The 72,089-nt window shown below is 37.1% G+C and overlaps 4 protein-coding genes across 5 annotated transcripts in view; all 4 read right to left on the bottom strand.

The window, feature by feature from the left end:
* Window positions 1-65, bottom strand: part of LOC110800360 (30S ribosomal protein S9, mitochondrial) — a 9,537-nt gene extending 9,472 nt beyond the window's left edge. Inside the window, exon 1 of the mRNA XM_022005671.2 lies at window positions 1-65. This exon is cut by the window's left edge and continues 725 nt beyond it. The gene's annotated coding sequence lies outside the window, so the exon portion shown is untranslated.
* An 8,041-nt stretch (window positions 66-8,106) lies between these two features.
* LOC110800366 (calcium-dependent mitochondrial ATP-magnesium/phosphate carrier protein 1) lies at window positions 8,107-19,194 on the bottom strand. Of its 2 annotated transcripts, XM_022005676.2 has the most exons (8): window positions 18,828-19,194; window positions 17,155-18,690; window positions 15,364-15,781; window positions 11,898-12,042; window positions 11,556-11,671; window positions 11,383-11,461; window positions 9,229-9,462; window positions 8,107-8,804 (listed from the first exon to the last, which is right to left on the bottom strand). In XM_022005676.2, exons 2-8 carry the CDS (start codon window positions 18,329-18,331, stop codon window positions 8,472-8,474), a joined length of 2,502 nt encoding a protein of 833 aa, XP_021861368.2. In that variant the 5' UTR covers window positions 18,332-18,690; window positions 18,828-19,194; the 3' UTR covers window positions 8,107-8,471. The 2 variants fall into 2 exon arrangements, with proteins under 2 accessions (XP_021861368.2, XP_021861369.2); XM_022005677.2 differs by having other exon boundaries at window positions 17,155-19,082.
* Window positions 19,195-24,965: 5,771 nt separating this feature from the next.
* LOC110800367 (mitochondrial import inner membrane translocase subunit TIM14-1) lies at window positions 24,966-28,607 on the bottom strand. Its single transcript, XM_022005678.2, has 3 exons — window positions 28,438-28,607; window positions 26,681-26,853; window positions 24,966-25,549 (listed from the first exon to the last, which is right to left on the bottom strand). The coding sequence occupies exons 1-3, from the start codon at window positions 28,438-28,440 to the stop codon at window positions 25,393-25,395; spliced, it is 333 nt and encodes a 110-aa protein (XP_021861370.1). The 5' UTR covers window positions 28,441-28,607; the 3' UTR covers window positions 24,966-25,392.
* Window positions 28,608-39,867: 11,260 nt separating this feature from the next.
* Window positions 39,868-43,735, bottom strand: LOC110800362 (GDP-L-galactose phosphorylase 1). The gene is made up of 5 exons (XM_022005673.2): window positions 43,119-43,735; window positions 41,404-41,831; window positions 41,077-41,262; window positions 40,723-40,983; window positions 39,868-40,543 (listed from the first exon to the last, which is right to left on the bottom strand). The coding sequence occupies exons 1-5, from the start codon at window positions 43,237-43,239 to the stop codon at window positions 40,205-40,207; spliced, it is 1,335 nt and encodes a 444-aa protein (XP_021861365.1). The 5' UTR covers window positions 43,240-43,735; the 3' UTR covers window positions 39,868-40,204.
* Window positions 43,736-72,089: the final 28,354 nt, after the last annotated feature.

Below are 72,089 nucleotides of genomic sequence, written 5' to 3'. Positions count from 1 at the left end.
GGGAGGAAGAGGAAGGAGATGCAGAACACAGGTTTGGAGTTTGAGGAGAGAGAACATTTTTATGACATCGACACGTATTTACTCTTTTTCTTAAAGGAAAATGTGTCAAATACCCCGTACAATCTTTTTATTTTTTTTTTCTATTATAACCTCAAATTTTCAGATTTTTAAATTACAACTTTAAACTTACCTATACACTTGTTACAATTTGGAGTCAATTTTCCGGTAAAATCAATCGCAATATGATGTCGTTAATCTTGATAAAAACACAATTATATAATTTTCCAAAGAAAGTACAAAACTATTAATTTCTGATTAATATTTTTTAGAATTTTTTAATTTATGTTTAGAATTCTTTTGGAACTTTTTTGGATTATTATATTAATACATGTTAATCCAATTATTTTGCCGGAAAATGAGCCGAGTTTGTAATTGAAAGTGAGATACAAAGTTTAAGTTGTAATATCTCTGTTTTATGCAGATCTTTACAGTTACTGTTTGTACAAATGTTAAGAAAAAGTAGAAAAGTTGTTGAATATAATAAAATATGGATAAAGTAAGATAAATGTGTAAAAGGATGGGTGAGTGTAAGATAAAAATGAATAAAGTAAGAGAAATTAAATGCCAAAATTTAAATATTATGGGGTAAGACGGGTAAGGAGTAAAATTTCATGTCCAAAAATAGAATAAAACAAAGGGTAAGGTAGTAAAATTTCATGTCCAAAAGTAGGATAAAACAAAGTGTAAAAATCATTATGAAACGGACTAAAATGAAAAGTGTAAAGATCATTTTGAAACTGGTGTATGACAACAAAGAAAAAAAATGTCAGCAATCTTCTAAAGTCCGAGGAGCCGACTAATTTTGATGATGCAATTGGTGGAATTGAGAGATTAGTGTGTGCATAGATGAACGGTGCACTAGTTTGATTGCATACATTCACGCTTCTCCCCTCTCTCCCTTTTTTCTTTCTCTTTTTAGGGGATGTTTGGTATCTCAATTTTTAGAACCGGAAACGGATTCAATAACTGTTTACATTACAAGCTATTTGGTTTGGAGTACGTGATAACCGTTACCGTTATTGAGGGGTAATTGACTCCCCTATTTCGTTACTGCTCCAAAGGCCACGGTAACAATTACTGTTTCCCCTCAAATTCCTTATTGCTCTTTTCTTCTCCTTCGTTCTTCTCTCATCCCTCTCTCATCCCTCTCTCCTTTGAGCTTACTCCCAAACTGAAATTGTACTTGTTATGCGGGCGAGGCACTATGTGACCTCCGTACATGAGGCGGCGGTTGTTGCGGAGGATTGATGAGGTGGATTGGAATGATCGCCGAAGTTAGTTGCCCGTGAGCGTCGGGAAGAGTCGATTGAGTCTGCATAGTTTGCGGTGGTGAGGAGGGTGGGGCGGTGGAGATGGGCGGAGGTGGTGGTCAATGGTGGATGGATGGGTGGGCAGGCAAACTGGGAATAGGCGACTGGTGAGAGCGGGAGAGAGAAATAGATGACATGGGGAAAGGAAGTGGTTTGCTTGCCTTCCTTGTTATAATTCCTCCCAAAAAATGTTAAAAATTTTATATAAAATAATTGAATTCTATTTTTCCTTTATGTAAAAAGTGGGTGATATGTTCATATTTTATAGTGTTTTTACCCCCGTCCCTTAGTACTTTTTGATCTCAAATGAGCTCTTCGGAGCGATTTTTAGTACTAATGTGCTCCTTGTAGTGTGTTTGTAGTTTCAGGTTCATCATTGTAGGAATTAGCATATTTTTGTGCATTTCCTACTCATTTGAATCAATACAAGATATTATGTACTTTCTAGAGCACAAATATTGAGTTGGAAGAGCTTTCAAGCAAAGCGAATGGTGGAAGAAGTAGAAAATCGACGCTCGTCTACTCTTTTGATCATAACTTAAGTTCTACAACACCAAATGAAGTGATTCTAATTGGGTTGGATTTTATAATTCAAGAGCTTTCCAACGAGTGGTCACTCGACTAATTCCGACGAATAATGAAGGAGATATGGTGTTTTAAAGATAGAGAATCGTGCAGTTTGTACGCGCGCCCGGCGGGCGAATGGCTGCCCGGCGGGCGAACCTCTGCCCGACGGGCGAAAAGCGAAATTTCGAGGAACATCATATTTGGCCCGGCGGGCAGACCTGCGCCCGACGGGCGGTTTTCAAGCTTCTCGCCCGACGGGCGGATGTCTGCCCGACCGGGCGACGACAACCCTGGGCGTTTTTTCGCGGATTTCCTTCCGGTTTCCTAATGTTATTTTGGGCAAACTATAAATACTAAGCCCATATGTTTTAGTTGGACACCTTATTTTCCATGGTCAAACACTTAGTTTATTTCCCTTAGCTTAGTTTTCTCTCAAATTTGTTGCAAGACTTAGTTTTTATTTTCAATCAAAATTCAAGCTTTCATTATTCATTGTACTTCATTTAGGTATTCATTCTTATTTTGATTTATTTCTTTGCTTTAATTATGTTTTCATTAGTTAATATTGCCTTAGTTATTTCAATCATATGTGAGTAGTCTATTTTCTAGGGTTTGGGGATCCATGAATAATTATGAAGGGATGATTGAATAATTGTGATTGTTGGTATTGATTGGTTTATTCTACTATGCAATTAGATTTGCGCAGGTTTAATTGTTTTATTTAAGCAATATCAAGTTAAGATTCGAGAGATGCAATTTGATGTTTAGGCTTGTGTCAATAGGTGGAATTAGGATTAATACGTAGCGAGAGCCCGTTAATTCTAAGTCTATGATTAGTATCGATTCGAGAGAGCATGCTAGTCTAATTAATCGCTTTATTGATTGTCATGTTTGTTTATCATCATGGATTGTTATTTTTTGGTGAACCTATGACCTAGATTCTTTAATTCCTGAATTCTTGATTGTTTAATTATCGTCGTAGTCTTAGCATAGAAACCAACCAATTCCTGTTTCCCAATAGTCTAGTTTAGTTGATTAATAGTAGAAAGAACATTGTTTCCCTGTGGATTCGATCCTGACTTCCCTTGCTACCTAGCTAGTGGACTTAGGTTTATTTTTGATAAGGTGATACGACTTTAGCCTGTCAGTGGGTCAGGTTTGATAAAAATCAGGTATTGGGATTTGGGGCTATAAACAGGGAGGAGTATTGTGGTTCTTAAAAAAAAAAATTGTTGTTCTTCAAAGGTGTTACTCCGTATTTCTTGTTAATTTGTACTATTTTATTATGATTTCCTACTTTATATTGTTCATATATAGATGTAGAATACACTATAAAATATATTCATTTCCTTATTACTTACCAAACATTAAGTAAGGGAATCGTATATAAGTTATTCCTTTCCTATTATATACCAAACACCCAATAATGAAAATAGTTAATATTACCCTTTCCCCTTTTTATTTGTTTCCATTCCACTCCATTTCCAACTTTCATACCAAACACCCCCTTAGAGTTTACAAAAATTAGGGTTTTCTAGGGAGGAAATAACCAATTTTCTTCGGAAATTTGATTATTTCAGCCCCTTCTCTTTCAATTCTGTTGTGTTTTTGCGTTAGATCTCAATAAAACTACATAGTTTCAGTGTAGTAAGTACCCCGACCCTATGGTGGGTTTGATTGTTTCAGTGTAGTAAGTACCCCTATGGTGGGTTTGTTTCTAATTAATTTTTGTGTGTTTAGTTTAGTTCAAGTTGTTTCTTTGGTAAAGATTTATGCGGGATCGAAGAGGATGTCAATCTTTCGACTACAATCAGACGAATCAGACGGAAATCATATTTGTCACGGCTACAATAGATCTATAGACCCCCTCGTCAATGAAGGTTGTAAATCTCAGCGATATAAAAGAGGGTATACAGAATGTTTGATATACTACAATTGTAGCTATGGTGAAAGGAAGTTTTTATTTGATTCGATTGTTATGTATTTGTTATATTTAAATCTTTATGTAGATGTCGTATGACTTTTTATCAATGAATTAATTTGTTTATCAAAAAGATGAATGGTGCACTAGATATAGAACCAGGTGGTGGGGGGGGGGGGAATTTAAGTTGCTTTGTTTCCAATGTATCCGAATAAGGCCCCGGGATTCGATGGTATGCATGCTTTATTTTTTCAAAAATTCTGGCATAGTGTGGGTTCTGATATAATTGGTTTTGTGAAAATATGGTGGAAGGGATTAGTTGATTTAAGTGAGGCAAACACGACATGTATCGTTCTAATACCAAAGTGCAATGATCCGAAGAGGATGGCGGAGTTAAGGCAAATTAGTTGTTGCAATGTTCTTTATAAAATAATATCTAAGACAATGGCTAATAAAATCAAGTCGTTTCTTAATGATATAATCTATGTTAACCAGAGCGCTTTTGTTCCCGGGTGCTTAATTACGGACAATGCTTTGGTTGCTTTTGAAATTTTCTACTCGATGAAGAGGAAAGGTGAGGGGCGGGACGGGTGAATTTCCCTTAAGCTCGATATGAGTAAAGGTTATGATAGAGTGGAGTGGTGCTTTATGGAGAGAGAGTAATGTACAAGATGGGGTTAAGCGGAAACTAGGTACGACGTATTCTGGATTGTCTTGCTAGTGTCTCATTCTCTTTCAAGGTGAACGGCAATGTGGTAGGTGCAATCTCCCCGTCCCGGACCTCTGTCAAGGTGATCCTATTTCACCGTATCTTTTTCTATTATGTACAGATGCTTTCTCTACAATGTTATCCAGGGCGGTGCGACTACGAAGAATACAATTCATTGGGCTGAAATATGTAACGGTGCCCCTAGAGTGTCACATTTTTTTTTGGCCAACGACTGTATACTTTTGCAAAGGCTAATCTGCAAGAATGCTCGGTGGTTGCTGATATTATCAGTAAATATGAGAGGGCATCTGGTCAAAAATTAATCTTAGTAAGACAGAAGTTGCCTTTATTAAATGTTTGCCAGTCGATAGGAGGAAGGAAATTATTGAGAAAGGAATGCAGAGATCATTAACACCACTTTCAATAAGGGAGGTATGTGATTTAATTTATTTTTCTATCCCTCTATCAAATAGGTTTCCATAAGATGAGCTTTTTTGGAGACTATCGAAGGACGGGACGTACTCCGTTAAATCGGGGTATTGGTTGGCAAAGACGGGAGGCATTATGACACTTGATTTATCTGATAATGTGGTGAGTGGGGAGATATGGAGGATAATTTGGAGTATCGATGGACCTCCTAGTTTGAGATATTTTCTACGGAGTGCATGCAAGCGGTGCGAGAAAGGCTTGTGTATCGTCACATTGTGTCGGAGGCAACATGCCACACACTCAATCATGCGTTCCCCGTTGGAAGGAAATTTGGTGTCATAGTGAGACTAGGAGTAATTTGGTGGGTATGCCTATCTCTTCATTTGTTGATTGTTGGTTATGGTTGGCAAGGAAATGTAATGCAAGTGAGTTTCGTACGATCGCTAGTTTATTATGGGCTGCTTAGAGATATGTCGCAATCTTATACTTTTTGAGAATGAGAAGCCCACTGTAGTATTACTGGCCGTTGGTTACGTGAAAATGGTGGAAGAATATAGTATGTATGCTTCAAAAGTCTTCAAGAGTAATGGGTCTGCTTGTATTCATGCCCCAATGGCTTGGCGTTGCCCTCGAGTGGATTGTGTTAAAATCAATACGGATGCTCGCGTAATGTAAGGGCAGCGAACTGGGTTAGGAGTGGTGATCCGGGATAAGAAAGTACTTTTTTAGTTTAGGTATATACTTCTATAGTTTAGACATGTAACTTTTTTTATACGGGGTAGTTTTAGGAGAGGTATCTTTTTAGTTTAGGTATGTTACTTCTATAGTTTAGACTTGTTACGTTTTTTATAATTTTAGAGGAGGTACTTTTTTAGTTTAGATATGTTACTTCTATAGTTTAGACATGCTACATTTTTTATACGGAGTAGTTTTAGGGGAGGTACCTTTTTAGTTTGGGGGTTCTTAAACGACGCCCGCATTTTCCTAAAATCGCCCGCATTTTATTTAGAAATATACAATTTTGCCCTTTTAATATTTACCCCTCCAATATTAATAATAATAATGATAATAATAATATCTTCACGTCATGTTGCCCTATGGAAATCACAGCAGGGGATCACTCCTCAGCTTGGTTGCGGGCAGTCCCCATCTCGGGTTTAGGACAGACTATGAACGGTAAGACTTATCGTTCGGTTCTTTGCTATCGGTTGGGTACTCCGTTGTTCTCTGACTCGACGCCGTGTTCTGCTTGCTCTCGGGTTTTCGATGTGGACATTTATTGGGATCACGCCGTGTCTTGTGCTGGGATTGTGGGTATTAAACATCGACATAATGTCGTTCGTGGTACCCTCTTGGTTATTTGCTATCGGTCGTGGATTTCTGCTCGCAAGGAGGTTGATGTTGGGCTGACTAGTGAGAGTGATGGAGCTCTTCGTCCTGCAGATATATTGCTTTATTCATGGGATGGCGGTCTAGATGTGTGTGTTGACTTGACGGGGTCTTCCCCTATGATGCAATCTGGGTTGTCAGACTTCGTTCCCGGTCGGGTTGTGGCGGTTGCAGCGCAGCGGAAGCAGGATAAGTATGCGGCACGTTGTAGGGCTTTGGGTTACGGTTTCTTTCCTTTTTCCTTCTCTTCTTTTGGGGAATTAGAGAAAGTGGCTGTTTCGTTGCTGAAGCGGGTCCAGACGTACTCCAGGGCTCAAGACATAATAATAATAATAATAATAATAATAATAATAATAATAATAATAATAATAATAATAATAATAATAATAATAATAATAATAATAATAATAAAAATAATAATAAAAATAAAAATAATAATAAAAATAATAATAATAATAATAATAATAATAATAATAATAATAATAATAATAATAATAATAATAATAACAACAACAATAACAATAATAAATAATAACAATAATAATAACAATAATAATAACAATAATAATAATAACAATAATAAATAATAACAATAATAATAACAATAATAATAATAATAATAATAATAATAATATATAAGTAAAATAAACAGTTTTCACCTAAAACATGAAGTATATAACTAATTTGATGAATAAAGTCAAACCTCGGAGGTATTTCATGAAAAAACCTTTTTTTTAAAGCTGATGTGTTTTTTGTTTGTAAAATGTGTCTTTTGAATAAAAATACAAAATGATCCGGTTGCATTATAACTACATACAACCGAGTATACCTTCTACCAATTGTAATGCAAATGAGTTATGCGTATAATTAGACCTGTCAAACGGGTCGGTCGGGTCGGGTTGTAAAAAATTATTTTCGGGTTTGGGTTGAATCAGGTTGGTCACTTCGGGTTCTGGTTTACAAATGCTTGTTCAAGACCCAGAACTTTCGGGTTCGGGTTGACCCAACGGGTTGAGAGCTTTTAAAACGCGCATTACATTTTCATTAATTTAGGTGATAAATATACAAAATATGGGCACAAATTAACAAATTTTCCTACACAAGTTTTTATTTAGTCAAATTCAACCATAAAATTGCGTATAATTCAAATTAAAATCATATTACACACAACAATAGTAAAAACAATGTGCTTATTATGCTTATATTTTCTCATAATCTCATTTATTACTATAAATACAATGCTTTTCAATCGGTCGGGTCCAAAACGAATTCGGTCGGATTTTGACCCATTACTTTTCGGGTTGCTCGGGTGCAGATAAAATCGCGTTACGGGTCACAAAATCTTGTTCAAGACCCAATATTTTCGGGTTGGGTTCGGATCGGTTTCGGGTCGGGTTGACTTTTGACAGGTCTATGTATAATGTATTACTTTCACCCTTCACTTTTATTTGCAAGTTTGAAATTTTACATTATTATGATACTTCTACTTGACCACCTTTGGCGATTTATATATAAAATAAAATATTCGTATATAATTAGCTATATGAAGTGTTGAAATTACATATTGGCAATCATAAAAGCCAAAACGTTAGAACTAAAAGTAAATAGAGGACATAGTTATGAATTTGGCAGCTCGATCTAACTGAACAAAAAAAAAATTGAATAGGAACTCTGGGCTAGACTTCTGAAGACCAACTTTTGATTAAGAACACACAATGCAATTGATGAACAAGTCATATAGGACTGGATATTGATTTGTATGAATCACTACTCATTGAATATAGTAGTAACTACACAGACGTGTCCACTAGACCGCGTAAGAAACCAAAAACACATAGTCGTTTGTTTGTGAAACACCAAAACTTACAAATATGAACATAAGGCAAAAAAAAAAGATCTGCCACATGAAAACTAAACGCTCTGCTGCCATTTCTGGACAGGAAAAAAAAACACCTCAAAATTTTTCCAGCAGCAACTACTTGCTATCTCTATAATAAGAAAAAAAAATCCTGGAGCTGTACTAAATAGAACCATCTTTACAACAAAAGGAAGGTCGTCGAATGTTGGTTTTAAAGTAGATTGTCAGCTACTTCTGAGGAATTTCATCCCCTGCTGTTTCTTCATTTTTAATCATGGCATTCTTTGCAAGCTCATAACCTGCAAAATTCATTGCACCGAGTGGAGCAACCCAGAAAAATCTGGGTATTGCTCCTTTAAAGAATCCAAGGGGACCCTCTTGTCGAAGAATTGAAATTGCTATCATCGAAGTTGATATTGGTAACCCATGAGGAGCTGTCATCATTCTGGTCTTTAGTACATCAAACGGTGTAGTGACAACAGCAGCAATACCTCCTGATAGTGCCCCAACTGCAATTGTCTCCCATGCCTCTAGTTCCCGACCCAGGACATGCTGAGCAAGCTATTGACATTTGAGAAACAGAAACATATAAGTACTAACTCATATTAATAGGATAAATAAATAATAGAACTAAACAAGAGCATGAGTTCTGATTACGACCTAACACTGTTCTCGTGATTAGCATGTATCTAAAGTACATATGCACAAGATAGAATGACTCATCATTAAACAGTTTGCATTAAGCTTAGACTACCCAAAATGATAGCCTCGTCATAATATCAAATTACCAATCAACACGGGAGTTTCTCTTTTACTAGGAGATATAGAAAGTTCTCTAAATCTTTTCTGATGTCCACACATATAAGATTTGTATGCACAGCAGAATAATCCCGTACTCCCTAGGTGCCCCGTAACACATTTTAATGCTTAATTAACATGCTTTTCTACAGATACATATTTTTATTGCTTATAGAAGTGGGTTTACCTTCTTGGACTCAGCGTAGAGCCCCATACCAGCCACATATAATGGAACCTCTCGGCAAAGTGTCACACCTGTCCCACGGAAAAATCCTCTGAGACCATCCTGCTGCCAAGTACCAATAATGGCCTCTCCAACATTATTAAAAAGTCCAGCCTGTAAACGCTGCTTCAGTACCTCACATGGTATTCTCGTTGCAGTTCCCAGCAATGTGCTACAGAATGATGCTATTGATTGCATCTGAAGAATTTATCAATACGAATAAATTATATTAAGGGGGAAAAACCCATAACAAATACTTCCTCTGTTCTTTTTTAAATGACACAATTATTTAGCCACGTTTGCCAATGCACTATTTCAAACATTAATATCTCCATTTATGGATAAAAAAAATTATAAAATGTTGATATTTGAAAAGTATTCATTGAGAAGAATCTAATAAGACCCCACACGATTATATTTTTTCTTAAGTATAAACCACAAAAGGAAGTCCAAAGAGTTTGTATGAAAAGTGTTCAAAACCTCATTGTATCATGTAAATAAGAACGGAGGAAGTAAATAATTGCAGTTCTAAATTACCCAGTGAAAGGAGAGGAAATAAATAAGAAACTATGAAAAAGATTATAAAAAAAAGGGGCTTTGTAGCAGAACGATAGTAAGGTGTAAAATAGAAGTTCGATAGAATTCAGGTTTAACACAAAGTTGGACTTTCTGAAACAAAAGTCAGGAATGTCAATGAAGTTAGAGACCATAGGCTTAAGAACAGAACAGCAATTTTATACTGTAATAGATCAAAAGGCCTTTTCAGTTTTCAAGAAGATGAAACTAAGAGGTTTCATTGTTATGATTCCCCAGGCTGGCCATATTCAACTTGCTGGACATCCAGGGATAGGCTTAGTCCAAAAGGGTCCACCACCTAGGTTCAAAAATGTTGGGTTATTACAGGAAAATGCTTTATCGGAAAGTAATGGGAAATCTACAACAATGTGGTCAGTTGTCAAAGTTTTAAAAAGACCATTCTAGGACAAAAGAACAGTTCCCATATTCTCCCCCCCCCCCCCCCCCCCCCCCCCACGCCCACCCACTGTAAATTGCAAAAAGATAAAATGGCAGAGAGAGAGAGGAGGAAGAGTGAGCAAACTCGGTAAAATATGACCCACGTGAAGTTATAAAGACTTAAATACTCCTCCCTCCATTCTGTAGATTGACCTTCATTCAAATTCCCCAAACCCTCACTGCTACCTCTCAATGATTTCCATGATGACCCAAACGAATGGATTGGATTTGCCAAAAACTGCCGTCATATCAACATCTATTGTTCCATTGATCAATTTGGGAGTTTATAATTTAATAGGAATTCCTTTATTTTTTGTGTGAATTTATGGCTTAGACTAATTGGCTAATTACGGGTAAATTCCATTTGTTAGCCATGGCAGTTTTAAAAAAATCGTTAGAATTTCTATTGAAAAAAAAAAAAAATGCTCTGGCAGTTGTGATGTTTGGTCACCCCATTACAAAATTTCTGATCCGCCCCTTAGTGCACCTCTTACCTAATAAACAAAAATTAACCAAGCGACAAGCACACATGACAACTGTCAGCCTAACAAGGCAAATTCTTCCCAGAAAGTGTCTCCCTTGATGCTCTTTCCTCCAAGACAAAGCAACAAGAGCAACTACATTAGGAGTAAATGGTTGTCCTTCCCCTATTTTGAAGACAACGCCACAGCACTCTCTATAGCTCAAGATAACAAACACATTAACTTTACCTAATGTTAATTTCCTTTTAGGAGTGTCTGCAGACTCTGCACAAAGGCGATCAAGGCACTCCGGCTTCCCTTGGTCACCAAATAAAACCATCCGCTTTAGGGATAGAAAGAAGCAGCTCTTTCCCCCAAGTCCCATTTCTCTCTCTCTCTCCTATGGAATCCCCAAAAGGGGTTACGTCATATTTTACTTGGTAACCTAGGGAATACTTCAATGATTCAATCGCCAATGTTAAACCCTTTGTCATTGCACAATATTGTTTTAATTTATCAATCACATAGTGGATCAATAAATTATTTGACTATACAAAGGCATCACATAGTAAAACAATAGTGACAAAAACAGCTTCCAAATGTCTAAGCTGGTGATGGATGATTTACAGAACAGCACTATTACCTGCAGTTCATGCATATTTGGAGCAAAGTGTATTAACACCAGCTTACTCGCTTCAAAAGTTCCAGTTCGTAGTCCATGGCTGCAAATTTAAGACGTAAAATCAGAGAATGAAACCGATAAATGATACGGAGTAAAAGGATAAAAGAGACGACTGGCAAGAGGGTAGTAGTGACCTAGTAAACTGCCCAAGAATTGCTGGGATGCAACCCCTGTATAAGCCTCGGACTCCAATTTCTGGAACTCTTGATATTACTTCAGGAAAAGAGAACGTAGATGTTTGAACACGAGTCTGAAACCAATAAAGCACTGTTAGAGTACACCAAGTTTAGCAAGGACACAAAATATCATGACAGCTGTAAAACTATAGCCCTATATTTAGGTTTACATTCACTTGCAGAAATTTATCTCTGATTAACTATAGCGCCTACAGGCACAGGCAACTATAAGGGAAGAGGTAAAACTGAAGAATTCTCTTTAATATTGCAATAGTTCAAAGTTCAAAGATGGGCAGTTGCCTTTATGGTGTCAATTGGGTGTAACAAAGATGTTGAGAGCCCAGAAGCAAGACCGCCCGCTAAAGCAGATCGTAAAACGCTCCCAGCAGGAATTTCCACAGGTGGTGCAACAGGAACTACAGTTGCGGCTTCAAACCAAACATTCCTGCATGCAGCACGCACAGATGCTGTCATTAGTAAATCTAACTCAGTGATTCAAGTTAGCAATTAGAATTAGAAGTTAGCAATTAGGTGAGCCACACTAATTTGTGAGACTTTGAGGACCATAAGCATAACAACGAATACATGAAAGGCACTTCCAGCCATCTTTAAAAAGAAAGAAAGCATATCTATACGGCGGAGGGAAGGTAAGTTTTCTATTTACATCCCTACAAGGCTACAATCATGACAAATATGCTTTAGAGTCAACCATCGGAAATTCGAATATCTATACAACCAAAGCCATACTCAAGAAAACCCATAGAGAGGGGGGGGGGGGGGGGGGGAAATCAATCACTTGATTTCTTCCTTCAGCCCTTCAAACCAAAACTCCAAATGCAATGGAACAGGGACACTATAAATCCCAAAAGTATGGCTATCCACCACTCTCTAGAAAGAAGTGAGAGACTAATATCCAATTCTCAGAGAGAAAAATCACATGATTAGATCATCAAGAGGCCAGAGCTAGTCGACACTCTTCCTCACTTTGAAAAGCAATTAAACCATCCCCACCCAAAATCATAGCACACATCCACCTCTTCTCCTTCCAATGACACAATCTCACCCCTAACAGGGATCCTTCAAACCGGTCTTAAGGTCCAGTCTTTTCCTAAAAAGACTTTTACAATATTATTTTTTCATCATAGCCCAACCAATATCTTTCTTAGGGAAGCAAACATAAAATAACAATGGAAAAACAAAAAAATAAAGACAGAAAAAAAGAGAAAAATATGAAATTACAAAGTCTCCTACACAAAATGAGTACTCCATACAACAAAGCCTTAACACGACCCACATTAATCAACAGGTACAGAAAGATCGAAGAAGGCTGATGCTATATGATCAATTGTCTCGTTTCTTGTTTCTTCTTCTTTTTCCAGCATAACGTCGGATAAAATTGGATAAGAAAAATGATATATGCTGCCCTAAGAGCTACATAAAAGAAGCTAAAAATGGAAACATTAACTTGTAAACATTAGTTACACCGACTGACGCGTGATTTTAGCATGCATTCTTAAACTAATTCCAATATAGAAAATGCATTGAATGCTTATTGCATATATCATTACCCATAAAAAATGTTATTGTTACTCCAATCAAAACAAGAACGAAAGAGCGGAAACAAAAAAAGAACGATCTTGAACCATTTGCACCTCGAAAGACTAAAGGCCCTACAACTACAAATAATAACAACATCAGAACCAGACACAGAGAGGGATAAGGCCAACTTTTTCCACATGTGAAACTTCACATAGCCTAAAAAAAAGAGTAGTTTTTTCTATTTCTGCTAATGCTTATCCAGTAAACACGAGAACCATAGAATAGAACATGGAAGGATTAGAAGAAAGGATATTGGCTTCCTGAAGACCCTAGATTTCCTCCCAGTCGGGAGTAGATTTTGGCTGGAGGAGCCAAGGTCCAAGGTGGACTTTGCACTTCATAGGATAAAAAATCCATGAAAGAATACCATCTCTCACTTGGAACTCCGAAAGGGAGACGATAAAAAATTAGGGAGAGAGAGTGCTAATTTGTCCATTTTCTTACCAGAATCCATTCTGCTGCACACTCCAAGTTTCCCAGCCTACACCTCACAGAAGAGAATTTAAGAAGATGCTTGGGTTACTATTTCTTCCATGGACTACAATAAAAACTAAATACTTAAGTCCGGCAAGCTCATCCCAACCATTCTAATAGAATCCATATTCCCAATAGGGGATAACAATAACTATTTTCCTATTAATAGATGTTTCTAGACACCTAACTCCCAGGAGGCAAGTCTCCTTCCCCCTTAGGTTTGCATACTAATCCAACTCACCAGATGATCCGGCCTCACTCCCTCACCCCTGACAATGGAAATGCTTATAAGTTTCTCCAAACTCCTGGAAACAAAAAGAAAATCCTCAAAAAAAATAATAAGTAAGGAAATACACGGGGATGCAAACATTACTAGATAAGGTTGATTCAACACAGTTGAACATGAGACATCTTCAATCTTTTGATAACACTCAAACAGCAGATCCTAAAAATAAATGCTCGCAAGGTAGTCTACCTTAAATATTCATGAGATAAGTGGGAGACTCAGAACAAGACGCCTAGCAACAGATAAACAAGTAAAAGGAGAAAGGTTTCCAAATTAACCTGTAAGGCACTAAACTTTCCTAAGCTATTCACGTGATCATATTCATAAGAAATAGAGTTGAGATACGAAGATATTACCCCCCCCCCCCCCCTCCTCCAAAAAAAAAAAGAAAACCCTTAACAAAACCCAAGACCTCTTGTCCCAGCAAGACTCGAAGGTAACCTACTAGAAAGAACCTCAGCTAAAATCTCAAACAGATTAAGAAAAAATATATTAGACAAAAATCTATAAATTTAAAATTTCATTTATTATCAGCACCGAGAGTTGTGCTGTATATTTCCACGACCTCAAGACCTAATTCTCATAAAACTCTTGAAACTCCGTACATAAGTCCTCTTTCACAACATTATCATACGTGTGGAAAAAGAGAGAAGTGCAACCATCAACGTATAGAAGTAAAGTCATCAGGGTACCTTACCTCCTTAACTATCTCTTTCTCATTCTCTCTAACTTCTCACTACTTTACGCACATTAAGGCAGTGACTCAACCTAAGTTCTTGCTTGTGTTGGCCATTATGTTCAAGTGTTGATTGTAAGTTATATTCTGGAGCCTTCTGCATAACTATTGTGCCAGCTCCATATCTAGTTGTTAGTTCTGTTTGTTTATACACCAGATGAGCTGTATTTGTATTTTTCTTTATCCTGAAATTCTGAACTCTGAAGTAATTGTACTCTCAAAAGTCAAAAAAAAAATATTGTCGACTTGAATTTTGACATCATAGTTTGCATTTTTCTACGCCTTAGGGATTTTCCAACTCATACTTTGGCCTTAGACTCAGTACGAGGTAACGGGATGGGAATATGTAGTGGGCAATGGCTGATTTACGAAGCAGGCACAAATCCTGACATCACCCACTTCCCTCAAAAAATAAAAAAGGGAAAAATTGTTCTTCATAGTATCAACTCTTCGGACACATATAATTATATAAAAGTAACTAGATGCTTGAAGTCTCTTACAGCGATCTATGGTAAAGACATGACACATAACTACATAAGGTATCAACATATCTAAACTTTCATTATAGTTTAGAAAACAAAGTTAGCTTTCATTATTGTTTAGAAAATAAAGTTAGCATATCCAGACTTTCATAAGGTATAAATAACTGTGAGAATGAAAGGTTCTCTCACCGAGGATCATCTTGCAAACGATCCGAAGGTAGCAACATCATAAAATTGCGAAAATGTCCATAAGATATAGACCCTCCGGCATCTGCATTCAAAAATCTCATCATAGCATCTGCATTGTCTTCATTTGCAGGAAGTCCAGCATTTGTTAAAGATGATAAAATTTCACTTTTCTGAAGTGTGCCAGACTTGCTCAGGCATAATGAAGTATAAGCACGAAGAATAGTTGCTTCTCTCTGTTCCATCAAGGTCGAAAACTGCTTCCAGCCAAATGATTTTGCAAAAAGATGACTTCTGGCACGTCGCATGAATTCTTTTGCATATTTGCGTGGTAGTTTTCTTTTCCTTATCACAATCTCAAGATCTTCAAGATTTACCTGCCCATCCCCATCCCTGTCCAACTCCTCAAAGAATCTCCTTCCTGTAAAAGTTCACGAACCTTAGCTTACAGTGATCTTTCAAAACCATAGTCACCCTTCCCAAGAATACCTTAAGGATATTTTAGTTGGGAAGTGCAAAAAAGGACCCCATATAAATCAAATGAAGTTGTGTAAAAGACAACAGCAACCAGAAGGCATATTTTCTTATTTTACTCAATTTTACACACAAAGGAAACGGAGCAATATTGCAATGGTGGTTGAAATGACGGTTTTCTCAAAATAGTTATCACTCCTTAGTATACATGTACCTTACTGAATTCTACATGCTCTTCAGACTTAAACAGAGCCAATCAGAGATAGTAACATGCGCCACTTGATCTTCTGTGGATGCTAGTGTCTGATGAGATACTGGAATATTCTTTTATGTTAATCACTAGCATCTTTTGACAACCAAAATGTCATATCTAGTATTTTTCTTTGTAATGAGACTTTAAGGACGTTGGTGGACTTGTGTTAACTTGTGTTATTTTGCATCCCAGTACATACACAATGGCACAAAGGTATAATACTAACACTTCAATCGACATGCATTGGCAATTCCTATTCATACAACATTCACAACTCAAACATCAATCAGTGCACAAATAAGAGAATCTTTAAACAAAATTACATTGTGTTACAGAAGGCTGCATCCCCAGAAGATCAACAAAATACACACATTTTCAAACTTTCTATGTTAGTAATACAGAGTGTTACTACACAAGTACACATATAGTGTACAACGGATGTCTTTGGAAAGAGTTATGATTTGGACAACCTGTTAGACACATTTAATATTTACATTCATGATAGATGCAGCCGCAAGCATAATTGTTCCTGTTACTTATATTATTCATTCATTCCTTCCTTTCATTCTTTACCCTTTTACTCGGAGATTTCAGTCACGTTCCACACTTGTATTTTAAATACATAAAAAATCTCATACATGAAGAATAAGAGCGCACCAATTTCAGCCCAGGCCGGCAGTTCATAAGGACCAAAAAATAAGACTTGCAGAGACAGCCCTTAATCAATTTCTTTCACCTAGATTCATAAACTTCATGATCCACAAACTTTCTCAAGTAAATGTCAACACTTAATTGTATTTTCATATTTGCTCCTCCACTGATATACAGAGGAAGAAACACCAAAAGAGGCAACAAGACTGGAAATACGACCAACATATGCATCATCCTTTCTAATTGACGTAACTAAGAACTTTGGTGTGAGATTTCATGAAAAGTATAGCTCAAATGCAATCAATGACTGTCACATACATTGGTTTTAATCCTTTCAGCACCATGTAGAAAAAACACAGGCGAAAGTCTAATGTTTGTTTAAAATTTGAAGAGTAAATAGATAATTCAAGGCATACCTTCAGCCTCGGTGTATCTGAAGAAGTCTTGCACCGAAAACAACTTTTTCTTATCAGGAATGTCTTTAGAAGAACGTCCAAGATGAGGAACAAGCTCAATAAGTTCTGAAATGGAGACGGTTGACAGTGTTGATCTCAAGCGCTCAACATTGGACAAGGGGATATTAAGTAACCCACTAGCCAACTTTTGAGCTGACAAGCCTCTCGACCCTTCACTATTGTTAGAAGTCACACTATCATCCTCATCTTCTTTCATTGGAGATGTAACTCCAACAAGGGTAGAAGGTGCTCCACCAACTCTTGCAAACTTTAAATTTCCTAAAAACACATTCATGTCAGCCTTCTTACCCTCTAAGATATTAGTCATTGCCTTCCAGTGATCAAAATGAGAAGGGGATGGAGGTGAGGGCGGTGAAGATTCATACAGCCTTTCCTCGTTTTGTTTAACACTATTATCAAGCTTTTGTATATTATGTGTTATATGATCAAAGATGAGAGCTATCACCAGATCAAGGCTTAAATGCTTCCCTTCATTGCATTTAGTGTCCTCTGCTGGAAACATCATAACAAACATACCCTTTTTTGTTTCTTTTTTTTCAAAGTCATATACAACTGAAGATTTTTGCGAACTGACACATGAAGCCTTTTCCTCATCACCCGTCTTTGAGCATCGCTTCTTTCCTAATTTAAAAGGCGTGGGAAATGCCTGCACAAAACCATTGACAAACACCGACCATGTCATCGCAAACTGCAAACAGTTCACGCATGATCCGTCCTTTTTTTCCCACTCCCTTTCTTTCGACCTCTCCTTTAGCGCATGAACCTTTGTATCACCACTGGCACAGTTAGGCGAAAACATACTCAAAATGTTCTTTAATGGAAGCTTTGTCGACGACCCTTTCTTCTTATCCTCATCAGAAGTACAGTGGGAAGAGGTACTTTTCTTCTTTGACGCAGATGAATGAAGTTTACTGCCCTTACTGTTGACAACAGCATTGCTAGAACCATTCAAATGCCCTAAAAGTTCAGCATTACGACTGCCATTCTTCGCGTTAAACCAAGTTAACTCAAACTCCTTAGCCGCCTTTCTAAAACCCACTTCTAGAGGCGAAAAGGCATCTTTAACAACTTGAATGGAATTAAGTAATGATTCAACAGGGTCACTCCCAGACACCATCCCTAAAACCCTAAATCTTTAATCCCTTCTAATAATCCAGAAATTAGAAACTATAAACAATTTCAATATCCCAAAACCCCTTCAAAAATCAATCAACTTCCATCATCAAACACATTCCACTATCCAAATTTATTTCAGACCCCGCGAATCCAATAAATAAGATCTTGCCAGCAAAATTTTAAAAAAATTAACAAAAACACAAATACCAGCAGAAAATATTCAAACAAATTAATGCAATTCAGCTAAATGTGACAAATTACTTAAATCCCATCCACCAAAAAACCCCATTTTTAGCGAGAAATGAAGCTCTAAAACTGCAACAATCAACTTCTTTTGACAAATTAACAAAATGGACACACCTGAAATCGAAGAAAATAAAAAGGGTATAGATTAAATCCAAGTATTATCACCAGCAGATTAGAGAACACAAAGCTATTAGTGCAATATTTATTTTTTGGATAATATTAAAGAGGAGAGAGAAAAAAGATATACTCACTTGATAAGTTTTGATGATAAGAAATTCCCAGAAAATTTTCAGACAAAATCAAATTAGCGAAAATCAAGAATTGTGGTGGCTGGAGTGAGAGAGATCAGCCCTTTTTTTGGGCGTAATTTTTTTTCTGATTTGGGGGAAATTTTTTATTTGTTTTTTTTCAACTCTTTTTTTCTCCACCTTTCTTTTACTGTTTGTTTTCTTGTAGAAATAACTTGATTTTAAATAATTAAAACATAAAAGAAAATGCAAATTATGTATTTTTATAGGATAATTGGATAGACATGAAATTGTAAATCTGAGGAAATGACACGTTGGATTAAATACTTGACGGTTGCTGTTTTTTAATTCTCAGAAACCTAACCTCCATGTTTATCCAATGACTGAATAATGCAGTATTGCAGTACTACATATAGGACTATTGGTAGGGATGTCAATGGGGCGGGGCGGATGCGGATGTATCTCCCTCCATCCCCATCCCCATCCCCACCTAAAATTTTCATCCCTATCCCCGCCCCATCACCCACGGCGGGTACAAAATTCATCCCCATCTCCGCCCCAACGGATACAAACTAAAATCCATCCCCGCCCCACCACCCGCCTGGGTATCCATCCCCGCCTCATATCCGCGTCAATACCCACCTTGTTTTTCTTATTTCGCCAACATTATGGAAAAAAGTAACTTGCATAACAAAAAAAATTCAAAAACATAAAATTGAAGTCTTGCCTTAATTCATAATATCAAATACTACAAACCAATCCAAACGCATAAAAAAAATTGTTCAACTTTTTATGTTCTTTAAATTTTTCAATTCACGTAGGGAATGATATTCGGATAGAGTTGACGAGTATCAAGCGGGGCGGGTGGGGATGGGGCGGGGCGGGCGGGGATGGGGCGGGTCCAACACAAAATCCGCACCCGCCCCCACCCATGGAGGGTATGATTTTCATACCCATCTCCGCCCCATCACCCGCCAAACCTCCCTCTATCCCCGCCTACTTGGGGCGGATGCGGGGCGGATCTCCTATAAAACCCGCCCCACTGACATCCCTAACTATTGGACATGTTTAAATGGATCAATATGTGGGTCCAAATCGGATCAATCAACCTAATTTTTTCATATCGGGATGTTAAATGGGTCAGTGGCTTGAATTCGGATTGGACAACTTAACTCTTTAGGTAATACGGAGTAGTATGAGGGTTACTTTTTCATGGGTTACCTTGCGTCCTTGATGGTAAGATCCAAAAATCACAAACTTTGATGAGAAAAAAGAGCAACTCGAAGGGTTTGTCCTTTCTGGTTATGAACATAAAGTTTGTAAGCTAATTAAATTATTGTATGGCTTAAAGCAAGCTCCAAAGAAATGACATGAGAAATTCGATTCTGCAATATTGTCTCATGGTTTTGTTCATAACTCTGCTGATAGATGTATATATTCTAAGTTTACAAAGGAATATGGTGTCATTTTATGCTTATATTTTAATGATATGTTAATATTCGGAACGAACATGATTGGCATAAATGAAACCAAAGCTTATTTAAGTTCTTGTTTCAAGATGAAAGACTTAAATGAGATTGATACTATTTTAGGTATGAAAGTGAGAAAAAATAGTGGGGGGTTATTATTTGAGTCAGTCTCATTATGTTGAAAAGATGCTTAAGAAATTTGAGCATTTGACTTTCCAAGAAGCAAATACTCCATATGATACATCATGTAAGCTTAGTGTGAACTGTGGAAGAGTTGTAGCTCAGCTAGAGTATGCTGGTGCAATTGAAAGTTTGATGTATGTTACTCATTGTACTAGACCTGATATTGCATTTGCAGTTTGCAAGCTCTCAAGGTTTACTAGCAATCCTGGTACAGAACATTGGAAAGCAGTTGGAAGAGTTTTTGGTTATTTGAAAAGAACCAAAGGTTATGCTTTAGGACCTGCCTGGATTGCATGGAATAAGAGGGAAATAAGTTTGGGAGGAAAAATTATGGTGTTTTTAAAGGTATGGATTGGATGTGATAATTTCATGGGGTAATTAGTTCCCCTAAAAACAGGGGTAAAAATCACCCACCCACCCCCCTGGGTAACTATTCCCCCATGAAAATTTTACCCTTCTTCTTCCTCATTTCTCATCCATACCTTTCTCTTTCTCTCTCCTCTGAAACTTCCTTCTCTTCTCATCTTATTTTCTATTACTTTCCCTTCTCTATCTATTCCAAACAATTCTATCTCTCCTGCATTCAATTTCATTTTCTGGGATTGGCAAACAATCGCCACGCTAAACCGCTAACTCGAATTCAGCCCAATTTGGTGTCGTCGGCGGCAAGATATCAAGAAATCTTCTTCTTTTGATTTAATTGAGTTTGGATCTCCAATTTATGAGAATCACGTATTCATTTGCAAATAATTTTTGCTGAATCTTTTCAATTGTTCTGGAATTTAAGAAATTTCTTAATAATTTGAAGATCCCCAATTTTGGTTTACAGATTTGCTTTTGGTTGATTTTGAATTTTGATGTGGTGTCTGTGTTAACTGTTTTAGAGAGAGTAGAGAACGAGTGGGGGAAAATTACTCCTGGGATTATTCTTTGGGATACCAAACTTACATTTTAGAAATAGTTACCCCCTTAATTAGTTCCCAACTAATGACTCCCCTATGAAATTTCCTCCCCTAATTACTAACTCCAATCCAGGCGACCCCTTACACTATGAAAACTTTCCATCCGTACTTGAAGGATACACAGATGCTAGTTGGATATCTAGTGACGGGAATAATAAATCCACAAGTGGTTGGATTTTTATGCTCGATGGTGGTGTTGTTTCTTGGGCCTCAAAGAAACAAACTTGCATTACTCATTCCACCATGGAAGCTGAATTTTTAGCTTTAGGGGCAGCAGGCAAAGAAGCGGAATGGTTAAGAAATATGTTATTGGATATAAAGTTGTGGCCACAACCCATGCCAGCTATTTCTTTGCACTGCGATAGTGAGGAAACTTTATCTAGAGTTTATAATAAGATTTATAATGGTAAGTCTAGACACATCAGTTTGAGACATGCATATGTAAGACAGTTAATATCCGACGGGATTATAAATGTAATTTATGTAAGATCTTGTAACAATTTGGCGGATCCTTTCACCAAAGGACTTCCGAGAGAAATAGTTTATGGAACAAGTCGGGAAATGGGCTTGAGACCTATTTGATTAATCAACAATAATGGAAACCCAACCTTTTATTATGAGTACCCATAATTAAAAAAGGTTCAATGAGGTAATAACAAATTGTTGATCACTGGTTATGTCACACTAGCTTATCAATTATTCTAGTGTATGTTTTAGGGTGAGTTATATACTCTTAATGAAATTCTAGTGAAAGAAGAATTTCACCTATGTAGACATAAGAAGTGGTGCCGCTTCTAACAAAAGTTTTAAGGTCAAACTTTTGTAAATGTCTATGAACCAGGTGGAACACATGGCCATAATAGTGCTACCTTGTTTATGAACATGTGAAGGGACGTTTGTGTGTGAGGTTTTTTCGATTCTAACACAAGGAATTTTGGCTCAAAAGCTTATAGCTGCCATAAATTTCGTTAGTGTATTGAAGAATCGTCACTAAGTGAAAGTTCAAATGGAAAGATACTTTTATGTATACACATTCTGTCAAATTGAAGACTAAGTGGGGGATTGTTAGATAATAGTCTTCTCATTTGATTGCGTGGGAGTATATATGATGGGTTGAGTTGTTGGGCCAAATGGAGCATTGGGCTTGGTGTGCTAGTATTGGGTTGGTAATATAACTATATATTATTAATTAGCACTTAGCAGTTAGCACGCGCACGGTTATTTAATGACATAATTAACGTTAATCTTTTTGCAGTTATTAATTAATTATTTATTTATTTTAAATATGATAATACCAAAGGGCAGTTATTTAGTAACGGCCATATTGGTTCCCTATTTAATCTAATGCATAATGATAATGTTAATTACGTTTTATCATATTTGAATGGTTGAATTTGTTGTATTCCATTCGTGATTAGGGGATCATGGGGGTAGATTAGCTTTGAATCTTATCAGCAATATAGTGGGGGCTGGTATTATCCTAAGGACAGAGATTATCTCGTCCTAATCTAGTTTTCTGTATTTACGTTTTTCATAATTCAAAGTATAGTATTTAACATCATCGGCGGCCCTTCCCGACGATAACCTATCCATTTATCCCTTATATTTATACCTTCTTATACTTATGTTATATTGTCGGTTTTATTTACATATAGGAAAATATACATTGTACTTGTACTCACCTAGGCTATTTATGCCAACAACATAGTTGATTGGTGGACTCATTGCCACCCGCGGTTTTTATCCCTATCGGGTTTTCCGCGTCACCATCTCGTGTCTCGTGACTCTCGTCTCTCTTTATTTTTGTCCTTTATTTCTTGTTATTTACTTGACCGATTTAGTCTAGTCATCTCTGTCCCAACCAAAGATCGTCCATACGAAATTTGACATAAACAGTAAAAAATTGTGCATAGTTGTAATTACTAATTAGAATGGTAATCAAGCTAATTGCATAGTTGTTACATGTACGTCTTGGACAAAATTGAATTCACCGTAGGAATTGAAGTCATGGACGTAGACATTAAATTCCATGACTAGCTTTCCAGTCTTGAAGAAATTCAGAACATTTAAAGACAAACGCTAATCCTGATCCCTAATGAACATCTAGTTAAATTAGGCAATGTGTTAAAAGAAACTGAACATATATAGTTCAAACATTATGAACACAGAGAATATGTTCTTAATCTTTTAACTAATATGTATATGTGTTCCGATACAATATAATTCGTTCCTATATATTTACTCCATTATCTCACAACAATATGATTTGTTCCTATTTATCTCAGTATTTCATGAGTAGGTTCTGATGAATAAAGTTTATTTTTTATTTTTATGAATTTAGATGCAGACAAGAATTGTGGAGGAGATCAGGTTCATATGTCAAATTGCCAAACCTTCTGTTCCGGTATCGAATCGTGTAGTGAGGTCAGATCTTCATATCTTGAGCGTGGAGATGAGTGCCTGCAAGGTAAACCCGAACCCGGGGGAGGTTCCCCGGATCAGGGCCTCCGACGCCCAACATTAGTACCATATTGTGAGATAAAGTAGTAAGAGAGGAGAGAGAGAGTTCAGAGAGAGTTTACCTTCACCCATAAATGTATATTTATAGGGATATTGGGCCCAAATTCTATAATAAGCCATTCTTATATTTTATTTGGGCCACGGGAGTATCCCGTACACCTTCCATTCTAAAAAACGGGGTAGATTGCGTTTTGCTGTGACCTTGACAATTGCAGTTGCTTCATTGATTGTAGTGACACTGTCATTAATATATTTTATGGTTTATTTTAAGAGAAAACATAACAAGGTATCTCAAGGATCACTGTTGAACTTAAAGCCTCCCTTCCTGAGAATATATTATGACATGCTTCTGAAAGCAACAGAGAGATTTTCGAAACAAAATTTATTGGTTCCGTTTATATAGGAGTCCTTGATATAGAGAACAACATAACTGTAGCTGTTAAAGTCATCTGCTTTGATCTGAAAGGAGCTACCAAGAGTTTCATGGCAGAGTGTGAAGCATTAAGAAATACGGAGTAGTCATCACAGGAACCTCCTTAAGATTGTTACTGCTTGCTCGAGTACTGACTTTCAAGGAAATGATTTCAAGGCATTGGTTTATGAGTTCATTCCAAATGGAAATCTGGTAACTATTGTTTGTAAAATCAAGTGTCTAAAAGTCACTCATTAGCATAGGAGTAAACTGTTCAGTGGAATCACCACAAAATCCAACTAGAATTGAAGATGTCATCAAGGAGCTACAAGTAACAAAGGATACTTTCCTTGAAGAGTTACACAAAATTAACCAATTACATGTATTAATATTTCAGATTTGGTGTCTCTAGACCTGTTCAAGAGACTTTGATACCGGATACCACTTGGTCTTGAAATTTTGATATATGACTTGAAAGCAAATTTGATAATGCCTCGAGCTCGACTCTATTTGAACCTTGAAGACGGGAGATGAAAGCGAAAATGCAAAATTCAAACCATAACACCTGCAAAATAAATTTATAGATGCAAGAACATATGGAATACCAAGTATATAATTTTATTGATAATTTAAAACAGCATAAAGTAAGTACGAAGAGTATTCAAACTTCTCAAACGTTGGCTTTATTTACATGCTACGTTCGTGGAAACCTCGGGAGTACAAGTTAAAATTCCCTAAGGCTTATATTCCAAATAGCTTAAAATAACAGTAACATGACAAGAAAACAGTGTCATTTAAATCCAATAGCTTTGGTGTTGTCTTATACCAGTCAAATAGTGTACACGTTCTAAAATTGCAGCCAACTGCAACCTGTGTATGCTCAATCACCTTTCCTTATCTAAAGAGAAGGGCATCTGAGTTCCTTGGTTCACTTTAAACATACAGGGGTAGGCATTTAGCCATGGTTTCGGTGAAGAGGAACAGACAATAATCTTATATCCGAGGGTCAACATAAAATGGCATTAGAAGGCAGAGCCGCTGTCTTTGGGCTTCCCGACCATCATGTCCTTAGCTTCATTGATTTTAGAGGCAAGATAATGGCTTCCACCTGCATCCGGATGGTTTGCAATCATTACCCTTCTATGAGCTTCCTTCACCTTCTCTGCAACCGCACTCTCCCTGCCATTTTAAGGTTCATACAAATATGTTGAATACTAACACTTGGAGAGAAAGAATGAAAAAGATAAACATGACAACAGCCAAACTACAACAGAACAAAAAGCCTTATAAAATGAATACCGAGTAAGAAATAAGCTGAGGGTCATTTCAATTATTCATTGCATTTCAAAATTTGAAATATTTGGTAACATATACTTCGAATGTATGAGAGACTATAGATAATAGATATCGAACACACACAGATAACAAGATATTGAAAGGGGGAAGAGAAGGTCAAATAAGTGAATAAATTACAGAGTAAAAGAAACACTTTGGAATTGAACTAAGCGATCATTAACCTTCTTTGAACCCGGCTAAGTGGCAAAAGCTATAAAGTAAAAGAAATGGCAGTATTCAAGGTACTTACCGCAATATGGGACATATGTCCAGTTACCTAGAAAATACCAACAAATGCTACGATAAACAAATTTCTAGGCCAGAAGTTAAATAACTTGAGTCACGTAGAACTTAAGAAGGGACATTGGAAATTTGAGCTACCCATAGTCTCTGTGAGACTGCGAACACAAGTCCGGTAGGTAAGCTCAAGTTCAAATATAAGAAACCGTTTCCTGCCTAAAGTAAAAGAAGAATTTGACCAAAAAAAGGCTTAACATTAACAAGGACAGAAAAAATAATCACATGAAAGTAGTAGTATTTTCTACACTGATAAAAATTGCTTCCAGATCAACATGATGAGAACTAACGAAATATAATTCACTATGTCGTGAGAATTCAGTAAAATGAAGTGAAACAATGACATTGCTAGATTCAAGAGATAAAAAAGCTTGAATTGAGCTCTACTGGATAGCTTCAAATCAATTTATTACTCTGGTTCTGCCCTTCATTTTAGGTTAGTTCACCTTTTATGACAACTTTTATACTCCGTAATAACCTATCTTACAGGTACCTTTTTGTCTTTACTCTTTAGTAGTTAATTTTTAACTTATACTAGTTCTCCAGGTAATTAGCCGTGCACAGACATTAGGATGTTTGCTTGGTCATGAATTTATGATATAGAGAAACTTCTTGGCTAATACCAGCAAACCTTCAAATGCACAAGAATTGAGAAGTTATCATACAACTGATAACTACCTTACGCCAAGGATAAGAGCCGCTTCCCTCTTGGTCATCTTGGGTTGGAAGCCACCTACAAAAAACTTTTTAGGTCTAGGCGGACGTGCCTTGAATGCTTGCCAAGCTTGTATTCCATATCTACCAGCAAGAGCAGCAGCAGCAACAGTAATCCCAGCAAATAATGGTGTTGCCTGGATGATAATTTAAATATTTAATTCCAAGTTTCAAAGTTCACATGTCATAATACGAGTTCTTCACCGGGATGATAAATTCAAATCACAAACAATCAAATGCAGGAAAGGTCCACATTACAATGCAAGTATCTTTAAACTGTTCAAACATAAAAACATACATAAAATACAGCAAATTTGGTGCATCCTTGGACTCTTCACATATGAGGGTAAAATTTTGAATCAAAATGCTAATGACATAACTAAAGAACGAAAAAGGGAAACATTACATGTGAAAACTGATATAACTAGATTATAGATCAAAACAATCCTTAATTCCATCTAGCAATGAAAACTGTTATATTTTAGGATCACTTATACAATATAATCAACACTCTATTTCGTCGACATGGTTTTCAAGTAAAAATTATCATTTGCATCACAAGATAAGAAATTTAACACAAAGATGTTTCGCAATCATAGACTGATAACAATATGTGATCAAGTACCAACAATAAACAACTTTATCCAAAAGCACTTCATGCAATATATACTTCGAGATCAAAGTTTTTGGTTTCTTTACAATGAACCAATCACCTCAAAATGTACTCGGCTACTCAAAACAAGCACAGGGTTGCTCCAAAAGATGAATTAAAATGGAAAAAAAGCCGCTGCATTCGTACAAGCCAACTACCTCTATTGCCTTACAGAAGACATGCCCTCTCTCTCTTTCTCTCCCACGTATTTTTAGGGATTGGTTATAGACTGGTATAGTTGTATCAACATATGTGGGACATTCAAAGGCCAATCTGAGTCCATAACCCACTGATGTCCGTATCCCCCACCAAGCCACCCTTACAGTTCCCACCAAGCCACCCTTACAGTTCCCACCAAGCCACCCTTACAGAAGGATGCCCAAGCCGAATGTGGCACACCCCTCACTACCTTATGGTAGTGGTGAGGCGGAGATTGTGCTTGTCTGCTTGATGCTATTGAGCAGAAGCTCACAATTCACCTCAAATTTGAACCAGTTCAACAAGAAATCCCCAGTTTATAGATTTAGCTTATTATTCATAATACCAAAATTGCAATCACATAATTTTCTCATGAAACTACACATGAATTGCAGACAAACAACTCATTAATCCGAATTTAATACATAATGGGAAGGGAAATTCATCATTTGGCAAAAAACAGATCAAATTAACACCGATTGGATCCTCTAAAGAAACCACTGATTTATTCCCTAGCAGATATATCCAAAACAAGAAAATAAAAATAGACCCGTTCAATATTTTCTGTAATTATAAAAAAATAAATCACTCAAACCCTAATCTCCCCCAAATAAAATTAAAAACATCTTAGACAAAAACCCGATTTAACGAAGCAACAAAAGGTTAAAATTTACCCAAAACAGCCACAAATCTTCTACAGAAGTTGAATTCACGAAATTTTCATAACTTTAATGCAATATCACAACAATTAAGCAAGCATTTGCAAAATTATCAATCATAATTCATAAAAATTGAGAACAATTCAAAGTGTGAGAAAAACAAGAACAATATTAAAACCAAAAGAAGGGGTGAATGAAGAGGGGCAACTGACCATTTTTATGACGATTTTATGACAAAGAAATTCAGCTTTGGATTTGTCTTCAGAGTTGGCTTGAAATGATGTTCTTTGTTTCCGTCGTGATTACTCGTGAAGTTTCGAGTATGTGCTAGAAAGTTCAATGAAAACACTTTGATGGCCAATTATCGAAAACCCTTCAGAAATCTCTTTCTGGGTCATGTGACATGTCCATATACCCGCAGAATCCTCCCAAACCCCTTGGTACTGATATCGTGTCCAACAAGTCAATAACCTAAACTTTTCGTTGGGCTGGCAAAACCGGAAATCCGACCCAGTCCAATGTTATTTCCCAATACAAATAGTTCGGATATCCCGATATCCGGATATCCGGACATGGTTTGAAGAGCTCAATTAAATGTATGGATTTTATTTGGTATTTGTATTTTTTTAAAAATATACCAGACTTTCAATTGACCACAAAAATATTAACCATAATTTTCCTTTAAATTAAAAATAAAAATATTAACCATAATTTATTTTGTGCACTAAACTAAAAATTAATTACAAGTATTAGGTTTTCCTTCTAAGAAGGGAGTTTTAGTGACACATCAGTGTCTCGTGTTTTCTTATGGTCATTAGTCATTATGATAATACTCTTAAGCTATTGATTAGTCATGTGGCGAAAATTTAAGACATGTATGATATATGTTGAATGGGGCAATAGCACATGAAGAGGCAGAGGGTATTGATGTCTGGAGTACATCAATTTGTTTATTTTATTATTATTTTTGCTAACATTATTGAGAATTCAACTATTCCGTAGTCGAGTACGTAATTAGACTGTCTGACACTTATTTTGTACTTGACTGTCATCACGTAGTTTGTATAATAATGTGTCGACTACTACAGTACTACCTGAGTCCTCTTTCGTTCACTAGGTTTTACGGCGTCACATTTTTCAATGGTGTGGCTTATAAATCTGTTATAGCCGTAAGAAGTTTGTCAGAATGTCTTTGGAAATAAAATTCTTCTAATAATGTATTTCCTGAGGATGTAGAGCAGGAAGTGGAGTAATGTATGAGGAAAGAAGAGTTAACCCCTATAATTGGGTCTCACTTTTGTCAAAAATTACTAATCAGGACCTCACTTATTTCCAGTCATCAATTAGGACCTAAGGTTATGAATCCATTCACTTCTATTACTATATACTAAAAGAGACACCAGGAATGACACATGTCACTTCCTAGTGCAATTTTTTCCCGCCAAAAGCCTATTTCCTAAAATATATCTAATTTATTTAGTTTTTAATAGTTTTTATAAATGATTTATGTATGGAAACAAAATATTGGCTTACTAAATAAGACAATAATAAATACCACATAATAACTTGCTTAACATTATATTGAAATATTTCTGTCAAATTTGTATATCAATAATAAAAAAATACATTTAGTCAATATTTTGATCAAATTAACATATCTATACTAATATATTAAAAGGAGTTTTGAAAAACGTCTATGTGTCACGTAGTACTCTTCCCTTTGCGCCACATCATTCACTCACCAAGTGGTATGTCATGTCATGGATAACCAAAAATCAATACAACGAGGTTCGAACTGTAGACCTCATGTCTGAATGATAATTCCCATTACCATCTTAACCAACCACCAATTGTGGTTTATTTTTCACATTAATTTATAAATAAATGTTAACATGAAGTCTAAACCAACTAAACTTTTATTTGATTTTTAATTTTCTATGGAATATTTTGAGTAAATAAAAATAAATAATTAGGACAACTATGAAGAAACATGATGTCATGAATCTCATAAGCATCAACTATAGAAATACCTTGCATGGCTGCTTATATCTAATTTGGTGTTATTAATTTGAAGCACTTAGTTCCATTAGAAAACAAATTATACAATTGTAAGATGATCTAATTGAAAATTACTTGGCATGATAAATGACGTAGTGTGTCTGTGTAGTTGACAAACTTAATTGATGTTTTTCACTTTAAGGTATACATGCATTTCGTCAAATATTGAGCTCAAGAAAAATCTAAAATTTTAACTATTCAATGTAGTGATCGGGGCATCGCCCGGGCCACACACTAGTTATGCATATAAAATATGTAATACGTAAAGTTTCACATCAGATGATTGAATATGAATATGTTCAAGATTTATTAATTATGCATTATGTTTAAGAGAATAAATATTCTATAAAAAATATGGTCAAACAATAATTTTAAAATATTCGTGCATGCACAGGACATAATTTAGTAATCCATGTTTAACTCACCGGAGCTAAAATTAGAGGTCCCTTCAAATAATTTTTTATATTTTTACAAAAAAAATAAATTACTTGTCAAAATTTAAGAAATTAAAGAAAAACATAATTTTTCAATGTTTGTCTTCCCTTAACTCGTCCTCCTCTCTCACTGTCACATCCTCCTCCTTCACCCGCGAATTGGATTATACACCCGGGTGCACAGTGCTCATTGTGCACCCCATTCAAAACGACGTAGTTTTAAGCAATATTTACATTTTAATTAATTAAAAAAAACAAAAAACTTTTAGATATGTGTGTATATTGGCAAATACAGTATCAAATTACCATGAAAGTAGGAAGAGATTATTTTTCATATTTGGCGGATTCGATGCTTTGTAAAAAATTATCTAATTGATTTTTACAAATCTAAGTGGATAATTATTGTTCCCTTTTAAAAAAAAGAGTGGGTAATTATTGTAACTGGTTTCAAATTAAAGTGTGAGAGTAAAAATATTCATTGAATTTGTATTTGTAGTTTGGTTTAAAAAATTGGTATAACGTTAGTGGCGAATTCAGAATTTCGCGGTGATACGGATCGTCAATTCCGATATTTTTTTATCTATCCAAGTTGATTTTTTATTTTTTTTGATAAACAAATTAATTCATTGATAAAAGTCATACGACATCTACATAAAGATATAAATCTAACAAATACATAACAATCGAATCAAATAAAAACTTCCTTTCACCATAGCTAGGATCGTAGTATATCAAACATTCTGTATACCCTCTTTTATATCGCTGTGATTTACAACCTTCATTGACGAGGGGGTCTATAGATCTGTTGTAGCCGTGACAAATATGATTTCCGTCTGATTGTAGTCGAAAGATTGACATCCTCTTCGATCCCGCATAAATCTTTACCAAAGAAACAACCTGAACTAAACTAAACACACAAAACTTAACTAAAAACAAACCCACCACAGGGGTACTTACTACACCGAAACAATCAAACCCACCATAGGGGTACTTACCACACTGAAACTATGTAGTTTTATTGAGAGCTAACGCAAAAACACAACGAAATTGAAAGAGAAGGGGCGGAAATAACCAAATTTCCGAAGAAAATTGGCTATTTCCGCCCTAGAAAACCCTAATTTTTGTAAACCCTAAAAAGAGAGAGAAAAAAGGGAGAGAGGGGAGAAGCGGCTCTAGATATCTATCCAAGTTGATTTCTCCACATGTTCTTTAATATTCCTCTACATGTTTTTCGGTATTCATCTACATATTCTTTGGTATTAGTAAAAAATATATCCTACAATTAATATTCCTCTACACGTTCTTTAGTATATCTCTATGTGTTCTTTAATATTCCTCTACAGGTTCTTTATTATTCCTCTACATGTTCTTTGGTATTCATCTACATGTTCTTTGGTATTAGTAAAAAAAAAAAAAATCAATCCTACAATTGAGTAAGAGAGTGTGAAATTTTTGGAGAAAGAAAAATATTTTAGAAAGGGTAAATTAAATCGTGATTTTTTTTTTTTTTTAAAAAGCATCATTAAACCGACTCCTAGATTTGGGGGCTAACCAATATTTTATTTTTTTTGTTAAAACTGACTATATTTTATCCGTGTTCTACACAATTATACCTTATGTTCAATCGACCTTTGGAGTGATTTTTTTTATATGCATTTTGTTAGTTAGAGATACGGGGTGTACAATGAGCATGAGCACTGTGTACCCGGGTGTATAAACCAATTATTGCTCCTTCACCACCTCCTCCTCTTCAACCATCATCTCCGACCAATTTAACACGAGTAAATAGATCTGCAGGTCCCTAAACTTTGCCAAAAGGAGCAGTTAGGTCCCTCAAGTTTCAAAAGGATCATTTAGGTCCCTGCGTTTGGATGGAATCCGCTGCTTTTTGTTTTCCGTCACTAACGTCCGTTAAAATGCATTTAAATTAAAAGGAAACTAAATAAAAGGCACTAAACGACAAAAAAACAGTTACATTTACCATTTACCAATAATTAAATAAAGGGAAATTCATTTCAGTTAGCTTTTTACAAAAATATAGCCGTTGAGGCTCTCAAAAAACAGAGTATTTAACATTCCATGCACATCAAAACAACAACAAAACACTTAAAAAAAAAATTCTTTCTTCTCCATCTTCTGCTCTGTGTTTTTTCTCTGTTGATCCACCATAGCTGACTCTTCTCAACATAAAAAGGTATTTTTCTGCCATTTTTTTGTAAATCTTAAGTTAGCTTATTTTAACAATAATTAAACATATTTAGGAATAAATTATTAAAACGTAATTTATTTGCAGAATGATGAACAGGGCTATCTCTTTGTTCAACAATGGTGATAATGAACACCCTAAGAGGTGCTACTGTGGATTCACAGTATCCATTCAAAAGGCATGGACAAAAGAAAATCCTGGAAGGAGGTTCATTGCTTGTCCAGATTATGATGTTGAAACAAACAGAAGGGGTTGCATTTTTTTTAGATGGATTGATGAACAAGAACCAACAACTTGGCAAACAATTGTCATACTAGGGTTAATGCAAGATAAACAAAGCCTTGCTGCTGAAGTTGATAGTTTTAGGACAAAACTTAGTGAAGCTAACAATTATGCAAGGAAGAGGGAGGCAGACTATGTGATGAGCAAGATGAGAAGACCTATTAGTGTGAAATGTGAAGTGTGGGTTGTAATCCTAGTGGTTCTGTTTTTTTTTATCTGGTTTGTTTTAAGTTAAGTGGGTTAAGTGGGTAGGTAAAATGTAATGATCTGCACTAATGAAATGTAATGAAGACTTTAAATTCAATAAAATCTAACCTCATGGTCTTTTTTCTAATCTTCTAGCCATTGCAAGATCCTGCAATGCTTGGCTTGATATTGTGTGTCCTTGACTTGGTTGAGTCTGTGACAATGGGAAGTCATGTGCAGGGAAGGAGTAGATGGTTTGCTCACCCCCATGATCAGAATAGAAAGCTGCAGGAGGTCTTTGCCTCTGTGGTGTGGGGAAGTGTTGTGATATAGGCTGCATTAATTAAAACAAATTAGGAACAAGTTGGCTTCAGTACAGTAAAGTAACATGTAAGAAAGAATTTGAGTATATTGAATGACTTACAGTAGCTATTCTTTGATACCCATTTGGGTAGGTATAAATACCCACACCCCTATTGTGCATTGGTATAGCTGAACTGGTTCTTGGGTGTTGTTGCTGTGGTGTGGTCTGCTCTGCAGTAGCATGATTGTTGCTGTGTTGTTGTTGCTTAGGGGCATTCTTGCAACCCCTTTTGTTGTGGCCTATCACACCACATAAGCTGCATTTCATAGAACAACATGTTCTCTTCAGCTTACCAGATGCAGTTACCTCTCCAACACCATATCTCCTCTTTGTTTTAGGTCTTCCATTGACCTTTTTCACCTTTGGAGCCACAACAATGCTATCAGAAGTAGGCCACTCTTGATGACCATTTAAAGGCTCTAACAAAAATTCATATGCCTTCATGTAGGTCTGTTTGCAGAAATATGCATTGACATATTGTTCTGGGTGGTCTACTTTATTCCATATAGCAACAATTGCATGTTTGCATGGAATCCCACTCACCTGCCATGCATTGCAACTGCAAGTATGTTGGTTCAGATCCACCACATACTTAACCTGTGTTGCACCTTCTCTTACTCCATAGCAAAACCCACCATCCCAGTATGCATTCCAACCCCTAGCCCAAATTTTGTGTTTCTCTAACTGAATTTGGATCCTAGGACACAACATTATCTCCTTTTTCCCAATGAAATCTCTTTTCTTATGCAGTCTTTCCATCAAACCCTCTCTGATATCTTCCAACATGGTAATAATAGGCTTGTGCCTTGCACTCAAGATGTATGCATTAAACACCTCACTCATGTTGTTGTCTACACTGTCACAACAAGATAATGGAGTGTAAAATGCCCTACACCATTTCTTGTAGTTCCTTTTCAGTAGGTCTTCAGCAGCTTCATGTGAAATACCCCTCATTACTTTAATGTTTTCATTGAAGTGATTTACTGTGTTGCTTTTTGCAATAGTCCAAAATTGTTTTCTGTACTCTAAACCACCTCCAAACACTCCCCTAAAGTTACAGTACACATGCCTTGCACACACCCTACTTTCAGCTTGTGGAAACACATTTGACACAGCAGCAAGTAAACCCTTTTGTTGGTCAGACATGAAAGTGTACCCTGCTCCTTCACTAGTGCCTAAATCAGTAGCTAGAAGTTCTAGAAACCAACTCCATGTGTCAGTGCTCTCAACCTCACAAACAGCCCAAGCCAAAGGGAACATTTGATTGTTTCCATCCCTCCCTACTGCTACTAACAATTGACCCCCAAATGGTCCCTTTAAGAAACATCCATCAAGTGATATGAAAGGTCTGCATCCTGCCAAGAACCCTTTCCTAAGTGCCTCAAAATAAAAATACAGTCTGTCAAACACATTTGCATCCAACTTCAACTTCACTGTGTTCCCTGGATTGCTTCTTAGTATCTCAGCTGCATACCTTGGGAGTAATGCATACTGCTCTTTGTATTCACCAACAATGAGTGCTTGACCCCTTCTCCTAGCCCTGGCAGCCTTGTCTTTGCTCACCCTTATACCCTTTTCTAACCAAATGGTTTCCTGAATATCTTGCACTCTCATGTAAGGGTTAACCTTAAACAGATTCTGGTAGTGTTCTGCAATCCAATGTGAAGTCATCTTCTTAATGATAGGTGTCCTACCACAAGTGTGCTCACTGACAAATGTTTTCACTGTAAATGACCTTCTTCCTCTCTCCCATGAAGCCCAAATTCTCCATTTACAACCTTTATCTTTGTGCTCACACTCTGCACAAACCCTAGTGGAATCATTTTTAGAAAATGGAATGTTTCTTCCTTTATCAATTGAATAATCTATGATTGCTTTCCTAAATGTCTTTGGATTCTCAAACTGTTGCCCAACATAAAAAGTGGCTTCCCTCTCTTCAGTTTCAGTGTCGTTTTGCTTCTGTTTCCCTCTCCCCCTCTTATGGTGTTGTGGTGCAACTAAGTAACCAACATCATCCTCATCTTCTGACTCACTAGGGCTGTCTAAGTCACTGTATCCATCAAAGTCATCCCCCAAATTCAGACCACCTTCTACTTTACTTTCTGCTAGTTTTTTCAGCATTACTAACTCCTCAAAATAAGCCTTTTCCCTTCTCATATCATCAGATATCTTAGACCTAGCAGTGGCTAACTCATCATCATCTTCATCTGTACCCTCTGAATCATAATCAATTTCAGGTTGTGGCACATTTTGAGGTTGAATATGAGGTTCAGGTTGAGTTTCAGGTTGAGTTTCAGTTTGTTTGGGTGGGAGTACTGTAAAAGGTGGTTCCACATAATCAGAATTTAAGTCAACCACATCAGTATTCAACAACTCAAGGAAGTTACCTCTCCCTCCTCCCCCTCCTGCACTCCTGTTTAGGTTAAAGTTGTAGGTGGGTTTGATTTTATGTTCAATGTATATATGAATGCTTTTGTATTCAAAGAGTAAAGCTAAGAAAGGGTCACAAGTACTACTATCAAAACCTAAAAACCTAACCCCATTCTTGAATTCTTTCCTAGGGTCCCAGAAATGTACTTTTTCTATATCATTATAACCTAAACTATCCACTAATTCCTTAACATATTTGCCATCTGCATTCTCATGGATGTAATCAAAGACATCCACCCTCCCCCCACTATAAACCATATCACCTTGCACAACCCATTCACCACCATGATGCACATATATGCAAGGGTTCAAAGTCAAATCATCAACATCATCTGATCAAAGTTAAAACAATATCAATTAAAAGAACAAAACTTTAAGAAATCAAACCAAATGAAAGCTTGAATAACAACACAAGAGATAACAAAAGGAAACAGTTATCTTCATTCATTCATCATGATCATTCCATTTGAATTTACAAAAGGGTAGGCTTCAACCCTTACATTACAACCTCAATCCACTATTGAGGGAGAAGCCTACGGTTAAGTATAAACTACTGTCATAGCAGTGACAAATACCAAAAACCAACATTTGTCACCTTCCACAAAAACCAACATTGCAATGACAGTAGTAATGTAATTGTCCTTGAAAATTAAAAATAAAAAAAGCTATAAACAAGCTGGATCAACAAAAGCTTGACAAAAGAGGGGCCACCACCAGCGCCACCACCACCCACCCTGCATGGCCTCCACCACCAGCTACTCCTCCTCTTCCTTGAAAAGGAGGGGGAAGCCGTCAAAGTAGACGGTCATGTCCTTGTCCAACCAGGCGTGGAAGTCACGACCATCATTGTCAATGATGTCCATGATGACCCACTCACGCAGCCATGCACGGTAGCATCCTTGAGGGTAGTGGTATGGGAGGCGGTATCGCAGCTTGGCCCACCGACGCCACTGCTTGCACACACTCTGCACAGCAGACTGCCCCTCCCAGTCCAGCCTGGGGAAGATCTGGGTGATTAGAATGTCTTGATGATGGCAAAGGGGGTGTGCCTCCCTTAAAGCATGGGCTCCTAAAGTCAAAGTAACGGCCAAAGTCAATAAAACAGTAAGTAAACCCTAATTATTATACGAAATCTAGATTAAAATACTTCTAAATTAAGAAACAATAGTTTAAAGAAACACCATTTTCAAGAAAATGCAAGCATCAATTCGAATTAATCAAACTCTGTTTTTTATTTAAGTGAATCAAAAACAGTAAGTGAAACCCTAATTACTACAAAATCTAGTTTAAATTAATTCCAAGTTAGGCAACAATTGTATAATTTAACATATTAAACACCATTTTCAAGAACATGCAAGCATCAATTCGAATTAAATATTGGAAAGTAAAAACGGACGAAACCCTAATTCCAACTTCAATTGATAAATTATGCGAAATCAGCCCACGATTGTTTAAATTAACATATAAAACACCACAATCAAGATAATGCATGCACCAATTTTGGGAAAAAGTTACTTAACAAAAAAGCCCTAATTTATCATGGCTCAACTGCAAACATTTATTGAAAAAACCGACAAATTGAATGAAAATACCTTCGTCCCATCTGGATATTCTTGTTCTCTTCCTGGTGAGAGCTTCCCACTTGGAATCAGCAGAGCTTTTGTTTGATACGCAAGAACCCATTTTTTTGCAGAAAACTCAGAGTAATAACTTCTAATTCTCTTAAGTGTTTGAGTGAGTAAATGACAAAAAGATAACTGAGAGTGAAAAGGGGGGGGGGGGACCATATAAATAGGAAGTGAAAAGGGGGGAAATAGGGTTGGGAACAGTAAAAAATTACCGCCAAAACATTATTAGGAAGGAACCAGAAAAAACGAGGGAAGTTGGAAGGGTTTCCACGTGTACACATTGAAAAAGTAAGTTGAAAAGGCTAAGTGATTGGAAAACGCTTATTTTCATCAAAATCATCTGTTTTCAATCATTAATCTACGTGTATATTAATTCTCCTTTTATTTTAATAATTTTTAATATTATTAAATGCATTTTAACGGACGTTAGTGACGGAAAACAAAAAGCAGCATTTTCCATCCATTTTGAGGGACCTAAATGCTCCTTTTGAAACTTGAGGGACCTAACTGCTCCTTTTGACAAAGTTTAGGGACCTTCAGTACAGTTTACTCAATTTAACACTGAAACGCAACAATCGATCACAATGCACATTCTTTCTTCTCTTCTTTCTCCTCTCTATCTTGTTAAAAATAAAAAGGCTTCCCCAAATCAATTGAAAAAAATAATGCCTCATAGTGGTAAATTGATGACTAATTTAGATCAATAAAGCACTAAACTCCTCGATCTATTTTTGGTTTTTCAACAATTTGATCCTTGCATGCAAGATTTTGACTTGTAAATTGGACACGGTTCGAAATCAATTGGTGGTGCTAGAAGAGAGAAGTTTAGCAAAAATGGCCACGGGTTCTTAATTTTTTGGGTTTTCATTATCAAAGAAAGTGGTTCCTGTGATTTTGGTTTCTTGGACATGGTAATTAGAGAGAGTAGACTTTATGCTTTGGAATGAACAATTGGCCGGTAATTTCTTCATCGTTTTACCCCTACCATTTGAATTTTGGGTTCTTGGTTTTCAAATTTTCCAGCTCTTTGTTGTGTTTTTCTGTTAAATCTATCATATATGATTCTATGTATTAGTTACCTAGCAATTTTGGGTCAATTATATATTAGGAAAGGAAGGAGAACTAAGGTGGTGATGCCAACTGCGATGGAAGTAGACGGAATTAATTATTTCTTAACTCAATGACTTATCTTTCTTTATCTATAATGGTTAACTTTGATCGGAAAGATGGAGATGAGGTCCCAATCTGTGAAAAAAAACTTTGAGATCCTGATAGGTGATTTTTTGTAAAATTGAATCCCCAACTGTAGGCTTAACTCGGGGAAAGAACATGTTACACACACTGTATAACTTATTCAAAGTAATTGCCAGAGGAATTTGTTGTTTATGGAGAAGATGTCAGTGGAATTTGTCATTCAGCTAAAATTCCCCGAGGAAAAAAAAAGTCGAAGAAAACCTTCTAATTGTGGCCCCATGATTCCGGTTGCACTTTTGTTGCTAACCAAAACTAGTTGCACTTTTGTTGCTAACCAAAACTAGTTGGAGCACTTATTCACACATGGTACGGGGATTCCTATTAGCTGATGTTAATCTTACTAATTTATATAACATCAAAATAATTTTTTGTGTAAGACCGCCTTATATAAAAATTTATAAAACAATTAAAAGTGAAGACAACTTCTACAACTTAGAATTTTCTCAGATCGACTGGACTTTTAAATGTATTCAATAAAGGGCAATTCAAGTTGAGATCAGTTCCAAAGCCAAGAAAAAAACTGAAAACCCTTTCGTCTTGACAACTTTGTCTGTGTATGAAGGTGTTTATGACTCGTGCTCCGTATTCAACAAGGGATACATCATACATGAAGATTTGTACTGCAGAGTTGCTGGTAAACCAAGCCTAGTATGGTCAAAACCATCGAAAAGTCAGCGCTGAACATACAGAAATGGTCTAAGGCCGGTGTAATTTATTTTCCACTAGTTTCAAGAGCACACCGGCCAAGGGCTCAAGACCATTGATAAGGAAGCATGGTTAACCAGACATCAACAACAAGATGGCAGAAAAGAAAGTTCTAAATGTCCACAACAGATGATGTTAAATTATTTTGACAATGTACATATTTTATGTACAGACAACAGACAACAGACAACAGACAACAGACAACATAGATTTGCTTCTCAGTTCTCAGACAGAGCTTCCGGAGATCCAGGTTTAGAGGAGTTTACTAGCTTTTCCTGATTTATTATACAGAAACTAACATCCAGTGTGGCCTAACACGTAGACTAACTTCTTTAAATGTCACCAGAGCACAGAATTTAGCACAGTGAAGGCAGGCAATACCTAATGAGCTGCATCAGCAGCTGATGCAGCTGCGCACTAGATACGCTCACTTCACTGCAAAACTATACAATCTTTCAGCAGCAGTTTAGCTGATTCATAAGTCTCATGGAAAGACTCTTCATTCCCTTCCTCTTCTTTGATGCTAGTCCTATGGGTAAGAATCTCTTTTAACCCCGAAGCTTCTAATACTACCGCCTTCACCTCATTGAACCTCTCCTCTGAAAGAGATACCTCAGCCAGAAGCCTCCATGCATACTCCTCTGATGCCTTGTCGAAATCTTCTCTCCTCTTTAGCACCATGTGTCCACTAATCTCCCACACTGCTGGGTTCACTTGTGTGTCTAACACTTCTGAGCTCACTTGTCCAAGAGCTTGTTTCTCCGCATAGCACTGCGATTCAAAATAATAATAAAAATTTAGTCACTTTCCTCTATCTATATGCATAAACCATTAGCATCTTACCCTTGAGTGAATCACAAGTTCAATACAAAAACATTGTTAGAAAAAGGTTTCAGGATATAAGTTCATATATTACAACATCCTAGACTTTTTAAAAAAGAAAAAGATACCTGAGGGAACAAGAAGACCCTTTTCCCACAGCCAGAGATGAGAATGTTGAATGGGATATTGGTACTTTGAAGGCGAATGCAAGAACTAGCAACAGTATCGGATAAATCTTCAATGGTGTTACCACCCTCAAAGACAAGCCCTCGAACAGGATATTTCAAAAGTTGAGATATCACAACTCCATTACATGGGATAACTTTTGCTTCCGATATCACTCGAGTTGGTGCTTTCTCAGCTGGGAAAGGTACTTGCAAGTAATAAGCCTGTCATTTGTTAACAAAAAAGAATATATCCCTCAATAACAAGTCAAATTGTTAACCTGAATGTACTCAGAAATGGATTATTTAATAAGTTACCTGAAAGTGCAGGTGATTAATTGTAGCAAATGCACCTAAACTATTATAGCCAACTCTAAAGTAGGGGTCAGCTGCTTCTTTTGCAAAATGAAGAGCAGCCAAGAAGCTTACACGGTCAATCATCTGAGGCAAGCAGTCGAATATACGAGGAATCAAAAGAACATGTCCATACTCTATTGGGCTCACCTGACAATCAAACCAAATTCCCATGAGACAAACTATAAAGTTCTAGTTGAACCATCTAAGTGTGCCTGAATAAAGGTAGATTTTATGTCAAGGGACACAACAAGCAGGAAAAGTAAAGCTGAATAATACAAATGAACTTACATTTATAGCAACAATGTTCGGTGACTCCGATTCCGACGTAACAGGCGCACTTGGAAAATAATGCGTCATGTTATCGTTACTAGGTTCAAACCTGAAAAGTGCTTCTTCTTGGCCAACCTTGGTGAAATTGAACTTATTAACATCGAATGATTGAAGCACCTGATCAACCCGGAACTCAGTGGGCCGTTTCTTCAGGTGACGTCCCTCATTTAGCTGGGCAATAAATCCATATATTCCAGGAATAACTTTGGTTTCACATTGGGTCACATCATATCTGAACAACCCCTTCCTCATCCTGTCCTCCCACTGTCCCAGCAATAGATCACGAAGAAAGGAAATAGGAGGACCTTGATCCACTGAATAGGCCATGCTATCTTCATTCATAACTCCATCTTCTTTCTTGTATGCATATAAAGGAAGCTTTGACACTGAAATCAACAACCAACAAATGGAGTTTGAGTAGATAGAGAACAAAGGGTAGTATATCTAGTAAGCTAAGGCAGGAAATAAACGTTACTAGCTACGATTAACTAGACAGAATCATTGAAAAATTAACAAAACAAGAACGGCTTCTGGAAAATAGAACAATTGATTTGACTTGTCTCACTCCCAAATGCTAAACAAAGCTAAACTAACACTTTGATATTCTGGACGTCTTTCTCTTTGCCTACACTCCCTTATTTATAACATTTGTGAGTCTCTTTTCCCTCTAACCAACCAACTATCTTCCTCTTCAAGCTACCCTTAACAAACTGATTAAGCAATACCTAAATTAACCCTTCCCATTAGGCTAGTTCATTACAATAAATCCAGTGACATGGCAGTGAACCCGAAGGTCCCTACTTTCCTAGTAATCCACAAGTCCTAGCATCTTTGTTACTTAAGTAGAGAGACTAGCTAGAGTCTAGCTGCTAGACACTACCATCAACTCTCATATAGTCATCAACTCTCATATAGTCATATATAGAGCTACACGTTCTTGAACCTCATCTTTTGTTAAATGCAAGCAACTGATGATACAGGCATGTCATTCTCATGCCTTTCACCGAAAACAATTACTGAACTATTGCATATACTCATATACGAGTAGTAACTTGATTTTTATCTCTTAAGAAATTGCTCCCGAGTTTCGCAAGAAAATATATGATTCGAATGAATAGGGAGGACAATAATTAACCAGCGTAAGACAGTGAGCAAGCTGATATAAGAGTTGTAACTTGTAAGTGGTAACATACAAAACAAAAGGAGCCACCAACAGAAATACCCTTAACAACACAAACTTAAACAAGCTTCCATGATTTAATCCAAACCAGACAAAACACATACTTCGTATATAAAAATTAATACATGCCGTTTCAATAATAAGTTAATCAGACCTAATCAGTATGATTACTATCCTAAACACGATGGTTGAAAAAAGTTATAAAACTAAGCACAATCCAAAAATTGCACTTCCTACAAATGCAACAGAATTCAACATGAAGTAAATGATCACACAAATTGACACAATTGTCATGATCAGAAGCAAAACAGCCAACATTTCAACAAAATGCATCTCCTGTTTGATCAAAAGATCAAATTATCACAATTCACTTAACTGGAAATCAACAACACTGATTATCACAAATTACCAACAAAACCACCCAAATCATGCAAAATTCATAAATAAACTCATCAAAAATAAAAAAACTGATAGCACCGAAATTAATTCATACCAAGCAAGCAGCATTTTCCAAGACAATTGCGCCCACATCCAAGCTGTTCACCATCTTCCTGGTAATTAGAAACCACCGTGGGAACCCTCTTAATAGTGAGAGTCCTATCAAAACCCCCCATTTTTCTGCTTCCCAAACCCCAAAATTTCTCAAGAAATCTACAAAATTAGCAAAATCTAAGAAATACCCAATAAAATTAAACACAAAATAAGAAAAGGGTAAGTTTCATAGAGGCCACCACACGCAAGATAGAGGAGATCGGAAGGGCAACCGCCGTCAGAAGGCAGAGCACCCCTGCCTCCGTGAGGAGAAGGGGTTCTCAATTGATCAACACCCAATCTTCTCAATCGATTAAAATTGTTGTTTCTGAGGTGGGTTTTTTGCTGGGATTTGGGGGTTGTTTGGCCGTTGATCACAAGAAAAGCCGTGATTGAATTTTGTTTTCCAGTTTATCGTCTGTTGAAAGGAAAAGACTCCAACTTTCTCTCTCTTACTCCTTTCAATTAAAGGTGGTAGTTTGGGTGTTCTTCATGGAATCGACACAATCAAGGAAAGATTGCAGATATTGAGAGTTCCTAAGTTATTGGTGTTCCACCAAAAGTTTCCTAAACTTTCTTGGTGTTGTGTTTGAAGAATACACTTATTTTGACCAAACTCCTTCCCATAATTATCTTCCTGTTTGACCAAAAATACGAATTTTAAGAAAAGTGGAATATAGTACATAAAAAAGGAATAAAGTACAAATGATGATTGAGTTGTATGGAAAAATAGAATAAAGTACATGTGAAAGAGAATATAGTATATGAAAAAAGCGGAATATAGTACATGGGTGGGGTTTTCAATTCAATTTTAATTAACATAGTACATGAGAAAGTGGGGACCTTAGTAGCCAAAATTAGAAACAGGAAGATAATTCTGGGACGCTCGTTAGGGAAATCAGGAAGATAATTTTGGGACGGAGGGAGTAGTTTTTAGGCCCGGGCGATGCTCCGGGTTACTACGTTGATAACATTCACATTTACTTATATTATTTATTTTTGCAATAATAACATGACACATGGAATAGCTTAGTGGTAAAAGAATTATTGTTTAAATTGGAGGTATACATGGAACGAACGACCCATAAGCAGAGCGCCATGTGGCATATATACTTTCTTTTAGACGCCTTTTAATATATAGTATAGATTAGGTGAAACCAAACCCAAATTCTTACCGAGTACTCCGTATTTACGAATAAACTAGTGTTCGGTGCCTGGAAGATGCTCCGGGTTACTACTTTGAATATCATATATGCATTACGTAAAAAATTTAGTGTATAATATATTCTTCGATGTTCCAAATTATGCGTAGTATATATTGATGTGCGATAAAGATCATATCTAATGGTTGGCTAAGATGGTAAGATATTAACTTTTCATTTGATAAATCTCATGTTCGAATCTTATTGGGGGATACGTAACACGCATAATTAGTAGAGACGTCTTTTAATATATAGATATTATACCTACACATCTCAAAATGCTTAAAGGTTACTTTATTTATTTTTTATTGACCATTTACCGAAAAAGTGATCTTTTTAACTGGCTTCGGACATGATCATTTTCCACACTAGCTCGTTTTCCTAGAAGGTTTTGAGCACCACCCTTTTGTTATAAGCCTCCAGCATTGTTTCTTCGAGAGCACGGTACACTTGGATCAAAATGCAAAAACATAAAAACAAAACGCAAAAATAAAAAAGAAAGTTATAGGTTGAACAAAAAGAACATACTTTAGATATTAACAAAAAGCTGAAAATAACATTAGATATATTACAATAATATTAAAAAAAACACTATAAGTAAAGAACAAATTAAAAGGTACAAAATGTAAAGAACATTAAAGATATAACTATGTAACATATTATTTCTCTTGATAAACAGATAAAAAATAAACTCTTTTTGAAAAAGGACATCATGTGAAAGAATGCAAAAAAAAAAAAACTAACGGTAGTATTATTAAAAAACTTAAAAATTTTAAAAGAACAAAAAAATAATTTAAAGAAGGAACAAAAGCAAAGTTTTTCTCTCTGCATATAAAATAAAAAGAAAAAAAAGAAAAAAAAAAGAAAAGACTAAAAAAGGACAAATTGTTTTTTACCACCTTAAAAATCGAAAATTGTTTTTTTACCACCTAAAAAACTAAAACTTATATTTTACCACCTAAAAAGTTTAAAACTTATTTTTTACCACCTAAAAATTGAAAGAATAAATAAAACCGTTATGTGGAGGGCACAATAACTATATTATATCTAATATTTTATCTTCTTTCACGATATAATGTATTTAACTCCCTTCTCTTCTCGTACTTCATTATTTTTCTGAATTCACATGATTTTTTCTCTCATCAATTCACAAGATTATTAAAATTCAATGGAAATGAAGAGAGAAGGGTGAAGGAGTTAAAGAAAATCGCGAAGGAAGTGTATAAAATTGGTGGGAAATTGAATTAGAAAGCCCCACATAACGATTTCATCTTTTTTTCAGTATCTAGGTGGTAAAAAATAGTTTTAATTTTTTTTAGGTGGTAAAATACAAGTTTTAATTTTTTAGGTGGTAAAAAACAATATTTTAATTTTTTTAGGTGGTAAAAAATAATTTGTCCCTAAAAAAAATCAAAATAAAAAGAACAACAACAAACTTAAAATAAAAAAGAAAAAACCACTTGAAAAGTAACTAATATAACAAAATACGATTTTCTCTCTCCTTATAAAACGAAATAAACGAAAAAAGACAAATAGAAAAACAACAGAATAAACATAAAAAAACCGCAAAACATGAAAGTTATTTTTAAAATGCAAATTCAGCGTTTTTCTCTCTCCTTATAAAACAAAAGAACAAAATAATTAAAAGAAGAAAATAATAAATAAAAATATAAAAATAAAAATATAGAGTACAACTATAAACTTCAAAGAAAAAGAACAAGACACTTGAAAAAAGTAACTGATGTTAAAAAGAACAAAATATGATTTTGATGGACTTAAACCAGATCTATGTTCTTTAGTAAATATGAATTGTTCTTTTCCCACGCATCATGTATTCTAATTAAGAAAAGAAGATGAAACGACGCTAATTTTTTTGGACTTAAAACCAGATCTATGTTGTTTCTAGAGTTGTGTTCTAATTAAAAAAAAGATTTAAATGCGTTAATGTTATTCTTAAAACTATATCTATGTTCTTTTAAAAAGTGTAATATGTTCTTTTATTTAAACTTGTGTTCTAATCTAGCTATTTTTTAAATAAATTCATTAATGATTTTGGAATTAAAACCAGAACACTGTTATTTTGAAACTGTAATTTGTTCTTTAAAAAAAGAGATATAATAATTTTGTTAATGGTTAAAATGAGATATTTTTTCTGTTAAACGTTGTATTGGTGCTTTTAGTATAATTTATTAATTTAATTCGAAAGCGTGTTCTAATTTAATAAAAAAATGTTAATCATGTTAGACTTAAAACGAGATTTATGTTGTTTTTAAACGTATATTTTTTCTTTTTAAACGTTAATTATGTTAACAATTCAGTTACGTATATACACATAGATTTATTAAAAATATTATTATTATTATTATTATTATTATTTATTTATTTTTTATTATTATTATTATTATTATTATTATTATTATTATTATTATTATTATTATTATTATTATTATTATTATTATTATTATTATTATTATTATTATTATTATTATTATTATTATTATTATTATTATTATTAGGATTTTTTGGTATTTACTACCTTAAAAATACACCACTTTTGTATTTACTACCTTATGAAAATTTTATTTTAAATTACTACCTTGAAGTTTCATTTTTTTTGTATTCACTACCATTTTACAGTTTTCTCATTTTAAAATTGAGATATCTCTTTCGTTTCTTAATCATATTAAGTGATTCAAAACTCATTCTTCTCATTTATATGTAAGGATTCCATATGGATCTTACTTTTTAACATTTCGTAAAAGTTTAAACAAATTAAATATTATTTTTAAAAGTTTAAAATATTTATGAATTATCAAACGATTTTTTTTGAAATGACGTTCTCAATGAAATCCCTATAGAAAAAGGAAAATAATGAACTTCGAATCACTTTAAACGATTAAGAAACGAAAGAGATATCTTAATTTTAAAATGAGAAAACTGTAAAGTGGTAGTGAATAAAAAAAATCTGGAAGTTTAAGGTAGTAATTTAAAATAAAAATTTCATAAGGTAGTAAATGCAAAAGTGGTGTATTTTAAAGGTAGTAAATACCAAAATTTCCTTATTATTATTATTATTATTATTATTATTATTATTATTATTATTATTATGAAGAAGCGATTACACAAAGTTGGATGGGAGCCTAGCCACTAATTGGGCTCCGACACCCTTATTCAAAGCAAAACACAAACGATGAAAAAGAAAAGAACGAATATTAGCAGCAACCGTGTTACTCTGAGCAACCCGTGAGACCCTAGACATGAACTCGAGGGCATCACTCCCCAGTTCTCCAAAGGTGGAGAAAGCAAAAGCGATAAAACCATATCCGTTGCCTATGCACTTCGCTTCATACTTCTTCTTCTTCCTGGCAACAACATTAGCGACAGCAACCCCAGAAGAAAAAGCATCAACTCCTGGCCCGGTGAAGGGAGAGATACCTGTGACATCTAAGCATACATTTTCCCCTTTGTCCCAAGAGTAGACAAGAAGGTCTGCAGGACGGAGATCTCTCCCTTCCTCAGACAGATTTCCCAAAAGCACCTCCTTCTGCACAACAACCCCAGCCTGTGAACAGATATCCCCTAACACATCCCGAACCAAGTTATGGCGGAATTTCAGGCCAACGTCATTACCACAATGCACTGCGTAATCCCCGAAACGATCTATGATTTTCTAAGAGCAGCAAGGACAAGTAAAGTCAGGAGGAAACATAGGAATCGCAAGGCGATAGCACAAAACACACCTGAATTGTCTTGGGTGCATCGTCTTCCCTAACCCCTCAATTGGGAGGGCTTTCAAGAAGTCTAAGGAGTGTGCCGCTCGGTTGCTAATGAGTATAGCCTTTTCTCTGGAACTCGGGTTGTGCTGTCCCATCATCTTCTTCTCTACCACATCAAAGTACACTGTAGCCAACTTTTTCATAAACGGGGGTCTGGTACCACACGGCAGAGATCGCGAGGATCAAAATGACACAAATCCCGAAAGCTATTTAAAGCTAAATCACAAGCAAGGCCCAAACCAGAGTCACCACCATGCCCAATCAATCTATTCCGGAGACCAAGAGACTGAACACGCGAGGCAAGAAAAGCATATGCGGTAGAATCCTGCGCGGTGTAGACCCCGAAACCACCCAACCGATAAGGTAGAGTGGCACACCGCCACTTCCAATCTCCAAAGCCCGCACCACCATCCACAATAATATCCTGAAGAACCCTCCTTACGGAGAGATCAAAGGAAATAGGAGCAGACCCAAGCATATGCGGCGGACAAGTCCGTAAAGAGAAGTACAAACGACTAACTCCCTCACAACACTGCAGAAGAAGGAGCTCCGATTGAGGATCATTAAGCTCAGCCACGGCCTCCATCAAACCCACAGTCTTAGCGACCCTGTCCTCTATCAAGCGGCTACAAAAGTCAGCCTTCAAGCTAACTGGCCCACCCAAAAGCTGGACTCCATCCCTGCGGCGGGCAATACTAGGGGGGAAAAGTGTGGAATCGTAGCTCCTTGGATCAGGAGTAGGCCAAAAGATTTCCGTTTTCTCAACATTTAAATGCAACCCCATTGCCGGACCCTCAGTAGTGATCATCTGCAAAGCAGAAGAAACCAAAACAGTGTCCCTAATAATGGTACCGTCGTCGAGGTACCAAGCCATGAAATCAAGATTGCATTTTTCGTTGATCAGATGGACAAGCGGATGCAAGGTAAGCGCAAACAACAAAGGCCCCAAAGGATCACCCTGCTGAACCCCCTGGGAAGAAAGCAAGATAGAGCCCTCATAATACAACATAGCCGGCCGAGCATAACAGAATTCAACCCAAGGAGCGAGCGAAGGACACCGACGTCGGACTGAAGGAAATAATGCCCTTGGTCCAAGTATGCATTCAATGTTAAGTCTAATAAATGCGGTTCAGTATTAATTAACAAGTTAATAATTCAGTGAGATCAAGTGAGCTGAATGCCTAGCTAGAGGCCGCTTCAGTTCAAGTGGAATTAATGATATTAATCCACAGCTTACTCTTGACTGAACCCGTAGGGTCACACAAATAGTACGTAAACGGATCAAGTATTTAATGGCATTAAATACTCCATCTATGGATATTCGGAATCGACGGATCTTGGTTTCAGTGGGAGCTGAGATCGTCACAGGCAAGAAATGAATACTCCGGAAACAATGATATTGCCGGAAACGGAAATATGGATCGTATCGGAAATATAAATATTATCCAAGTCGTAGATGTTGCCGGAAACGGAAACATGGTACGTATCGGAAAATATTATCGGAAATGGAAATATTGCCGGAATCGGAAATATTGCCGGAAACGGAAATATTGTCAGAATCGGAAATATTATCGGAATCGACACTCATACTGCCAATCAACTATTACCTTCTGGCTTTCTCTTCTATAAAGGGGGCTTGAAAGATGTAATTCGTTCTTAGCTGTCCTACCTTCTTCGGGTTTCCCACCTTTTCTCTGCTTGAACTATGGCCATAGAAAGGAACTGAAAATAATTCCGGAAACGGAAATATTAAATATTTGTTCGAAACGGAAATTGATTCCGGAATCGGAAATGTTGAATATTGTTCGTATCGGAAATGAATTCCGGAATCGGGAAATTAATCGGAAGCGTATCGTACGAATTAGCATCGGACGAGGCCTGCCAGACGAAGGCCCAGCACGAAGCCGGGCCATCGCCCAACAAGCCAGCGCGCCACAAACGCACCAGCCAAGGCTGCGCCAGGCCCACCGCAAGGCAGGCCCAGCGCGCGCCAAGGCTACGGCAGCGTGTGGGCTTGCGGCAGTGGGCTGCGAGCTCGCGGGCTGCGCGCGCGCGCATGGCGCCCCTCGTGGGCTGCTGTGCGTGCGTGTGTGTTTGTGTGCTACTCGAATCCTAAAGCTACCGGGATTTGTCATATGATTAAATCTAATCCTAAAAGATTTAGTTTATTTAATTAGAGTCCTAGTAGGATTATAATTAAATAAATTAGTATCCTAATAGGATTCCAAATCCTTTTCCATAACTCTATAAATAGGTGCCTAGGGTCACATATTTACATCGAGCATTCAAGTATTCAAAGTGAGTTTTTGAGAGCAAAATTCAGTCATACAATTGCCTATAAAGTGCCGAAAATTCTAAGTACCTTAAGGGAGATTCTAGTTGGTCAATCTTAAGGCGGATCCGGACGTGCTGTGGACTATCTACGGAGGGACGACACTTGGAGTCCTAAAGACTTGTTCTTGTTCGGTTCGGGCGCAGCTAGGGAGGGCACGCAACAAAGAGTATGCATCTAAACTATGCTAAATGATTATGTGTAAATAATATGTTTTCCTGGCTTTATGGTTTTTCCGCATGATTTATGAATTGTCATATGAATCATAACCTAACAGTGGTATCACGAGCCTCTTATTATTTTCGTAATCTAAAATTGCATGAACATGGTTAAATATTACAAATTTGCAAGAATTAAAAGGGGTGATTAATTTTCGTAATTGTTAATTAATTGCAAATTGCGTTTATTTAATTATACGTACGCAATTTTTCGGCAGTTTCTTCGTTACTCATCCAAATCGAGTGATTTTTGTGTCAATTCCGCATGTAAAAGGCATTCTAAAATTTTGACAAAAAGAGTATTTTTCTGCCGAACCCAGAATTCTCAAATTCGAAGCCTAACTATGACTTTTCGGAGGTTTTAGTTTTTCGAATGCAAAATTTCGTAAATTTAAGATGTTAAATTAAATATTTGCGATTCTTGTTGATAAATCTTGAATTTTTGATTGACCTACTGTATATGTTTAACAAGTTTGAATGCCTAGCCTTGTTAATTATGCAATCTAATTTGTAATTATGATTAATTTATTGAAAATTAGAATAATTTAGAATTACTTTGATTTTCATAATTAATTATAATTTAATTAGATACCTATGATTAAAAACCACCATAAAAATTGTAAATTTATGTTAAATTTTAAATTTTTATGACCTAGACTTGAATCCATGTTAATCGGAAATCAATTGAATAATAAATTTTCGATTTTTCGCCCTAAAATTATGAAATTAATATTATTTATTAATTTGTCATTAATTTTAAATATAAATTTTTTAAATTTTATGCGATTCGCTCATATAACTTGCACGCACAAAGGAATGGACGCTACGTGTTACCCTTAAGGGGTGTTGTATAGTGCGGGCATGTGACGACGAGCAAGGGAGCTCGTCGCCCATGCGGCACGAATGCAATGAGCAAGGCCATGGTGCACGAGCACAAGGCAGCAGCCCTGCCTTGTGTCGTGGGCTGTGAGCAATGGACGAATGGGCGAGGGCGAAAGCAAGGCACAGCAGTCGCGTGTGGGCAGCAAGTGAGCTGCGCCACAACGCGCACTGCCTCGCGCAAGAGTGCGGAGCCTGGCGCGCAGCGAGCGCAAGCTCGCGTGCCACGAGCGCTACGCCCAGCGAGCGATGGCTCGCAGCAGCGAGCGCTGGCTCGCAGGATCAAGCGCTGGGAAGCGCGCGTAGCGAGCAATGGCCCGCATATAGCGAGCGCGCGCAGCGAGCGCTGGCTCGCATGAAGCGAGCGCTGGCGAGCGAGCGCAGCGAGCGATGGCTCGCGTGCACCGAGTGCTGGCGCGCGCAGCGAGCACCAGCTCGCGTGATGCCTTGCGAAGGAGAGCAGCAGCAGCGATGCGACGCAGCGCATGGGCTGCGCGCACATGGCCAGCGATGGCTGTGTGCGTGTGGCCCATGGGCGTGCGTTGCGTGGGGTTGTTGCGTTGCGATTGGATCGTTTTGAAATTTTAATTTGAAATTTTCAGTTTACGTAATTTTAATTAATTTTAAAATTAATAATTTAAATTATTTTCTTGGATTTTAATTTTGAATATTGTAATTATAATAAATTTTATTTATTCTAATTATTTTACTAAAATTAAAATCATGAATTAATTTAAATACGACTGAAATTAAATTAAACTTTTTGGATTCAATTATAAATTTATATGAGCTTTAAATTTTAATTAAATTTGTATGTTTCCGGTTAGACTAGAAATACATTTTTATGTTTAAAATTAGTAAAGCATATGAATTTATTGGTTTAAGTGGGAGCCCTTTTAGTCATAAACTCTTGATTAGGTCTACAAATCCTTAAGGTTAAAACAACTTGATTAGAATTAATAAGGACTGAATAATTGGTAGATTATTGGTGCCCTTGATTAATTGCTGCAAATGTTTACGTGATGCATAATGTGTTTTACTAACCAGCTATGTGGGCCATTCATGATAATGAATGGGTGAATGGTATATATTGTATATGTACTGTTTGACAGGTTATGAAGTGACTAGTATGGCCCAAATAGGATAGAAAATATGGTCTGCGTACCATTAATTTGAATGTAATTGGTCTAAAGTACCAAAGTTGTTTTTCAATTCAAATATGGTCTGCGTACCATCAAATAGTTGTAATTAGTTTTAATTATAGCTTATCCTATTTGAAGAAAATGGTGCCTCCCACGGAGATTTTCAAGACGGACTTTGAAGTTAAAGCTTCAAGATGAAGTCGGGCCATACTAGATCACATTTATCTTATGCATGTTTTAAGTTATTTATTGCTTTTAAATATGTCTTAAAATGCATGAGATCAAAAGCTTGATTATGTTGCATGATTAAGGATTTTAGTTCACTTAAAATCTAACCAACATAGTAAGAGCCTTAAGTTCCAAACTTAAAAATTGAGTTAAAAGGTGCCATGCCAAAATATACACTTGCTTGGATATCCTTTACATCAATTTAGTAATAGTTTTCGCTCAGCGAGGTGTTACTTATTGGTCCTAAAGGGGCAAGGTACACAAATAATTGTGAGTACATGTTAGTTTTGGTGAAACTCAACGATATAAGTAAGGAGTCCTTTTATGTCGTGGCAAAATCGATAGGTTTACCTAATAAGTTCTTAGACGTACCTATCAACCAAGAATAGTTTCTAGACTATTAGCAAAAGGCTTTTGCTTACCTAAGATGTTTTAGGATTAAGTCGACAAACTGTGCTTAGTTCTTCAATGATTTTAGGATCTTGGAATCATTTTATTCACACCTGCCGGAACACATAACTTGAATAAAATGCTTAATAAACATTGAATTATGCATGTATGCTAGAATTTAAGTTTATTAAGAGAAACTGTGAATGGTTATTTATTTGTTTATTCTTTTCAATTGTAGTTTTAAATATGGCAAACAACAATTAATTCAACATTCGATCAATTCTCGAAAAGGAGAAGTTGAACGGGAAGAACTTCCTTGACTGGCAAAGGAACTTGCAAATAGTTCTTATGCAGGAAGAAAAGGAGTATGTCCTAGAAGAGGCGATGCCCGAAGCCGCAGGCGACGGGGTCACTCAGGCAGCCCTCAATCGTTGGATTGATGCCAACAAGGATGTGAAATGTCTAATGCTCGCCACCATGAGTGCGGATCTGCAGAAAACGTTCATCAACTCAGATGCTTTCACAATCATCAGTGAGTTGAAGAACATGTTCCAAGATCTGGCTCGAGTCGAAAGATTCGAGACTTATAGGCAAATTCTTGAGACCAAGCTTAAGAAAGGCGAGCTCGTAAGTCCACATGTTCTCAAAATGATTGGACTCATTGAGAATATGAGTCGGCTGGATCAGCAATTTTCTCAGGAAATGGCTATAGACACCATCCTCCATTCTCTTCATAGCGGGTATGATCAGTTCAAACTGAACTACAGTATGAATAGTCTGGACAAGACGCTCACTGAGCTTCACGGTATGCTGAAGACCGCTGAAAAGACGCTCAAAAGTGATAAGCAGGATGTGCTTATGGTGCGTGGGGGCAAGTTCAAGAAATCTGGAAAGAAGAGGAATGCTAAGAAAGGTGGCAACAAGGCCAGCCCAACTAAGCAAACTGGCGCCAAATCTGTAAAGAGGAAGGTCAGTCAACCCACTTCTGAATCCGAATGCTTCTACTGCAAGAAGAAGGGGCATTGGAAGAGAGATTGCTTGAAGCTAAAGGAAGATCAGAAGAACGGAACAGTCGTTCCATCTTCAGGTATTTTCGTTATAGACTGTATACTTGCTAATTCAACTTCTTGGGTATTAGATACAGGTTGTGGCTCACACTTATGTTCCAATCCACAGGGACTAAGAAGAAGTAGAAAGTTAAGCAAGGGTGAAGTCGACCTACGAGTGGGAAATGGAGCACGGATTGCTGCATTAGCTGTAGGAACTTACTATTTGTCGTTGCCCTCCGGGCTAGTTTTGGAACTGGAAGAATGTTTCCATGTTCCAAGTCTTACTAAAAACATCATTTCAGTTTCTTGCTTAGATGCTAAGGGATTTTCCTTTTTAATAAAAGACAATAGTTGTTCTTTTTATTTTAAAGAGATGTTTTATGGATCTGCTAGATTAGTCAATGGACTTTATTTATTAGATCACGACAAACAAGTATATAACATAAATACCAAAAGGGCCAAAAAGGATGATTCAGATCTCACCTATCTGTGGCATTGTCGATTAGGCCATATAAACTTGAAACGCTTAGAAAGACTTCAAAAGGAAGGAATTCTAGAACCATTTGACTTAGAGGATTATGGTAAATGCGAATCATGTTTACTTGGCAAAATGACAAAGCAACCTTTCTCTAAAGTTGGAGAAAGAGCAAATGAACTATTGGGTTTAATCCATACAGATGTATGTGGACCAATGAGTACAAATGCTAGAGGTGGTTTCAGCTACTTTATCACTTTCACTGATGACTTCAGTAGATATGGTTATGTCTACCTAATGAAGCATAAGTCTGAATCCTTTGACAAATTCAAGGAATTTCAGAGTGAAGTAGAGAATCAATTAGGCAAGAAGATTAAGGCACTGCGGTCTGATAGAGGCGGTGAATATCTGAGCTATGAATTTGATGACCATCTGAAAGAATGTGGAATTCTATCATAATTGACTCCTCCTGGAACACCACAATGGAACGGTGTGTCGGAACGGAGGAACAGAACCTTGCTAGACATGGTCAGGTCAATGATGGGTCAGGCCAAACTTCCATTAGAATTTTGGGGACATGCACTAAATACAGCTGCACTCACTATAAATAGAGCTCCGTCTAAAGCTGTCGAAAAGACTCCATATGAACTATGGTTTGGAAAGCCTCCAAATGTGTCTTTTCTGAAGATTTGGGGATGTGAAGTATACGTCAAACGATTGATTTCAGACAAACTTCATCCAAAATCTGACAAATGTATCCTTGTGGGCTATCCAAAGGAAACAAAGGGGTATTACTTCTACAATACATCTGAGAACAAGGTGTTTGTTGCTCGAGATGGTGTCTTTTTGGAGAAAGATCACATTTCCAAAATGACAAGTGGGAGAAAAGTAGACCTCGAAGAAATTCGAGTCGAACAACAAACTCTAGAGAATGCTCAAGATGACATTCAGGATGAAACTCAGAGATCTTTAGAAGAATCTGGTGAGAATCATGGTCAAACTAGAAATGTTACCCCGCGTAGATCGCAAAGATATAGATCTCAACCGGAAAGGTACTTAGGTATTTTGACGAACGGCGTAGATCGCAAAGATATAGATCTCAACCGGAAAGGTACTTAGGTATTTTGACGAACGAGAGCTATGACATTCTATTACTTGAAAGTGATGAACCTGCGACTTACAAACAAGCTATGACGAGCCCTAGCTCCAAGCAATGGCAAGAAGCCATGCAATCTGAATTAGACTCCATGTCTGAAAACCAAGTATGGGATTTGGTCGATTTGCCAGATGGCTACCAAGCCATTGGAAGCAAATGGGTTTTCAAACTGAGAAAGGACAAAGATGGGAAACTTGAAGTTTTCATAGCTAGATTGGTTGCAAAAGGTTACAGGCAAGTCAACGGTGTGGATTACGATGAAACCTTTTCACCAGTTGCAATGCTAAAGTATATTCGGATAATGTTAGCAATCGCTGCATATTACGATTACGAAATATGGCAGATGGATGTCAAAACTGCTTTCTTAAACGGCGTTTTAACAGAAACTGTGTTTATGACACAACCTGAAGGTTTTGAGGATCCAAAGAATGCTAAAAAGGTATGCAAGCTAAAGAAGTCAATCTACGGATTGAAGCAGGCATCCAGGAGCTGGAATATACGTTTTGATGAAGCAGTCAGTGACTTTGGTTTCATCAAGAACGCAGACGAATCTTGTGTATACAAGAAGGTCAGTGGGAGCAAAATTGCTTTCCTAGTATTATATGTCGACGACATATTACTTATCGGAAATGACATTCCTATGTTGAACTCTGTCAAGATTTGGCTTGGGAAATGTTTTACGATGAAAGATCTAGGAGAAGCACAGTACATATTGGGCATCAAGATTTACAGAGATAGATCTAAAAGGATGATTGGACTTAGTCAAAGCACTTATATCAATAAGGTGCTTGATAGGTTCAAGATGGCGGACTCCAAGCGAGGCTACCTACCCATGTCTCATGGAATGACTCTAAGCAAGAATCAGTGCCCAAAAACACTTGATGAGCGTAGACGAATGAATGGGATTCCATATGCATCATTGATTGGTTCAATAATGTATGCTATGATATGTACACGCCCGGATGTTGCGTACGCACTCAGTGCTACGAGCAGATACCAGTCAGACCCAGGAGAGGCGCATTGGACTGCTGCCAAGAATATTCTGAAGTACCTGAAAAGGCACAAAGATGACTTCCTGGTCTATGGTGGAGATGATGAATTAATTGTTAAAGGCTATACGGACGCAAGTTTCCAAACCGACAAAGATGATTTCAGATCACAGTCTGGGTTTGTCTTCTGCCTCAACGGAGGAGCAGTAAGCTGGAAAAGTGCTAAGCAAAGCACCATTACGGATTCTACAACTGAAGCGGAGTACATTGCTGCACATGAAGCAGCAAAGGAAGCTATATGGCTAAGGAAGTTCATAGGTGAACTTGGTGTAGTCCCCTCCATTAAAGGACCAATAGCCCTGTATTGTGATAATAATGGAGCTATTGCACAGGCAAAGGAGCCTAGACACCACCAGAGAGTCAAGCATGTACTTCGTAGATTTCACCTTCTACGAGAGTTCGTTGAAAGAAAAGAAGTCGAGATAAACAAGATTGGAACTGATGACGACATATCAGATCCATTGACTAAACCTCTGCCGCAGGCGAAGCACAACTCGCACACTGCAGCTATGGGAATCAAGCATATTGGAGAATGGCTTTGATGACCCTGTTTAATGTTTTAAAGTTTTAGAGTTTAAATCTTTGTAAAACATTATTGGTTAATCATTCACAATAAATGAAAAGAATTCATTTTTCCATTTAATTTGTGGTTTATTAAATGATGAGTCCCTTCAATTTGACGATATATTCAAGATAGACTGTCAGGACCAGTCTTGTGACTAAGAAATGTCTATCAAGTGAACTTGAATGTCAAAGGTTGAAAATGGTTCCTAGTCGGAGTTTTCTATAAAATTGGACGCTTAGAAAACGTTAGACGACTAGAATGCAAGATGACTAGTAGTTCTGTTTCTTGAACTATGTGGACATGGCAATGTCATAATCATTTGCATAGATACTTACTTTGGGAAGACTAGTATCGGACAAGACCTATGAAACTTTACTGTAAGAGATGAAAATTTGTCATAAGTAAATTTCATTAAAATTATTAGACACTAAATCCTCAATACCTGAGTGATTTGAGATTACTTGTTTGAGAACTGGTTGCTTTGACGTTGACCAACCGTCGCACCGTAAAAGGAGGCTATAAAGGCAACGCTCAGGTAATCACCTATCAAACGAAGTCTAATCTCAAGATCGCAAGATTGGGATTGTCCTCCCATAAATCGGGATGAGATTCTTAAAAGTTGTACAAGGCCACTCGGAGAGCTAGAAACTGTGAAATGCATGGCCGTGCTCGGATGAATCATAGGCTATGATTATCTGTTTATTTGATCAGTTGAACTCTGAAACCGAGAAACACCTCTGGACATAATAAGGATGACAACTCTTACCTTATGTTCAAGAGCAAGCATCGAGCGACAAAGGAATTAGGAAATGCACACTTGTCCCTAAGGACAAGTGGGAGACTGAAGGAAATAATGCCCTTGGTCCAAGTATGCATTCAATGTTAAGTCTAATAAATGCGGTTCAGTATTAATTAACAAGTTAATAATTCAGTGAGATCAAGTGAGCTGAATGCCTAGCTAGAGGCCGTTTCAGTTCAAGTGGAATTAATGATATTAATCCACAGCTTACTCTTGACTGAACTCCTAGGGTCACACAAATAGTACGTAAACGGATCAAGTATTTAATGGCATTAAATACTCCATCTATGGATATTCGGAATCGACGGATCTTGGTTTCAGTGGGAGCTGAGATCGTCACAGGCAAGAAATGAATACTCCGGAAACGATGATATTGCCGGAAACGGAAATATGGATCGTATCGGAAATATAAATATTATCCAAGTCATAGATGTTGCCGGAAACGGAAACATGGTACGTATCGGAAAATATTATCGGAAATGGAAATATTGCCGGAATCGGAAATATTGCCGGAAACGGAAATATTGTCAGAATCGGAAATATTACCGGAATCGGAAAATAATTCCGGAAACGGAAATATTAAATATTTGTTCGAAACGGAAATTGATTCCGGAATCGGAAATGTTGAATATTGTTCGTATCGGAAATGAATTCTGGAATCGGGAAATTAATCGGAAGCGTATCGTACGAATTAGCATCGGACGAGGCCTGCCAGACGAAGGCCCAGCACGAAGTCGGGCCATCGCCCAGCAAGCCAGCGCGCCACAAACGCACCAGCCAAGGCTGCGCCAGGCCCACCTCAAGGCAGGCCCAGCGCGCGCCAAGGCTACGGCAGCGTGTGGGCTTGCGGCAGTGGGCTGCGAGCTCGCGGGCTGCGCGCGCGCGCATGGCGCCCCTCGTGGGCTGCTGTGCGTGCGTGTGTGTTTGTGTGCTACTCGAATCCTAAAGCTACCGGGATTTGTCATATGATTAAATCTAATCCTAAAAGATTTAGTTTATTTAATTAGAGTCCTAGTAGGATTATAATTAAATAAATTAGTATCCTAATAGGATTCCAAATCCTTTTCCATAACTCTATAAATAGGTGCCTAGGGTCACATATTTACATCGAGCATTCAAGTATTCAAAGTGAGTTTTTGAGAGCAAAATTCAGTCATACAATTGCCTATAAAGTGCCGAAAATTCTAAGTACCTTAAGGGCGATTCTAGTTGGTCAATCTTAAGGCGGATCCGGACGTGCTGTGGACTATCTACGGAGGGACGACACTTGGAGTCCTAAAGACTTGTTCTTGTTCGGTTCGGGCGCAGCTAGGGAGGGCACGCAACAAAGAGTATGCATCTAAACTATGCTAAATGATTATGTGTAAATAATATGTTTTCCTGGCTTTATGGTTTTTCCGCATGATTTATGAATTGTCATATGAATCATAACCTAACACGGACCTCTCTAAGCATAGTACTACGGTCTATCAAGTTAAAGGCATTGCTAAAATCAACCAAAAGAATAGATATGCTGCTCACCTCTCCCTTGGCCTCGACCAACCTGTTGACAGCATGGAGAATAGCCTCACTCTCGTTAGGCACACCCACCCCAAACTGAAAATCCTCAAGATAACTACCAACCTCCTCCCCGATCACGACAGCAGCGACCTTGGATACAAGTCTCCTCCAAACCGTCCCAACAGCAATAGGGCGGATACCCCCTCCAGGCTTAAGCAAAGGCGTAAGAGGGGCACTAGCAATAAACTCACCCAAAGAAGCAGGACACTTACCAGCAAGTAACAGATTAACCAACACAGTAATAGAGGTGGCTAAGTCATCAACCACTGCAACAACAGCTTTACCAAGCGCATCCACAACATGCTGAGCCCGTAAACCATCACGCCCACAGGAGGTCCCCTTGGGGAAACTACAAATCCTGCTTAAAACAACATCTTTAGGGGCTGAGACCGCCTCGACATCAACACAAAAGGGAGGCAGGACCGGACACGGCGCATCTGGGTGCTTCTTCTCTAACTCTCGCAGAGTCTCCTCTTTACCAGGTGCAACCCCCGACGAAGTCAAAACCCTAACAGCAGTAGTGAAATGACCATCACTGACTTTCCTCATACATTGCCTCCTGTTCGACACAACAGAACTCACCTTCTTCCTCACCCCCTCCCCTTCCTCCTCCACCATGGACATACGACGATCACCCTCCTTAAGAAGCTCTCTAACCAGAACCTCAGGTCCGCCCGGCTCTCTCCAGACCCGAAGAGCCCTCAAAATACCATCAACCTAACTACACCCTTTCTTTCCCGACTTCTTATCAGTACGGGACCGGATAACCCTAAGGGTGCACAAGGGAAGAATGAGCAAAAGGATCCAAGAAGGAAGGTCATGTGGGGAAGCAACCACCTTATCTAGCGCAGCTTTAAGGCACCGAGAAAAACCAAGCCGATTTGCTTTAGGGATACTTTTAACCGTACGACACTTGCCAACCAAGATCCCATGCAGCAAAACACTATCGAAAAAGGAAGGAGAAGAGGCAACAAAATCACCAAAAGAACCAACAGAGCCATCAACCAAACCGACAAGCGGAACAAACCTAGTAGGCTCGGGGATACCGAGGATCGCAACCTCCTCAAAAGCAGGAGCACAAACCACTAAACCATCAGCATGCTTACAATTCTTACTAAAAGTGTGAGTGCAAAAAACTCACCACAAAGCCAAATACCAGCCCGGTGAAGCGCGGAGTCTAAAGCAGAGAATAAAGAAAAACCCCTCCCAACATTGGCTTTGTGAGAAGCCTTCAAAACACCATCTTATTTTTTTTTTAATTATTATTATTATTATTATTATTATTATTATTATTATTATTATTATTATTATTATTATTATTATTATTATTATTATTATTACCTGTATAAAAAAGAACTCTATAGATCTAAAAGGAAATTCTATGAACAAATTATGTACACGAGACAGAAAAAAATCAAGTTATGACAAAGAACATTACAATTTGAAAAGAACATTATACAAAAGCACATGGAAGTATACCTTAAACACTCGATCAAAACTCATCAGAAACATGAATATCTTAAAATCTTCAAAAACTGATCTCAATAAGAAAAAATCATCTGGAAATATCATGCAGTCTTGCGATTCTCTTGATGCTGATCATTTTTCTTCTTTTGAAAAACAGATAAATTGAACTAGCTAGAATTTTTCTTAGTTCACTCATTTTAAACTAAGGATTGAGAAAACAGTGTAGTATGAATTTTAGGGAGTGAAGAAGGAGAAAATGTATTTTTTTTACTCTTTCACTCATTATCTCACCCTTTCGCTCTCTAAAAATCCCTTTTCTGTTGACAGAATTTAAATCCTCTCCTCTTTTGCTCTCTAAAATATATTTCTAAAATTCTAAAATGACCAATGGTTATGACTCATAAGTAAAAATTTTGTGTATATAGTTGCTGAAAAATGGAAAATGAAAAAAATAGGAATTAGAATGAAAGAAGAACATAGAAGGAGAAATTAAAAATTCTTTAAGAGTGAATAATGAGAACTTTGCACGTGTGTTTATTTTGTTTATCTAATTGTTCTTTTAACAGGATATCATAAAAAGAACAAAGGGAAAGACTAAATAAACAAATAAAGAGACTAAAAGAACAAGTGAAGTGTCTTGGCCCACAATAACATATGATTCTGGATCACCATTAGCATCATTATGTTCCGAATTATCAAGCACATTTCATAATATCTGAAAATTATAAGTTAATACATATAATAATAAGAAAATTAACACAACCAAAAGAGCAAAAGATAAAAAGAAAATAATACGAAAAAGAACACATAAAATAAAAGAACTAATTGTTTTTTTAATACGAGCATATGTTCTTTAAGTACGTTAAACTGTTCTTCTATAAAATATAGCGTAATTACATAATCAAAATCTTCAAAATCAATAAAATCAACGTGTTATTAAGTTCATTAAAATATCAAAAATAAGATTATTACATAATCAAAATAATCAAAATAATCAAAAACTACAAAATCAAAATCATAAAAAACATGAAATTTATTATTACAAAATTGAAAAATTACCTTCCAAAAGTGTCGCTGGCGCTATACTGATAGGTCCAAAGCGCTAACAATGGGTGCACCCTTTGGCATAGTTTATACAATCTTTCCTAGCTGAGGGTCAAAAGAAACCTAGCACTGTAGAAGCCATCTCATTTTCAACCCATTTTGTTGGGCGTCACATATCCCATGATGGAGTTCGTCCATCAGAGTTTCTGCCTCTGATGCGACAATACACTTCAAGATGTGTCCTTTTGGATAGATCCTTTCGGCTTAATTATTACAACATGATAAAGGTACACATACCGTATTTAAATTAAAAACAACGGTATTTTTAACATGTTTTACTTTCAAATTAATGGTTAATACTAGTCATCACCCTTGACATGCAAAGAATATTTGTAGGATTTGAGCTTATGATAAATAAGTCAATAGAAAGCTTATTCCAAGGCCTATACAACCATGTAGTTTGCTTGATCCAAATCATAATTTATAAGACTAACTTTGACTTTGTAAGGTTGTATAATTTGCTAACAAGCTAACAAACATATTCTAAGCACTCGTGAGCATGTTAAAGTAACATGGGTTAACATTTACATGTGTTGTTCCCAAGAACTTTGAGTACGGGAAATTTTATCATTTAATATATGTAATCCTAGAGCCTGAAGGCAAGCACTATACATTGTGGCGCGTGCAGGCTTGCTGCTTGCGGACAATTAAATTCGATCTTTCTAACGATGTGAATCTACACATCAAAGACATATCGGGATGCGAATAATACTAAGTACTTGTCCAGTCTATTTTGGGAAGTTTTCTATTTATGGAAGTTATTATTTTTAACAGATTTTTCTCCAGATGGTCTCTTCAGTCAATCGAGAGTCGTTCTTCAGCTAATTAGAGTGCATTGTTGACAAGTGGGTTATAGTTTCATCATTGAACTTTCGGACACGGGATAAGGGTCAAATGTAGGCGTCTACATTGGATGATGCCCCCTAAGGTTGTCGTTACACCCAAGGGGCACACAAGTGATAATAATTCCACTTGACTCAATCCTATGGCACTACACAATGTATAATAGACAAGGGGTAAGTAAGAGGTCGAGTCCACAAAGAGTAATGCTTAGTACTAAGTTGTTGGTCAATGCACAATCGGATCGCATGTAACAAGCAAGAGAATATTGGTTGATTGTAATACTAGTGGTAAAGATACTAGGGAATGGGGATTCCACAATGAAAGGAAAGGATAATAAAGGGGGATAACAATACATGACAATAACGTACCATAGAAGAGACCTATGCACCCTATAAATACGGGCCACCCGACTTTCACCGGTAAGGCACACTTCCTATTATGCAGTTCGACCCTAAAGAGGTGGTCGAAAGATTAATGAGGAAATTGAGCACGACACTTGGGTTATCGCCATGTACTCTAAGAGAGAGGACTTTGACATGGATTTACACAAAATCCTATTTAACCCCAATGATCACGGTTGCTAGACTTCGGAATACACTTAGAAGCATCTCATAAGAACGAGGATATAAATACCCCCAATGTAACACCCTAATAATTCCTTATATTTATCAAACCATTTTCCAACTTAAAATAAAGTAATTACCAAGATATTACCGCCACCGTGATAACGGCTAAGGCTAATTACCAGAATTACGCATCGGAATTTAACTAACTTTCAAAACATAATAATAGTTAATGGCCTCCATACAAATAGGAACCTTACGGCCCAAAACAAAACATTTAAAATCCATTAACTAACAATTAAATAGTTTATGTAGTCATGAATATAAAAATAATAGATTTTATAAATGCGAAAGAGAAAACAATCTCTCAAACACAATCCCATGCTCGATAAATTCTCCCGCAAGTTATCTCTACAAACCTGTTATTAAAAAATCTACTCCCTAACAACGCAAATGCAATGATGGATCTGAAAGAAATAATTCCCTTGGTTCAAGTTTGCATTTAATGCTAAGTCTAATAAATGCGGTTCAGTATTTATTAACAAGTTAATAATTCAGTTAGATCAAGTGATCTGAATGCCTGGCTAGAGGCCGCTTTAGTTCGAGTGGAACAAATAATATTAATTCACAGCTTACTCTTGACTGAATCCGTAGGGTCACACAAATAGTACGTAAACAGATCAAGTATTTAAGTGAATATAATAGTCATTAAGTACTCTATTTATGGTCATTCAGATATGATGGATCTTGGTTCTAGTGGGAGCTAAAATCATCACAAGGCAAAAAAAGGGTATTACCGGAAATGAAGATATTACCGGAAACGGAAATATGGTTCATGAAGGAAATATAAATATTATCCAAGTCGTAAATATTTCCGGGAACGGAAGTACGATCCGTATCGGAAAATATTATCGGAAATAGAAATATTGCCGGAATAGGAAATATTGCCGGAAACGGAAATATTACCGGAATCGGAAATATTGTCGAAATCGGAAAATATTATTGGAATCGGAAATATTAACGTAAACATAAATATTGTTCGAATCGGAAATAAATTCCGGAATCGGCAAACGAATCGGAGGCACCACGAGCGATTGCTCGACGAGCAAGCCTGCGAGACGCAAGGCCCCGCGCAAGCCCCAGGCCAAACGCCTAGCAGGTCTGCGCACGCGGAGCAACAACCATGGGCCAATAACCATAGCATGGCCTGCAAGGCAGCATGGGCGGTGAGCACACACAACCACAGCCGTGGGCCTACAGTGCGCGCCAAGGCTCCATTAGCCTGCAAGACTTCGTGGGCGGCAAACAAGCCTTGCGCACCAAGGCCCGATGCCCCACACGCTTTACTTAGGCGCCAAGTTATTTGGGCCGTAAGTAAGTTGTTTTACTAATCCTACAACAATTGTACTTCTGGGTATTTATTTAATCCTAGAATTCTAATGGAAATAGGTAACTAGAATCCTAATAGGTTTAGTTATTTGATTCTTAGTAGGATTACAATTCTCTATTTCCCACCCTATAAACATGTGGTTCATGATCACAATTTATACAACACATTCAATACATTACATTCAAGGGAGAATTCAATATTTTCCTATCATATTTGTGAGTTTTTCGAGTGCACACAAAACCTTAGAGAATATTCTAGTCGGTTGAATCTAAGGCTGATCCAGACGTGCTGTGAACTTTCTATGGGGGACGACACTTGGAGTTCTTTACTTGTTCTTGTTCGGTTCGGGAGAAGCTAGGGAAGGCACACATCACATAGTATGTATACTGAATTATGCTAATTGACTATGTGACAATTAATTTGGATTCCTGGCTTTTATGGTTTTTTCGCATGAATTATATTGTTCATAACCTTACAGTGGTATCAGAGTCTCTAATTAATTCCATAATCAATTATAGTTAACATGGAATAAATTTTATAAATTTGCAATGAATTAAATGAGTGATTAATTTTGTTATTGTAATTAATTGTGAAATTCGTGCGATTATTTGATTATATAATCGCATGATTTTCGGCTGTTTTGTCAATAATGGTCGAAATCTTATGTTTTTATAGTGAATTTCGCATGTAAACGACGTTTTAAAATTTTGACAAAATTATTGATTTGATGCCTAACCCAGAATTCCCAAATTCGAAGCCTAACTATGACCTTTCCGAGGTTTTAATTTTTCAAATGCAAAATTTGTAATTTTTATGGTGTTAAATTAAATATTTGCGAATCTTGTATGTAAATCTTGAATTTATAATTGCCCTACTGAATATGTTAAACAATTTTAAGGTCTAAATTTGTTAATCATACAACCTAATTTGTAACTATAATTAATTTGTTGAATTTCAAATAATTTAGAAATTTGTTTTGATTTTCATAATTAATTGATAGTTTAATTGGGATCCTATGATTAAAAACCACTATAAATTTGTTAAAGTTGAAAAATTTTATGTCCTACATTTTAATCCCTAGAAATCATGTAATCGGAAATTGATTTGATTATTAAATTTTCGATTTTTCGCCTAAATTTATGAAATTTATACGGGTTATTAATTTGTCATTAAATTTAATTATAAAAGTTTTGATTTTTATATAAATCGTTCACGATCTTGCACGTACGAACGAGGCCGCAAGGGCCAAGTACGTATGAAGGCCCTTCATGGGCGCTGTTGCAAGTTTTGGGCGCACAACTATGAGCGATGGATACTCGTGCTGTGCGCCGAGCTATGTGGCATACAAGAGGGCATGGGCGCGCGCGGCACTTCGTGCTACGTGTGCCCGTGCAAGTGAAGTGATGGGCGACGAGCACAACGCGCAAAGGCGAGGCTAGGGCAAGCGGCACGCTGAGCAGGAGGGCTCGCGTGCGCACTGCGCCTAGCCAATCTGCCCAGCGCGCGAAGAAAGCAAGCAATGCTTCGCTGCTGCTTCTGCGATGTTGTGCGCGACAAAGGAACGCGGGCCAATGAGTTCTGGACGAGCCAACGAGCGATCCGTCGCTGCTGTGCTGTGCTCCAGCGTAGCTGTTGCTGCGCGTATGTGGGCTAGGCGGGGATGGGCTTCGTGCTCGTTGCCTTGCCTTGGCCCATTGATTCATTTTAAATTTTTCATTTCGCAATGATTTTAATTAATTTTAGTTTCATACTTATAATTTTTGTCGGAATAAAAATTTTGTTAGTTTAATTATTATAATTAATTTATACTAATTATTTAACAAAATTAAAACCTTGGTAAAATTATAATTAATTAATTTTAATCAAAAAAATTTAATAAAGGGATTTAAAATTGTTTTATGTGAGCTTTAAATTTTAATTAAATTTGTAGTTTCCGGTTGGACTAGGAAATACATTTTATGTTTAAAATTAGTAAATCATGTAAATTCTTGGTTTGAGTGGGAGTTTTATTTATAATTTCTAAACTCTTGATTAGTATTTATTCCTTTAAGGTTAAACAACTCGATTAGAACTAATAAGGTTGAATAATTTGAAGGCTTTGTTTGTTCTCTTCTCTCTCATGGTGTGGTGTACGTTAAGGTTTCTTACTAACGTGCACCAATCTTGAAAATGGCGAGGAAGAAGAAAACGCAGAAGCTTGAGATTGCTCAAGTGAATGAGGAAGCCTCTTCTCTTCTTCACCAAGAAGTTTCGAGGCCTAAGAACCAGAACCAACTCAGAAAACAAATACCCATTCCTGATGAACCTCGGGTTAGTGCGGGTCTGGTGACACCAGTTACGCTGCCTCATTCTGACCATGTGCTGCCGTCGATGGAACGTCTAGACAACTCTCAAGCTTACCAGGACTCGGCTGGTTGGTCGCGGTCAGTGCGTACTGATGTAAATCGACCGCCATCGCTGGTTGAAGCTCTGGAAGAGTTTTACGAAGATAGCCATCGAATGGTGGTGGGAAAGGATAGGGTGGACCTCCTGGTGAGAAGTGTTAATGCTGCACTCAAGGAAATGCACCGCCAGAGTGTGATGAAGGAGAACCCAGGTGTAGATCCAGCCCAGAAAACAGAGGATGTCCGTACAGAAACAGAGTGTGAGATGAATGGTGCGCAGCCAGCTCAAAGGCGATTGGATATGGAACCAACACCATGGGTGAGTCTATTTAAAGGTAGTTCACTCCCTTCTAAAGGTTTTGCGTTGAATTTTATTGCTCCCACAGTCTGTGATGGTAAACCCATAGCTGTACTTGATAAGCATGAGATACAAAAAATGAATGATCTATGGGGAAATGCAGTTGTCATGTATGTAGTTGGGGAAAAACCTTCGATTGGGTCTATTTTGAGATTCATTGCAAAAGAATGGCACCAAGTGGGTAAACCTCAGATTTTCCTCCATGATGAGGGCTATTTTGTAATCAGATTCCAGTCAAAGAAGGATAAGGAATCAGTTCTGGTGGCTGGTCCTCATATGTTCTTTGGCAAACCTATGATTGTTAAACCTTGGACAGCAAGTTTTAATTTCCAGGAGGAAATATTGAGGGTAGTACCAGTGTGGATTAGGTTGCCTAACTTACCATTGAGCTGTTGGGGGGGGTGATTCATTGAGCAGAATAGGGAGTTTGCTTGGAGATCCTCTATATGCTGATGAATGTACTTCTAAACAGCAAAGAATTTCATTTTCTCGAATTCTTATTGAGGTGGATGTAACTGGTGACTTGCCTAAATCTGTGCAGATTCAGGACCCTATGGGTAACATTGTTAAACAGGTGGTTGAGTTTGAATGGCTACCACCTTATTGCCAGAAGTGTAAGATTGTGGGGCATGACTGTACTCAGACAAGAGTCAATACCACAAGATTTAGGCCAGCTGATGTTCAGAGAAAGAAGGTTGTGAAGGTGTGGAAACCTAAAGCAGTGCAACCAAATGTTGAACCACAAACTACTGATGAGTTGACTGCTAATGATGCTATACAAGAGGATGATGGGGAGAATGGAGAGTTATCTGTTTATGATAAGCCTTTTACTCCAATTTCTCCAGTGCTTGATGAAGGGTGGAGAGTTGTTTCAAGGAGAAGAAGAGATATTAGAACTCCAGCTCAGACTGTGGGGCTTGCTGAAGTCCATTTGAATGGGGAGGAATTGGTTGCTGGTAGTGATGGAGTGGAATTCCCAATTGATCCACCATGAATATTAGTACCTGGAATGTGAGGGGATTGAATGATCCCATTAAAGTAGTTGAAATAAAAAAGTTTTTAGCTAGTAATAACATTAGTGTTGTAGCTTTGTTAGAAACTAAAGTTCAGGAGAAGAATAGTTGTAAAATCCAGAAGAAAATAGGGGTTGGGTGGCAGTGGATTATGAATTATGAGCACTCTCCTAGGGGAAGGATATGGATTGGTTGGAAGCATGCATTGGTGTCAGTTCAGCTTATCCAAAAAACTGAATTTTGTGTTCACTGTCATGTTGCTACTAAGAATGGATTGTTTGATGCTTTATTTTCAGCTGTGTATGGTTTGCACTCTGTTGATACTAGAAGACCAATGTGGAGAGAGATCACTGCTTTCAGTAGTACTGTTAATTGTCCTTGGCTTGTCATGGGGGATTTCAATGCAGTTTTATTAGCTGCTGATAGAGTAAATGGCAATGCAGTTACAGAAGGGGAAACTAAGGATTTTGATAGTTGTATGGATGCTGCAGGGTTGGCTGAGCTTAAGAGTTGTGGGAGTTACTATTCTTGGAGCAATAAGGGGCAAGGTAACTTGAGAATCTGTTCCAGAATAGATAGGGCCATTGCTAATGCTTTGTGGCATTCTAAGTTTGTTGATGCTGTGGTGGATTATTTGCCTCCAGGAATATCTGATCACTCACCTCTGGTTATGTCTTGCAATATTCATATGGGAGGGGGGAGTAGACCCTTTAAATTTTTTAACTATATGGCTGATCATGTTCTGTTCCTTGATGTAGTTAAAAAGGGATGGGATGTGTCCTGTCCAAGGGGTGGAGCCATGTTCAAGGTGTGGACTAAGCTGAAAGCAGTAAAGCAAGGATTGAAGGAGTTACATCATAAAGATTTTGCTAAGCTTGATGAGAGAATTGCGGGGTTAAGGGCTGATTTGGGTCAAATTCAGATCCAGTTAGCTTCTTACCCTACTGATAGTAATGTGCAACAAAGTGAGAGGGATTGTAGTGAGACTCTTAAGAAGTTTTTGCATATTCAGGAGAGTGCATATAGACAGAAAGCAAGAATTCAGTGGTTGCAAGTAGGAGATTCTAACTCTAAATTCTTTTTCAGTGCAATGAAGGAGAGGATAGCTAGGAATAGCATTGATATTTTGTATGATGATTCTGGGAAGAAGCTTAGCACTACTCAGGAAATTCAGGAAGAAGTTAGCTATTTCTATAAGAAGTTGATTGGTACTGCAGCTAGCTCATTGATGGGTGTGGATGTTGGAGTGGTTAGGAAAGGGAAGCAGCTGTCTGCTGCTGATGAAGAAATGTTGGTGGTTCCTGTTTCAGATGCAGAAATTGATGCAGCTATCAAAGGTATTGATATCAATAAAGCCCCTGGGCTTGATGGTTTCAATAGTTTGTTCTTTCTTAAAGCTTGGGAGATTGTGAAAGCTGATGTTTATGAAGCAGTAAGAGAGTTTTTCAGAACTGGGGTGATGTTAAAGCAAGTGAACAACACTTCAGTTACTTTGGTTCCTAAGATTCAGAATGCCTCTTGTGTGAAGGATTTTAGGCCAATTGCTTGCTGCTCAGTTGTTAACAAAATTATCTCCAAAATTCTTACTGCTAGAATGCAAGGTGTTATTGGTACAGTGGTAAATTGTTCTCAATCTGGTTTCATCCCTGGTAGATCCATTTCTGATAATATTTTGCTGGCTTGTGAGTTGGTGAAGTGCTATTCTAGAAAACATGTTTCTCCTAGGTGTATGATCAAGGTGGATCTGAAAAAAGCCTATGATTCTTTAGAGTGGCCTTTCTTGAAAACCATGCTGTCAGAGCTAGGATTCCCTATGAAGTTTGTGAATTGGGTGATGCAGTGCCTCTATTCTGTTTCTTATTCCATTCTGATAAATGGTTGTCCCACTAAACCAATTCCTGCAAAGAAAGGGTTGAGACAAGGTGATCCCATTTCACCTTATTTGTTTGCTTTGGGTATGGAATATCTGTCAAGGTGTCTTGCTGCTCTTGCTGAAGATACTAACTTCTCTTATCATCCTAGATGCAAAAAGTTGGATCTCACCCATATGATGTTTGCTGATGATTTGTTGATGTTCTCCAGAGCTGATGAGGGTGCTGTGAAAGCTCTTTTTGATGCTTTTACCAAGTTTTCTTTGGCTTCTGGTTTGGAAGCTAATTTGCACAAAAGTGAAGTTTATTTGGCAGGTGTTTCTGATCATGTTGCTTCCAGTATTGTTAGCTCAATTGGGGTTCCTAAGGGTTCTTTCCCTTTCAGATATTTGGGTGTCCCTCTTACAACTAGGAAGCTCTCCTTCACAGACTGCAAGCCTCTCATTGATAGAACTGTTGCTAGAATCAAGAGCTGGACTTCTAAGTTCCTTTCCTATGCAGGTAGGCTGCAACTGGTGAAATCTGTACTTTTTGGTATACAGCTCTACTGGTGTCAGATTTTTGTTATGCCTAAAAAGGTGATGAAGGAGATTCAGAGAATTTGTAGATGTTTCTTGTGGACTGGTGCTGATGCAGATTCTAGGAAAGCTTCTATCTCTTGGGAGCAATTGTGTTTCCCTAAGAGTTGTGGAGGGTGGAATCTTAAGGATCTAACTGTGTGGAATAAAGCAGCAGTTTCGAAACACTGTTGGGCTTTAGCTTTGAAGCAGGATAGGCTTTGGGTGAGGTGGATTCATGCTTATTACATTCAACATAGAGACTTCTGGACTATGCCAATTCCTAATGGTTTAACTTGGTCATTAAGGAAAATTTGGCATAATAGAGAAGTATTTCTGCAGGCAAATGGAGTGGATCAGTTTGTGCAAGCTGGTAAATTCAGAATTCAGAAAATGTACAAGTTTCTTCATCCAGTTGGAGCTCAGGTGGGATGGAAGAGATTGATTTGTAATAGCCATGCTAGTCCAAAGAGCACCTTCATTGTGTGGCTAGCAGTGCAGAACAGACTTGCTACTAAAGACAGATTGATAAGATGGAAGCTGAATATTGATGGTATTTGTGG

The sequence above is a fragment of the Spinacia oleracea genome, chromosome 1, assembly GCF_020520425.1.
Source record: "Spinacia oleracea cultivar Varoflay chromosome 1, BTI_SOV_V1, whole genome shotgun sequence".
Classification (NCBI taxonomy): Eukaryota; Viridiplantae; Streptophyta; class Magnoliopsida; order Caryophyllales; family Amaranthaceae; genus Spinacia; species Spinacia oleracea.
The sequence above is the reverse complement of the archived record's forward strand: the minus strand, read 5'-3'. Positions and strand labels throughout refer to the sequence as shown.

Coding starts and splice junctions, on each gene's coding strand:
- LOC110800366 (XM_022005676.2), bottom strand. CDS start 18,331: ATGGTGTCTGGGAGTGACCCTGTTGAATCATTACTTAATTCCATTCAA. Junction 15,782..17,154: donor CAGATACACCGAGGCTGAAG/GTATGCCTTGAA, acceptor GAACTTTTACAG/GAAGGAGATTCTTTGAGGAG. Junction 8,805..9,228: donor TCTACGCTGAGTCCAAGAAG/GTAAACCCACTT, acceptor AAATGTCAATAG/CTTGCTCAGCATGTCCTGGG.
- LOC110800367 (XM_022005678.2), bottom strand. Junction 25,550..26,680: donor GCTCTTATCCTTGGCGTAAG/GTAGTTATCAGT, acceptor TTAAAATGGCAG/GGAGAGTGCGGTTGCAGAGA.
- LOC110800362 (XM_022005673.2), bottom strand. CDS start 43,239: ATGGGGGGTTTTGATAGGACTCTCACTATTAAGAGGGTTCCCACGGTG. Junction 41,832..43,118: donor TGGAAAATGCTGCTTGCTTG/GTATGAATTAAT, acceptor TGTTGATTTCAG/TGTCAAAGCTTCCTTTATAT. Junction 41,263..41,403: donor CGAACATTGTTGCTATAAAT/GTAAGTTCATTT, acceptor TTTGATTGTCAG/GTGAGCCCAATAGAGTATGG.